This window comes from Pelmatolapia mariae, linkage group LG10_11, assembly GCF_036321145.2.
Source record: "Pelmatolapia mariae isolate MD_Pm_ZW linkage group LG10_11, Pm_UMD_F_2, whole genome shotgun sequence".
Lineage (NCBI taxonomy): Eukaryota > Metazoa > Chordata > Actinopteri > Cichliformes > Cichlidae > Pelmatolapia > Pelmatolapia mariae.
The window spans coordinates 53,112,098-53,182,514 of NC_086236.1; the positions used below are offsets into that span (position 1 = coordinate 53,112,098).

Sequence of the window (70,417 nt, forward strand, 5' to 3'; positions counted from 1 at the left end):
ATCCCCCTTATTGGTCATCACTTAAGAGGACTCTCCCCAACTGCCACAGCCCTTTGTCTTCTTTTAGGACCCATAGTAAACTTCAACTGAATAAATAGTTCAATTTATCAATGCCACATGGATGGAACTTGATTTTTTTTTTCTTTTTTGATTAATGCTTATTTTTAAAGTACTAATCAAAGCAGAACTAGAAAACAATATTGTGACATGATTAGGAACAAAGACATTTAAATTGGAATTTTAAAAAGCTCCTTGAAGTTTATGACAAAAAATATACTTGTGGGGTTTGCACAGACCCCAGTTGATAGGCTAAGGGTTAAAGGAGAAGGGACACATGGACAGAGAAGGTAGGTGGTTTGAGAAAGGAGTAAAGGAGTCCATCTACAGTTCATAATTTGTTAGACAAAGTGACAATGTTTGTAGTTTTGCCTCTGTATGCTTCTGTATAAATCAAAATGTAGTTGAAGTGCTGATTTTCTGCTTTAATTGAACGGGTTAAGTAAGAAAAATTAGTTCAGGACTTTAGGATTTAAGTCTTTAGTCATTTTTATTCATAGTCCTTTATTCTCAGAGGCTCAAACATATTTGGACAAACTAACATCAATATAAATGTAAATATTGTTTTATCACTTGAATGAAAATCCTTTGCAATCAGTGACTGCCTGAAGTTTAGAACTCATGGACATCAAATACTGTTTCCTACCTTGAGATATTCTGCTAAGCCTTTAACTTCAGTTGATGCTTGTTTATCTGCACTCAGATTTCTATTTAATAACTGAAAAACATGTTCTGTTGAGTTGAGATCAAATCAGAGATTTAGCCATTCATGAATATTCAATTTCATTCCCTAAAAAAATCCCTCTTGTGTTGCTTTTGCAGTATGCTTTGGGTTATTATATATTTCCACTGTGAAGCTCTATCTGGTCATTTTTGTTGCATTTGACAGAGTATGATCAGCGACTATTACCCTGTACACGTCACATTTCATCCTGCTACTTCTATCAACAACATTATTATCAGTGAATACTTTCACTGGCAGACATACTTGCCCATGACATAAAATTGCCTCCACCATGTTTGCCAAATGATGTGGTATCCTTTGGATAATGAGTTGATTCTTTCTGCGTACTTCATTCTTCTCAAGTTAATCTTGATTTAATGTCTTCAAATATGTTTTTCTGATATGTTCTGATGTTTACCTGCAAAAATCTTCTTGTTCTTAAGTGTAACCAGTGATTTGCACTTTGCTGTAATTCTTCATTTAAATTCAACAAATAAATTCAACCTCCTTGAGTTCTCAACTCGATTAGATGTTGGAAATCATTCTGTCATTATCCATTTTAGTTTGTCATTTGTGAGCTTTCGGCCATTTGGTGTTTTTGAGATGACCAGGTCATGCCTTCTTTTTTTGTAATTTTGACCACTCCTAAAGTTTTTGCTGTCTCTATGGTAGTTTTATTCAGGATTTTTAGCCTTTTTTAGCCTCCTTCACCTGGAATGGCATCACTTTGGGCTTCATATTTAAACTTACAGTGAAATTCTATAAAATACGAATTCATCACTTTTCATTAATATGGCTGCTTCCATGAAACTGCTTCTCAATAAAATCCGTTGAATCAAAGCTGAAAATCTGCACTTCGATCACATGTTCAACAGCTGATTTAAAATCCTCTCTGATGGTGGGCAGAGGCAAGAATAAATTGTGTCTTTGTCTTTATTATGGACCTAACTATATATCCACTTGAACTAATTGAAGCTAATAGTCTACAACACCAAATACCAGCCACCTATAAAACAATTCTGACATCTCTTTCTATGTGTTTCATAACCCCCATTCACACATTGAATTGACTTTAGTGATGGCAGGGTGGTGAATCGTCTCATGGATAATTCACACCTGGGTTCATGCCCTGGGTTCACCCTTTGACTGGCTTTGTGACCCCTAGTGATGACAGGGTGGGTCAACGACTCTCAAGACGACCATTTCTAAAGACAACTGTCCCATTAAAGCCTGAGACATACCATTAGCTTTTAGAACTGAAACAAACTCAAGAGATAACTGTTATTATTATTGGCAGCTAGAAATGCTATGACTGAGTTGTGTGTGTGTGTGTGTGTGTGTGTGTGTGTGTGTGTGTGTGTGTGTGTGTGTGTGTGTGTGTGTGTGTGTGTGTGTGTGTGTGTGTGTGTAGCAGGGGGTCTTCATGAATTTTATACACTGAAGTCCTTCCAGCCTTAAGCTGTTAGAATGGGCTGTTCTAATGACCTAAATAAACCTGAAGGCTGTTTGTTTGAATGGCTTCACTATATAAAATTCATGAAGACCCCCTCCTACACACACACACACACACTAAACCAACTCCCAGTTTTGGGTTTGGGAGACAGAAACTCTGTTTTTTCTCCAGATCAGTCTTAAAACTTTGATTTTTGTTAAAGCTTATACTTTAAGATTTGTACTTCCCTTAGCACTAATTAGCATCTATCTGTCTCTGTTCAGTGAATCCATGCACTTTATAGATGCTGCTTATTAAACAACCAGGCTTGCATGAGTTTACTGACAACTTCACCCTAAAAATAAATAAACTTCAAGTATAGATCTCCCTCCTCAGGGTTCCTTTAAGGAAAATTAAAAATAATAATAATAAAGAAATGTAAAAATAAAATAAAATAAAATAAAATAAAATAAAATAAAATAAAATAAAAAAGAACAACGATTTTTGGCCCTCATAGACTCGAGGCAATAATTTTTAATTAAAGTGTAAGAACTAAAGAAACTGTTTGGTATAAAATGAATATATAAGATTCAAGTACATTTCATTTGATCAATTACATTAAATCTAATGTACTTATGTACCAAATTTACACAGAAAATCTACATGTGATCAAATTACTTAAAGTCAGCATTTTGGGCATAAACATTTTTTAGATCGGTCAACAATTGCTTCAGACCAGTGAGTCTAATGTTTTATTGATTTTTTTATGTAATTAAAAGTTGAAAAAGTTAATCTGTAAATGACCATTAAAAAAAATCCACGTTTGACTTCAGTGAAAGTGAGTTCAGCACAATAGCACCACCCATCCATTCTAGTTTATTTGGTATGTAACAGTTATGCAAATCAACCTCTTGAGCGCTTAAATAGTTGTAGGATACCGGCCAAGTCACTTCGAGGAACACTGACAAACAGCACTCACCTCAAACAGAAGGAATCTCTGCTCCCTATTGTAAGTAAAATTTGATTTCCATCGTTAGTTCTGATAAGCACTTTTAATTGGTGTCTTTCATTTGGTTATCTTTTGAAAATGTCTTCATTTCATGTCCGTGTGAACCACTATCATTATATCCACGGTTCTATCAGACAGGTTTTTTAGATTCGTCTCAGCAATCCTGGTTACTGTCTTGCACGAGACCAATAGAGACCAACACTTCTTCTCTGTTTTTGTAAATCTTTAGTCATTAATTTGCGTTATCGTTCACACTTTGTCGGACTTTTTAGTCTAAGCCACATTCAGACATGCGCGTCTTTATATTTGGTTCTATATGTTATATGGGTATGTCACTTTCCGTAAGGACCTGAAATTGGCAGAACTGGTCATTATGGGGGTGTCTCAGTCCATTGTAAGTAGTTATCTTGGCCAGGGTAATTGCTACATGTATTCCAACTTAATTTGTGTTTATATTTGTTACAAACTGCGGCCCTCTTGTCCAGGTTTGTCCAGGATTTCAATAGCAGTAAAACTTGACCGTGACATATATAAAAATTATATTATATAAAAATCTCAGATGTAAAGCCACAATAATCTCTCAAATCACAAGCCTTTACCCCTCATTGGCATTAAATTGTAAGTTAAATTTAACACAGACTTAAAATTTCTACAAATTTACAAGATAAATCAGCATCTAACAGCAACAACTCTTTAACGGTCTTAAGCTACCCGTTTACTTAAGAAACCCAGTGACTGGGTCTTGGGTTATTAAGGTAATTTTCAAATTTACTTGTCAAGTTCATCTCACCTTATATAAGCTCATCATTGTACTAATTAAGTTATTTTCAAATGTAGCACGGCCTTCATTTCCAGTTTCCCGAGACTTCAACAGAGAGCGTGAGAGAGGTGGTAGACGTAGGCGTGGGGGAGTACTGTACTACTTATGCAAATGGTCACCATAGCAATGCAGCCCGCCGTTAGAATCGGTTATATGGTAATAATTAGCCTACAAACAGTTAATTAAGTCTGCTGCTAGTGAAGCTTCAGGTATGTGACAATCAAACATGTAAATCCATTAAAACGTAACTTCATAATGATATATGATTATATGATTCATAGGAACGCATTCCCTATGTGACATGTATGTAGCTGTGGGGTACAGTTAATTACAATCCTGGGTTTGTTTGTATAGCATATAGTTGCTAAGCGCTTCGCAGTTTGGGTGAAACCACACCTTTAAGAGGTGAGGACACTATTAGGTATCCCCCCACCCACACGCTCTTCCGCCTAGAAAAGCGGCAGAGTGAGGGATTTCGCTCTCTTTCACGCTCATCAGCTGTTTACTCCGGTATTCCATATTTGGGCCGGGCGGGCACTAGTCACCGCTTGCTCACTGCACACAGCGAAGGAAGTGAGTCACGCTGACGGTAATCCTACGTCTCTGTTGCTTTACAGCCGAAGAGAACAAGGAAGGAACGTGCCGCCACGAGAGTTCCAGCGCATCAGTACCGAGGGGCAGACAACTACAGCAGGAGGACACCGACAATAAATCCGTTAAAATGTGAGTACTCACTTCTGTACTTCTAACTTTAATTTTATCGCGTTTAGTTGTGTAATGTGGTGAAGTTTTGTCAGCTGTGTTACGTCTGTTTGTTGTTGTAAATTTTATTTGATTGTATTTTATCCGGTCGATTAATGTTTTTTAAACATTTTATTTATTTATTTATCTAATCTCATCTCCGGAAATACCCCCACCCAAAAAATACATTGTTTATTAATTGTTAATTAATACGTTGTTTAGGTGAGCTGCCTACAGCTGTACGCTTCTCGTCACAAACTTTCTGAATTTCCATTTGGGGGTTTCCGCACCGCCCGAAAACTCAAGCGCGTTATTTCCACTAAGTAGTGTGACGTTCCCTTCATCACAGCTGGCTGGAGGATATACATTTTTCGCTTTCTTATATTCTTTGTCTGGCTTTTTTATTTTCTATCCCAACGGTCCACAAGCAAGTGAACACGCTTTGCGCCGTGTCCTCATCTGCAGGCGCGGGGGGAATATCGACGAAACCGCTCCTAAAAAATGGCTCAACTAATCTTTCCTTTACAGGGCGAAATTTTAACAGAGTTTCGCCCTCGTAGTTAAACATTAAAGACCGCAGTATACGCAGCTGGAACAAGCCTATGCCTGAAAATAGGTCAAGTTGTTCCAAACAAAACTGTATCAGAGGTTTGCGTATAATGACAGCCGCTCGCCTTTAAACGAGCACAGTAAACATGGTGTGCAGACTGAGAAGCTACCTCATTTTCGAGCTCACCTAACTTGTGATTATAGAGAAGTAATCAGAGAAAACAAACACCCCCAGTGATGCGTTTAAGTTCCTTCAAAACGTAAATCATTCATCTGTATAATGCCAAATGAACGTGTGTAAGACCATCTGTCTTCAGTAACATGCTGTTACATTTTGTCAATAATCATCCAATTACAAGGACAAAAGTTCAAGATAAACCATGGATTTAAAATAAGAACATCAGTTTTAAAACAACCTTTTATAAATAAATCAAAGCGTTATTACAGGCATTACTTACTCTTTGTTCGACAGTAACTAAAATCACTGGTTCAAGTGTCTAAAAATGAAGGTGTAGGCCTGCTATAAAAAGAAAACAGAAAACAATATTTATATTCAAATCTGCAGATGTGTGGTTTAAACAGCTGTTGAGGTCGCATGTACCACAATCGTTGAAGCAATTCTTAAGACACTGTGCTGTTTTTAATGGCTTTAATGTCTCTTAGCGTTTGTCTCCCAAACCATATTGACTCTTCATTGCAGATTCTAGCCTACCCCTGTTTACCTCACGGACAAATTATAAACTGGAAGTCCGAAATGGTGTTTCATCATCTGAGGGGGATAACACATCGATGCTCTCATAGTTCATGCTACAGCAAAACATTTGTTAGGGATTTAAAGTTGCTGCTTGTGTCACAGGCTCACAGCTACCCTTAAGGGAAGGCTGTGGCTCCATGTAGTCGAGAAAATGATTATTTTCTGTGACAACACATTACCCAGACTGAAGCAAGAGTGGCACGTCGCAAGCCACAATAACAAAGTACAGTTTGCACCTCAAAAGTTCAAGGATGGACTTTCTTGTCAGGGATAACAGGAAGATGTTAGCACTGTCAGCTGGTTTGTCTGCAGTTGGCCAAAGCCTTGGCCTAATTAAGCACATTTTTTCTCTCTCTGGTCAAGTTGACACTGACACTCAACCCAAAACAGACATGCTATCAGAAAATAAACAGCACAATGACCTCAATGAATTTGCATAGCCAAATTACTTGGATGTCAACCTGGCGGCTATAGTTTGCATCTGATTTGCCCGTGTACAAACTTTATCTTTTTGTTGGCACAGAGCATGGCAATATATGTAAAATTCACTCAGGACATCTCACCCATGCTCAACACTCCCCTGAAGGCAAAGAAAAATAAATATACACTTCAGGGACAACTGCACAGTGTGATAACTGAAGTTCAGGGTCTTCCACACCTCACTGAAGTCATAGCAAAACACATGCACAGAATCACATGGATAAATTGTGTGGTTTTCTTCCTTCTTTCTTTGTCTACAGTCACCATGAAGCAAGAGATCAAGGCCGGGGTGGACTTCCTCAAACGAATGGCTGTGACACGTGGTAACTTAGATGGGGCCAAAGCAGAGTTGTTTGCAGAAAATCTTCAAAAACTTCTATGTGAAAAATACAAGGACCACTGGTACCCCGACTGTCCCAGCAAAGGCCAAGCATTTAGGTAATCATCGCTGTTTAAACATTTACACAGTGGTCAGTGAGTGACTTTTTCCTGCAAAGAAAGAAGGCGCCTAACTTTTAATTCCTGAACTTTTCACAGATGCATTCGCATAAACAGAAGCATACCCTGTGATGAAGTGGTGTTGCAGGCCTGCAAAGAGACTAACATCATGCCCACCAGCCTGGGATTTCCATCCGAGATGACTCTGTGGATTGATCCGCTGGAGGTGTCTGCAAGGTGAGTCACCGGGTGCCTGCAGAGGCAGACAAAGACGCAGCCGTTTCTCAGTCTGTTCTGTTGTGAACGAGTGACAGTTGTGATGCAATATGTGAAACAACATGTGCAAACTTGTAGGAAGTCACAGGCTGGAAAATGGGTGGCATGACTTAAAAATCATTTACTCCCTTCTTCACAGATCCAAAGAGAACAACAGTCCCTTTAAAGTTGCTTCTTTCGACAAAGAGGAGGAAGAGGAGAATGAAGAGTGTGTGAAGGATGACCTGGATGTGTCCTCGCTGGACTCACTAAGCCAGGAGACTTCAGATTACCACTCTGCCACATCTTCGGATTGTGGTTCAGCTGCATCGAGCGACACGGAGGAGGAGGCAAAAGACGGGGATGTGCAGGGAGAAAAAGAAAAAGAAGGGCAGGTTGCTGAGAAGGGAAAGATGGAGGATGAAAGCTGCAAAATAACCATGGTGCCCAGGATTCGAAAGCCACACGAAGATGGATCAAACAGGGTCAAATACCCAAGAAATATGGTACGTTTTTCTTGCTTTCTTTTTTTTTGTTTTCTTTTCTTTTCTTTTAACAATCTGTTGGTCATCTGTTTACCACAATGCTTCTTAGAGCAGTTATCTATGTGGCCAAACCTGTGCCTACGTTAGTAAAAGAAAGCACACTAATGAACAATAGTGCTACAGGAAATGACTTCTTTGTTACAATGAACCTGAGTACAGTAGTCTGTAGTCAGAAAAACCCACATGCAGCATCTAGCTGCCACAAATATACACTTACAGATTCTCATCACATATCAGTTCAGTTTTATATAGCGCTTCATCATCAGCAGTGATCAACATCTGTTGATCATCTAAAGGCAAACACCTAGCGTAAAGACCCCACAATAATAAAGAGAAAACCCCAACAATTAGATGACCCCTCTTTAAGCAAGCACTTGGTGACAGTGGGAAGGAAAAACTCAGGAAACCTCTTTCCATACCTTTTGTAAATTTTTTCAGCTGGCAATTCATGAGGTCTTGTTGATGATGATTTCCAATAATGGAACGACCTCTGAGAGTTGAATGAGGTTTGAATGAGCTTTAAGGACTCTTGTCTACATAAAAGCTAATCCTAGCCTGCCTTTGTTGTGGTGTAGCAGAGAATTGGGTCAACTTGCTGTCTTAAGTTGTTATGCTGGAAATCTGGTTGTCAATTCACACGGTTAGATCACTGCCTTGGTATTGCACAACCATAAATCTGGGCAACTGAGCTACTGAAGGCAAGATTTTTTCCCTCTTAGTTAATTTGCTTATTATATAGAATTAATGGCTTTAATAACCTATGCAGCTGAAAATTTCTGTATGAAATAAGTGTGACTTATCTGTGAATTATACGTTATCCAGTTTTAAGGATTTATGGCCTTGTTGTTAGCGACTGTATAGGTCCAGTGTTGTAATTCATTGGATTTGTTGTTGTTATAAGAAACTGGCCTTATTTCTTTTGGATTAACTGACTCACACTTTTTGCAATTTCTTCCTTCACACAAGTGAGATACATGAACAGCTATTTTGAGTTTCATTTGCAAGCTGTTGTTGATGTTAGCTGCTGCTATATTATTACAGTGTTATGTTTTGTTGTCGTGTGCTTTAGAAAGGATTCATCACATATGGAAAAAATGTGTCTGTTACCATCCTTTCAGATTTCACTCAATCCAATCTTTGTCTCTGTTCAGGTGCCTCCTAACCTTCAGGTCATCTACCACACTACACCAGTGTGGCCTCAGTACAAGAAGCATGCTCCAGTTTTCCTCAGCACCGTGCCACCACCTCCAGCCCAGCAGGTCGTTGGATACTACGTTGTGCCGCGGACCTTTCCGCAGTTCATCATCCCTCAGGCTCCCCTGCAGCCATGGCGAGCAGGGAAGGAGTAGACCAATTGTGAACTATGGGGAGGGCAAGTTTGGGGGCATTGTAAGCATTATAAGCTGAGCCGTCTGATGTCAGGCCTGAGTACAGATCTACTTGGACCAAAAGGTTTAGCTGTACAGTTTAATTATTCCTTTCATAATCTGAAAAAAACTCTTTCTTTTTTTTTTTTCATTTTTCTTTGTCAACGACGGCTATTACTCTGCACAGGGATACCCCACAGCTCAAGTGAAAACTGCTCTTTGAATCTGTTGTGTTTGCACTGCTGCTTTTGTATTGATGAACTGTACTCAACAAGAACAACATCAGTCACTGGGTGCTTGAAGTTGAACTCAGGAATTCTCAGCAATATGTTTAATGCCAAAAATATGTCTTTTAAAAATTTTTCTACCACCTGTAAGTCTTTGCAGGGTGTAAAAGTCACAGTTAATCACTGTGAAATGTTATTCAGGGTTTTTAAACTACTGTAGCAATAGTGACAATATCTGTATATTAAGTAGAAGAGGCTATTTTTTTACTAAGCTGCTTGTAAATATTACCACATCCGATGAGCACTTTATAATCGTATATTTGTTGTAATTTATTCAGCCACCAATGGATGGCAGTCAAGTCACATACAGTCAGTTTTATATATATATATATATTTCAAACTTTGGTTTTACTTTAGAAACTTCACTTTTCCAAATGTGAACATGTTTATTTAATAGCTTAAACGCTCTCTGCTGTAATATACAGAACGCTTGTGTCACTGTTTTTTTTCTTGTTTGTTTGTTTTTTAATTTGAAATAGGCTTGCGTAAGGTCGTGACTTTTTTTATTGTTCATTGCTTGCTATGAGGTCCTGCTACAGCTTTATAAACCATGAATTGTTACTTTTCATTTTTTATTTATTTACATTTCACGCTTGCGCGTTGATTGATTTTGTAGTTCTTGCTTGAGCCGCTTGTTTTATCGCAGAAGATTAATCCATGCAGCTTTTACTGAAATCATTGTTCTGACATGAATCGTACTTTTCAGTAAAGTCTTTGCTGTTGCGTTTAAATCCTGTTTGTGTTTCTTCTTTTTTTATTTGGCTGGGAAATCACCTGTATAAAGTGTATCCTCGGGTAGACCGTCAGCGGAACAGCAGGATCTGGTTAGCGGAAGTACTCCAGTGCGTTGGATGCGTCACGTTGCCCAAGGTCATGACGCTGTGCCTCCAGAGTCAGTTGAAAGGGTTTAGGGGAAAGGCTTTTTTCCCTCACTTTTTGTGTAGTCTATTTGGGGACTTACCTGTGCAATTTAATAACAGGAAATGTGGAGACATCGAAATCAGAGGGCACAGTTACATGAATGTTTTCAAAATGACAAGAAAAACATTTTCAGGTAGAAATTGAATAGTGACAGCAAACGATGTTAGTGAACCCTGACTACTGCTTTGAATATAACCTAGTGCAACTCATCCCCGCCACGGCTCTGTAGCTATTGTGAAACTTGCGCAGTCCAGATTGCATTGCGTCAGAATCAAATTAAAAGATTAAAATAAAAGCACGGGGGTTACATAACTGAATTTCCATACATTTGCCGTTTGGCGTTTTCTCTCAATTAAAATAACAATGATTGGATTTTTTTTCTTACACATCATCAAATAAAGAAATGTACGAAAGTTTATGTCATTTCACTGTACCTGCAACCTTCCTGTGCTTCACTGCAAAGAGAGTGCGCCACGCACGTGACGAGCGCATCCACCCGCGCACAAAGAATGCGCTTATCAGACCAGCGCACACTCTTAAATAATAAGACATGCAAATAAGAGCGCAAAGTCCGCTGCAGTGTGGACAGTGTGATGGCGGTGCGCGCGAGCAGTGCGCGTAACCGCTCCGCGCCGGTTGGGCTGGAGCGGTGATTGTGGAGAAGACCCGAGAGTTTTGGTAAACCCGCATCGTGGATGAGGAACGCACGTGAGAAGGGCCTGCTACGCGACTCTGCCATCGGACTATGCCTTACCCAGCTCTGGAGGAGAGCAACAGGCAAAGCATAGGACGGGACAGCTCAAGGCGACGACAGGGAGAGGGGAGCAGGCGGGCGTCTCGTGTGCGCTCCGGAGATGGAGATGACAAACCGCAGCCTGCACGGCGACTCCAAAGTCGACTGCGTGAGCTGCGATGGCCTGATCAGCCGAAACTGTGGGGACTCCGCAGACGTGTCGGTGCCACTGACACTCCCCGGGAAACGGACAACTCACATGGAGGGAGACGACCTTTACAGACTCCGAGACAGAAAATTATTACTGGAGGATAAAAAGCGTCTGTGCGCGTGGGCTCTGGGCACCGCTCTCTTCGGGATACTGCTCATGATAATCCACGCAGAAATATGTCCCTATGTTTACACTCCGGTAGGTTTAAGACACGAAACACGTCAGTGGCTTTCAGACATTATCTCCACACCGAAATGCACAGCTTACATTTGAAATTAAATTAAATGTTTAACCATAAAACTTCATCTTGTATAGTTCGCTACCTTCGTCATGTCTGTGTCAGCTGCCGCTTCTTATTATGTGGATTCATGTGAATATTTTTCTTAAAAGTTCTTAAAGCCCACGCTAGAAGTGATGTGACACATTGCTCTTTTGCGCATGTTGTAAAGCGTTTAAATGATAGCATCTTTAATGATAGCAACTTTGCATCTGCAAAGTTAGTCCTCCTCTTGTTCAGCCCTTCTCTGGAAAGAGCAGACAAAGCTCTGACAGCAACATTAAGCTCACTTTCTATTTTCAGGAGCTTACTTTTTTATTGTTTGCCCTTGGACTCATGCTCAAATGATAAATGAACAAATGAACACTACTGCTTCTACCTTAATTCAGAGGAACTAAAGCCTGTAAAGACTTGTTCCGCTGCTGGCAAGCAGCACCTCAAATCAATGTCAGCCTTTTAATAATACACACCTAGATTTGATTTTTCTTAGAAGCACATTTCAGTACACAGCTTTTCATGACTAATTTCTTGGTTAGCAGACAACACAAACCGCTTGCAGCTCAGCAGCATAATCTGCACCTGGTCTTTGAACCTCCGTGACCTGCTGATTAGTTAGTTCATTTCCAGACAGTCTATTTGGTAGCACAGACTCATGACATTAAGATGCAGATCTCAGTGGATAACAATGCCAGTCTACACAATCAGCGAATGATTGACCCCCCTCCCGCCTCACATGCCAGTTCCACATGTGGAAAAAAGTTACAACGCGTGCTGCAGAACATCAGACCACATCCATGCTGTGAAGTCAGGGATTGATCATGCTGTCAGAGAGTCTCGCATTTCTAATGCACACCAGGTACACTGCTCTGTCTGTTACATTCAATGAGGTTGACCTGGAGAAATTATGATGGTGAAACTAAATGTACTGGCATAAATATGAGTTCAGAATTTCAGTTTACAAACATGAACCAAGAACAGGTGCTGTTCAACTGCTCCTAACAGCAGGCATCGGCTTTGGTATGATGGAAATGCTGATGCACTGGAAAAGTGTTCTCTGCCCACAGTAAAAGCATATTATTTTGGAGAGGCTTCAGTTCTGATTTAACCATAGCTTATATAACTCATGCCAGGATTCATACTATTTTTTGTAACTTCATGCAGTGCCAAAGTCATGAATGTGAGCTGCACCATGGACTCTTTTTTTTTGGGGGGGGGGGGGGGGGGGTATCACATAACAGCATCGTTAATCAAACATAGCATCTATATCTTTCCCTGGAACTGCACCATATAATATTATTTGTTTTTATGTCATTTTTATGTATGCTGCAGCATATATTTGGAGCGGCTCTACCAAAGTTAACAATCGTCTACAAAGTTATATTCAAGCAAACCTTTTTCGTGGTTATGCACAAAAACAAAGCTATTTATGGAACGTTTTTCCACATTTCACCTCTTCCCCTGCAGCATGATTGTTAACGGTACTTCAGGCGATCTTTCCACATCATTTAGTGTATAATTAGAGCGTTTGCATGGCCAGTCTAATGGTCTCTCTGTCTTGACTAAGGTTGTTCTAGTTGCCAGGGGGATGCACTTTGACTTGAATGTGACCTTGTGTCATTTTTTCTGCTGCTTTTTTAATTAACTGGCTTTTACAGTTTGAAACAATTTACATGCACCGAGACTGAAAATGTGAGCATTCGATCATTATTGCAGGCATTTGAGTGATTCTGAGACTACAGGTCAAAAAGAAAGTTTGTGACAGATTGGTCCGCCTGAACATAAATGGGAGATTTTTGTCTCATACAGAAAACATCATTTGGTAGACAGCCCATACATTTTTATAGCATCCTATTGTTGTATCAAACAGCACCTCTCACTAATCATTACTTTGCAGATTATATTTAAACTTAGTCAAAAGCATTCCATGTGCCAAGCAGGTGAAAGTCCTGATAATGAATGTCAATATCATTATCACAACTTTAATGTGGCTATATTTCATCCACTGACTACACTGACTTTTTTTTTTGTTTTAAGAACAGGATGTATAGTACTTGCAACACACCCACACATCTGGCTTGCACAGCCTACATTTACATAAGTAAAATTCAAAAAGAGAAAGCTTTACATCACCCATATCAAGCAAAAGCAAAACTCACACAGAAGTCATTTCCACTATGGGGATTGGGTCACGGCTACCAAATGTGGCTGCCCTGCGTGTGTGAAAAAAAATGTTCTCCCCATTTTGTTTGATCTTTGATCAGATGATCCATTTCTGCTGATAATTTTGCTGTGATGAGTTTAATGTTTCGGTGGTTGCTTTTCCTGTTTCACTTTTATGAATCTACATTGCCTGCAAAGTAGCTGCTGATAGTGAACATAGGTTTGCATGATTATGCCCTTTGCACTAAGAAACTTGGGCAGTCACTGGCATTCTTTGAAAATATGAGTACACAGCATGCGTATATCAACAGGATGAGCTGGTGGTGAGCCTGAGGCTTGGTAGGTATAATGTAGACATCGAACAAAGGATGCAGCTTGATTAGGATGGATTTTATTTTGTTTGCTGCTTCCCTTTAGTGGGATGGTAGTTTAGAGATTAGTACTGTTGCATTATGGCAACAAGGTCCTGGCTTCAGATCCAGGGTGGGCATGGGGTGGCTCTAAATTAACTGTAGGTATAAATGTGAGCATGAATGACTGTCTGCAACCCTGAACTGGACAAGTTGAAGAAGATGAATGGATGCTTCCCTTTCATTTGGTTGAAAGTTTTGTGGTAATTACTATTATTTCTTCAAAAATTTGTTAGCAAATGCTTTAATTTTTCACCTACTCTTGATTTAAGACTTACTCAGTAAACATTCACTTTATAATTTTCTGTTTCTAAATAGTATATTCTGAACTCATATGGGCATATGGCACAACAGAGAGATTTCAATGTATATCACCAACCAGACAGCAGGAATGTAAAAAAAAAAAAATGAGATGAAGAGGTAGTCAAAACAAAGCAGCATCTCTCTGACGTTAAGAATGCAAGATTATCTTTTTTTTTTTTTTACCTTTTCCACTACACTACTTTTGATCTTGTTTGATATTCTTTGTAAACCCACACTTAAATTTATTGCAGAGAATGTACATGAACGTTAATGAAACCACAGTGGCTAACAAACCAAACTCGAAAACTAAAGTCAGATGCATGTATTATTACTTTGGAAACTATTTATTTATTACAAAACTCGACCCAGACCGCTGACTATTGCGCTAGATATAGTGTTTTGTTTTGTTTTTTTATATTGTTTTGCCATACCTTGGGTGGCCTGTTCTGGTGACACTGGATCCTCATTTGTCCAAGACCATCTGTCCAAGACTGTTAACCCAAAGTAGGTTAAACAGGAAAATGTTACAGAAATAATTTTAGAAACTCAGCACGAAACATGCTGTTGAGCTCTGTGTTATGGTGTGTGGTGAAATGTTGAGCTTTTGCGGGGTCTTCTAATTAGCGCTGGATGAATCACAGACGTGATGTGGATGCTACGGGAGAGACTGTGGAAAACAATGTACCTTGCCAATGGACGTCACACCATACCACCTACACACTCAACTCGCCTCAAGTTTGAAAGTTTGTAATTATCTTTTTGTCAGTAAAACCACACTGAACTATGCCTCTTGTGAAAAAGCAAAAAAGCTTCCACTAATACATCACCTGCACTGACATGTATGGCTCAGCATTATAGACAAATATAGGGCCTTTTAAAACTGCTGAGACCAAGGTGATTTGGTTTTTGATTCATCACGTGACACCGTCTCAATTTTACGATGGAGCAAAGCATTATGGTGTGAGTATCTGAGCCTGTAACTGCTTGTTCCGTGGAATGGAAAGTATTTAATTACAAGCACACATTACTTTAATTAAGTGGTTTTGTATGTATTTTTTGGAGTTCACTGTAGAATCAGTAACTCCTTTTTCATTAGGACTAATTACTGTAAATTATGTGAAGCTCATTTTGGAAAGAGTCAAATAGTAGCCTGCAATTGTACTGTTATGTAACAGAAAGACAAAAATTGTTCAATATAATATATTATGGAAAGAGAAATTCCAACAATATGTTCATCATAAACAAAAAGGGGGCTAATGTACATTTGAGAAAACATCAGATTGTAGAGACTGATTGGTGACCATGCAAAGTAACAGAAGTGCTGCCATTATTGGGCAGTAGTAAAATACATGTAGTTAAGCTAGTAGCTTTTTGATTTGTTTTTACTATTTTGTAGTTGTGGATAGCATTTCGTGTTTTATAAAGTTGAATATCTTAGGTCTAGTATTATTTTTTAACCTGGTGAGTGAATAATACTATTTGGTGAAATACTCCCATCTGGGCAGTTTCTGGAAGGCAGGTGTTTGACTGACGGCCATTGTATACAAAAGCAAAATGGTTATTCCTACTCTTTCCCAAGAATAGTGGGGAATTTTATTTTTTATGTTTGTTTTTGATCATTGAACAATTTGGCACTTTTTTCCAAACAAAGCAATTGATCGATCCCTCCACTGGCATGAAACCTTTTTTAAAATTATACTTTGTGAATACAATCCTAATTCCAAAAAGGCTGGAATGTTGTGCAATATGTAAATACAATCAGAATACAAAGACTATGAAACTTTTTTTTTTCATGAAAAATGTTACCTCGTTTTGAATTTGATGGCACATCTCAGAAAAGTTGGGATGCAGGCAACAAAAACAGCTGGAGGAGCATTTTGCAGCTAATTAGGTTAACCACTAACAAGTCAGTAACATGACTGGACATAAAACAAGTCTAATCTTAGAGAGGCACAGTTTTTCAGTAAATATGGGCAGTTGTCTACAAATCAAAAAAGAGTGGCTACAATGTTTTGAACATTTCAGAATAATGTTCCTCAACATAAAATTCTAAGGATGTTGAATATCTCATCATGTACAGCATGTACAGTCATCAAAAGAATGTGAGAATCTGGAGAAATATCTGTGCTTAGGGGACAGAGCATTCTATCTATCTATTGTTAATAAAATATCAGTTTATGAGATTTACAAATCATTACATTCGGTTTGTAGTTAAGTTTTACAGGGCCAATCTTGGAATTGGGGTTGTGTTTTATTATTATTTATGTATTTTTTCCACTGTGATGGACTTGTGACATGTCCTTCTCTTGTCCTGTGAGAGCTGCAATAGGTTCCAGGCTTCCTTGCAAACCTGAGCTCTGCGAGCATTTAAGACAATATATATAGATTTTTTTTCAGATTTTTTTTCAGTGGATTCTTTAGTTTAGAAAGATGAAAGGATAAAATTTACAGTGTCACACAGCAGACCAAGACAAAGACTTGCGTTCTCTTCACAATGCCTCAGAATAAATGAATTTTCCTTAGATGAAACAAAGCCAATCCCAGTTTTGAAATCAAAAGAAAAATGTCATATACAGACTGCACCAAGGACAAACTTTTTTACTGCAAATGGAAGAATTTGACTCTACCTGAGGAGCATGTTAACAGTCTGGAACCCATACTGGCTAACAGTAACCATATGTAGCAAGTTTCTGTCTGTTGAGAGCTCTTATTGTGTTTTTGTTTTGTTTTTTTTTATCTCTTTGTGCATATTTAGACCAAGAAGAAAAGAATGTTCTGATATATATCTATATATCTATCTATCTATCTATCTATCTATCTATCTATCTATCTATCTATCTATATATATATATATATATATATCTATATATATATATATATATATATATATATATATATATATATATATATATATATATATATATATATATATATGTATATATATATATATTAGATAATTAAAATATTGTGGTTAAAAGAAACATATTACAGCAACTCCTTTTAAAAATTATTAGTTATTTATTTTTCATCTTCCATCCCTTTATGGTCTGGTTTGATCACTGAATGATGTAATTTCAGGATATTGTTTTTATTTTAGTGTGGATTTCTAGTAAAATGTATTTTTTTCATAAAACAGGTGGATGAAGGAACATTAAAACATAATTTCAGCAAATAATTTCTCATACTCTAGACTTAAGAAGTCACTTGGATGAGTGAAGAAACATTTCTCCCACTGAAAACGCTGTGTCCACATGAACAGAATCCACTTATTGGGTTCTCATTCTCTAGGTTTTTTTAATTTAACTTCATTCTGCACACTTAATACTCAACCTGGCCTGGACATGGCACCCCTGGCACACTGGTTTGTGTGCTGTGACATGTTTTTCAAAAAGCTGGTTTCCTATTTACAGTTTGGCGTAATCACATTGGTTGTTGTGGGTTTTCATGCTTTTTGAAAAAAACTGACCTGATTTCCGTGTCATTTAAATATAATTGATAAAGACAGGAGAGTTTAATACACTAACATTGCATATATGTTATTAATGATATAAATCAATGGGGTAAAAGAAGAAATCAAAGATATATTTGGTGTGTGTGTGTCTGAGAGAGCGTATATTCATATGTCTTGATGCATTCTCAATCATCCAGGTAAGTAAATCTCCAAAAGTTGATTCTGTTGAACAGATGAACAGAATCAACTTTTGGAGACGTGTGTGTGTGTGTGTTCCTGTCTAGCTATCTTTGTGAGGACCGAAATCTGCATTCTACTATACTTGTGAGAACCAGCAGTCACTTGTGAGGACACACAACCCGGTCCTCACATTTTTGAAGGCATTAAAAGGCATTTTTGAGGCTCAAAATGTGGTTTTAGTGTCAGGGTTACAATTAGGTTATGGTTAGGTTTAGGGTAAGGGTTAAGGTTAGGCATTCATTTTTAATGGTTAAGGTTAGGGTAAGGGGCTAGGAAAACCATTATGTCAATGAGGGTCCTCACTAAGATAGCTGAGCGGGGTTGTGTGTGCGTGTGTGTGTGTGTGTGTGTGTACTTACTTTAAAAAATACTTCTTATTATGGACAGTGGGTGCCGTCATATTGCCTGCTCAGGCTCCTCAGAAGCTGATAGAGTATGTCCTAATTTGAGCGTTCACCTTCCTGCTCCGCTGTCTGGCCTTCCTCCACCTCATCTCCTGACAGCTCTAATCTGACTCTCCTTCCACAATTTTGAGTTTAATCTTTACTGTCTCTCCCTGCCCTCTTCTTCCTGAAATAGGCTGAAAATGTGAGGTAGTAAGTCCTGCTGTCCACTTCAAAGGAAACTAAACAAAATGCTTTGTTTCAGAAGAGATAATATCACTGGGCATTTCTGAAATTCTACTAAATCAAAGTTAAGACTCTCTAATTGATGAAATGATTTCGTTTATGGGAGTAGAATCATAATATCTGCAAAAAATGATCACTTAACCTCCCTTGTGGTCATAAAATGTAGAAGCTGCAATTCCTGTTATTTTGAAAAGAAAGTCCATTTGCTCTGTTAGCCAAACAGACACAAATATAGCATCAATAGAAAGTGCATTATGTCCTCTTGACAGTGCAGCAGGACTCGTATAGATTGCATAAATGGCCTTTGACGTAGAAGTCTCAGATTCATGTCCTCCACAAAGGACAAAATTGAATTGCTGGGTCTTAGGGTAATAAAGTACGTGCTGAATGAAGGACTTGATTTGCATGTAAGTGTTTTCACTCAGTGCTACAGAAGGGATTAGCAGCTATCCAGTTCTTGGGCTATATCAAACCTTGATATGTGAAAACATGAAAAGCAGTGAAATTTTAGACATTGCAGAAGAGCAGCTGTGTTTTCATCACTCATGGTTCTGTTTTCTCTAACTCTGTTTTCTTCTCAGGGCTCAAACATTGCATTGATCATCAACTGCTCCATCAGCCTGTCAACTGGGTGTCTTCTGATCCTCATTACAGCTTTCCATTATAAGGACATCCAGGTGAGTATGCTTTTTATGTTTTTTGGCATCACTTATTGAACTATTACTTATTGTAATTCAATGTAACTCAGCATTAGTTTGGTTAAAATTCTATTTTTTTTAGAGATACTTAAACAGATACTTACAGCTTTTAAAAAAAACCCCTCTCAGGCCATGTCTGGTAGCCTCAACACTGATTATCTGTGATATTTGCTGCATGCAGGAAAACCCCAAATAAAAACCTCAGCCCACACAGGCATGCACAATATTGCAGCTGTAATGTTTTTCCAGTCTACGTGGCTTGCTGCCGATTTGTGTGGGAATTTAATATACATGAAGGAATTTGGTTGAAATTAAACAGAGTAAACATTCTTTCATTTCCCCTCTTGCACAGTCACAGCATGCATGTTTAAGAGTGGTAACAACAACAAGTGCAGAAAGAACTGTGTGTCTGTTTTGTAACAGTTTCTTTTATTTTTGCCTGCTGGGTTTGTATTCTTACCTACCTACAGAGTGTTTAGTTTGGTCATAAGTCGCGTGTATCTGATACAAGAGGGGTACTGTCCAAGTGTGTAGAGGAGATAAGGAAGGACAGGCTTAGGGTGGGGACTGATATAGAGACAGTGTGCAGTGATGCATGCTGTAACTGGTGTCAGAAGTGGCAGGCTAAATCATTCAGACCGTCTCAAAGTGTCTTAGTTGGTGGAGAAAAGAAAAAGCAATAATTAACAAAATGATGAAAGAGGAAGTTCTAAGAATGTCCCTGCTTCACTTTCTTAAACAAAATAAAGCTGCAGATTGAAGAAGTGGAAATATCTGAGTCAAAATTTCAATACACATTCATAGTTTATCTCACAGGCTTCTGTCAAATATCTCTGGTTCAAATCTTTAGCGGGCCAAAAATAATTTTTTATATCATTTCCCTTTTAGCACAGCCCAACTATCGTATACTTGCAATCTTTTCCGATTATAATGCAAAGTATGCATGTCGTAGTAATCCACATAATGAGATTATACTATGCGTATCCCAAAGGATTTTGTTCTTTCTAACAACTTTTTATTCCCCATCATAACTTTGCTGAGGAAATTGATAGAAATGGAAGTCATATAGTTGAAAACACATCAGCAAAATGAAAGCACCCTGCTAATGTCATTAGCAAATATTGTAGGCAAATTCAATTCAGTTTAGTTTTATCCATATAGCACCAAATTATAACAGCAGTCACCCTCAAGTGCTTTATACTCTAAGATAAAGGCACTTTCATAATACAGAGAAACCACAACAATTGGGAGACCACTTGTGAGCAAGCACTTGGCGACAGTAGGAAGGAAAAACTCCCTTGAAACAGGAAGAAACCGCCGGTAGAACCAGGCAGAAGAGAAAATAAAATAAAACAGACTGTGGAAGACAGCCAGAGATGAACAGTAACTAATGCTAACTAATGATTAAATGCAAAGTGATGAATAAACATATAGTAAGTGAAATAGAAATGGAAGATGAAGCTAATGACAGAAGCTTTGGAGAAAAAAATCACAGATTTTATGTACACCATATTTACATACCATCATTACATTCATTACATATCATATCCACAGTATGAGAAGAAGATGCAACTGTAATGTTATTGTCTTCCATCTCCAACTGCACTTTGATCAAATTCCTTTCTATTTTTACTCTTTACTGTCCTCCCTCATCTCTCAGCTGTTCATCATTGACCACAACCAGGTGGACTGGCGTATCGCCATGACCAGCCACAGGATTATTGCCATCACCCTGGAGCTGTTAGTTTGTGTTATCCATCCTGTTGGATCATACTGGGGGGTGGGCCTCCATGTGAACTCCTCTTCCACCGTTCCCACTCCATCTCCACTCTGTGTTTCCAGCCACCATGGCGAGGCCCTGATGGACATGGAGCTGCTGTTATCAGTGCTGATGTTCCTCCGCTTGTACTTGGTGCACAGAGCCATCTTGCTGCACAGCAAAGTGCTGCTGAGTGCCTCCTACAGGAGCATAGGCTCACTCAACAATATCAACTTCACCTTTCGCTTTGTTCTCAAGGTACTGATGAACAAACACCCGGCACGCATGCTGCTAGTCTTCATCCTGTTCTTCTGGCTCACTGTGTCCTGGATGCTTACACTGTGTGAGAGGTATGAAGCACAACTGAGACTTTGTGTAATCAAACTGATTCAGAATCGCATTAAACTGATTTTTCATTTGCACGAATGCAGGCATTACAATAGAAAAATATCGTAAAAGGACCAATATGCTGTACAGATTTAAGTATATAAATTTTCTATACATTTTGAATACTGTTTTAATAGAAAATATTAAAATAATTGGCCAAAACAAAAGTCATGAGGGGAAAAACTGTATAGTAATAAAGGGATCTGTGTTAAGGGACTTATAATTCAATAATGCTTTGACATAGAGTAGTAGTGTCATTTTTTTATTTGCTGCTTTGACTTTTATGAGAGAGCAGGGCCTGTTCAACAAGTTGTACCTGAAGACAACACAACAAAAAAGTCACTCTAAAAGAATTCTAGTTGTCTTTATTATCACCTTTAATCGTCATGTTCACATTTTCTGTGAACTTGACCTTTTACTGGAGTCAGAAACCATAGATTGAAAGGTCATGTGTTTTTCTAAAGTCAGGAACCAAACATTTTCAATGACAAAATGAAGGTTTTCTCATAAAAAAAAAAAGAGTTAATTAGCTCTTTTTCTTAATCTCTCTTCCATCTTCACCCAGATGTCAACTGACTATTATACACAGAAAAAACAAAATGCTCTCCAGTAGTTTAACATTCCTCTTCAGGGTTTGATAGTCAGTTTGACTTTCTGGTTCAAAATGGAATTCCAATAAATGATTTCATAATTCTCCCCTAACAAAATTCTTTTTGACGTCTGCCAGCTAAATGTCAGCCTGATCCTCTGCAATCTGCCTGGCTGTTTAAACAGCATGAGGTCATTTGTTCGTTTGAACCTTAATGGGAGGTTTGCCTTCAGTTTTCCGCTTCTTTCTCGCATTCGTGTATATTTTGACATTTTGATTTGTCAGAAGTAATAAAAGAGCTTATTACTGATAGCAGATAATTTCACCAAATCTGTCAACACGCAACCATTATGCTAGCTGATTACTAGATCCGTGAGCCAGACGGATAAAATGCTATGTTATCTAGCTGTGAGGCTTCAGCAAAGTTTATATTGGGCTTGTACTTTTGATGTTTTACAAGTTTATACTGGTTTCGACTTCCCGAACTCCTGAGTGCTGTAAAAAAATCTGCACTGATAAGGCGGTTTGATTAGTACGCCACACATTCATCAAACAGACTGTGTTTGAGATGTGAAGAAACAAAATGAAGAACCTCAGAGAGTCAGGGAGAGTGTCACAAATAAACTTATGCATTGCATCACTTCAGCTCTTAATTGTATTTGGTGATTCACTGAAATAGTTAAATATAAGAAGTGATATAGCCTGTAACTGTATCTATAAACGGGTTTCTGGATTAGACTGATATTAGTCAGAATTATCAGCTGCTACTCATACTCAGCTGGTCCAGAGCAGTTGTTGAATAGGATTAGAGAACTAATCCTATTCAACAACCGATATTAGAAAACAAACAAAGAAACAACCATAAATACAAATAAATAAAAAAAATAATGTTTTCTGTCTCATGCAGTTTTACAACTGGGGGGTGGGGTTGTTGTGGTAATGTTTATTTTTTAACTCGACTAACACATCTTTATAATATGTTTCATTACACTTCAGTCTTAGTGCTACGTTGTTTCCCCTGCAGGCAGACCAAAGAATCAACAGGCCATATGGATACAGCGCTGTGGCTCATAGCCATCACCTTCCTTACAGTTGGCTATGGGGATGTGGCACCCAAAACCAACTGTGGCAAGGCAGTGTGTCTCTTCACTGGAGTCATGGTAACTAAGCTGATTTGAGAAAATGTAGTACTGAAAATTATTTTAGATTCACATAAAAACTAAGGGCATACTGAATAAAATAAAACACACAGTGCTTGTTCTTCATCAAATTATTGTTTTGGCCTTGTATCAGACAGTGTATGAAAAAGGGAAAAGTGTAGCATCTTTATTTATAACGCACTTTACATCCAACAATGTTGGCCAAAGTGCTACAAATATAAAACAAAGAGAAAACAGTTTAAATTACATATAGAATATCTTAAAGTTAAAAAATAACATAATTAATAACAAACATATTAAGAGACATCAACAAGTCCTGCTGTGTACAGTAAGGCCCAGAAGTATTAGGACAAAGACAAACCTGAAGATTTTCAGCTTTAATTCCAGAGGTTTAACAAAGGTATTCCATGAGGAATTACAATCATTTATATACAACTTGATGAACTTGATGAAGTTAATGACTGCCTATATTCTAGCACCCATGGACTGCAGTCGCCTTCAAAGTTTGGTGTTTGTGAAGTGTGCAGTCTCATTTAGATGTTTTCTGGCAAAGTTTAATCTGGTTTTATTGTTCTTGATTCTAACCAGTGGTTTGCACCTTGTTGTAAATCCTCTGTAATTTCATTCAGTGAGTCTTGATTGTAGACTTTGTCAGTGTCTGCCTCCTGAGGAGTGCTCTAGATGTTGTGAAGGGGATTTTCTTATCGATGGTAACAATTCTGTAATCATGCACTTTAGTTGTTAGTGGTCTTTCAGGGCATTTGCTTTGTTACTGAGATGACCAGGTCGTGCCTTCTTTTTAAGACTGTAGCAGAATGTTCACAGCTTTCATTATCTCCCTGATTACTTTAATATGCTTTTTCAGCCCAATGATGGCCTCCTGTTTGCTGTTTACAGGAAACATTCAGCAAATGCAAATTTAACACTTTAAATCAATTCCAAATCTGTTACCTGCTTATTTTGTCATGGAATAAAAAGGAAAAAGACCTAATTTACCTGAAACTACTTGGCATTCAATTTGCCAATTATTTTTGAGCCTCTGAAAATTAGGGAATGTGTTTACTGTAATTCCTAAATTCCTTAATTGAATACTTTTGTTATACTCCTAAAAGTTTGCACTTCAGTCGCATCTTGACTGTTTGAGTCAAAGTCCATTGTGGTGATGTATGGAGACAAAATGATAAAAGCTGTCTCACTGTACAAACTGTTATCTCCTTACTGTAGCTGTGAGACAAAAACACTCAATTCAATAGGGAGGCACAGGGAGTGGAGTTTTTTTTTTTATCTTTGCTTTGCTTGTCTTTGTTACCACTGAAACCACCTGACACACTTTTGAGTGCAAAAACAGACAATAACACACAAAACCAAGAGCTTCTGTCACTGTTTTCACTTTGTCACACTATGTTGTCTCTAAATTTTCTGTTATCTTCCCTTTTGTTCCATTTCTTCTCTGTTCTGTCACACTGTATTACATGTTGATTTCATGGATAGCATGAAATCAACATGCTATCTATGTTGAGTTCACTGGAGGACTTCCTTTTGTGCAACTGATTTCATTCCTGTACTGTGATCTATTAGCATCTGTTATCGTCTGCTCAGGTTTGTTTTGTTTTATCGAATCCATTCTCCGTGTATTTTAGCGTCATTTGTTCTACTTTATTCTACCTTCTCACCCTTAATGTTCTGTTCCATGTGTTTGTTTCATTCCCTTCTGTTCCACTGCAACAACTATTCCTCCATTTTCCTATTTAATTTTTCCTATTTCATTTTCAGGTCAGTTCAGTTTGGTTCAGTTCACTTCTCCGCTGTTTGCAATCCAGCCTATTCTGCACTGTTCCACTAGTTATCTTGGATACATTAAATTCTTCTTGCCTGAATGCCTTCCTTCCCTTGTGTGTGTGTGTGATTTCGATTGCAGCTGTAAGTTGACACAGTGTAGTTCTGCAAGACCTTGATATTACCAGGCGCTCACATGAAAAGACTGAGGGAGGGAAGCTGTCAGCATGCAGTGTACCCTGTGCAGTTTGCACAAAGATCTGTGTGAAGTGTGATGGCTCTGCTGAGTGTGCCATAGTGTCTCAGAGAATTACAGCCAGGTTTAAGGTTTTTTATGTGTAAAAGAGCAAAAAAGGACATATATAAACATCTTAAAGTGAGATGTTTTTCTTAAAACAAGTTAGTTTTTTATGTTAATGCAAAAATGTTGGTAAGTTAAGACTGAAAAAAAGCTGGAGGGAAAGGTCAAGCGAGGGCAAGCAAGGAGTGGCTCCGTGTTTGAAATGGCAACACATTTTGCTGCTGCCTTGAATTCTGGTACAAGCAGATAAGAATCTCGGCCATGGCTCTGGATGTGGGCACAAGTCCGGTTTAGACACCTCTGTGACAGAGTGGAAAACAGTCCTCCCAATCTTTCCCTCTCTCTTTCTCCATCTCCCTTGTTTTCATTAAGTTCCCCCCTTATAAGGCAAAACTTTCCACCATATCCATTTTAGGTGGTTTATTGCCTTTGGCACCACTACAACAGGAGGGTGTGCCAACCTGTGCCCAGGGTTTGGAAAAAAATAGATTTCCCACTCCCATCAGGGCAGCTCTGGGAGCTAGAAACTTGGGGTGATACTCACACCTGTAATATGGTTGAAAGCCTCAATGTTCACCACTTTGGCCTCTGTCCAGCTATAACTCAATTTGCAGCTGTTTTAAGGAGTTGACACCACTGTTTGCATCCCATCCCTGTGTGAGGATGGATCCAAGGAAAGAGTTTGTACCTCCCAGGTTTAGCAGACGATGTAATGATAGATATTTTATGGCTGGTGGAATGAAGGATAAATATATCTTTCAGAACTCTGGCTCAAGCTTTTTTGCTCATGCTTGGTCTTTCTCTCCCCTCTTTCTCTCTCTCTCTCTCCTCTCTTTCTAATGCAAGCTGAAAAGTGGAAAACAGGTAAAAACTGGTCAACTTTTATCTTTATTCGTAATGGATATGAGTGCAGTGTTTTGTCTCTGTCTCCATTGATGCATCTTTTTATAGATGTGGATGTGTTTTGCTTTGAGACCCATTCGAATATTCACCATCATTCTGTATTTCCCTATCCAGGAAAAGCGCTAAGCTATTCTCAGAGGAAACCCACACTATTTTAGTGCCACTGAGGCCTGTCTAAGCATTGAACTTTTTGTGTAAATTTAGTTTTGATTTATTAGATGGAAGTACGAGGATCAAGACTGAGTTTTCTGAAGAAGTTATTTCCTTAGAGGGTAATGGACACGTGAAAAGACACGCCGGCCGCTGTCATTGAACTTAACTTGCAAATTCAGGCTCATCAGTTTTGTCTCAGTATTCTGGATCAGTCTTACATAATCACTGACGATCTGTTGAGGCGACAACAAAAATACTAAAAGCTCCATGTGTCTTGGGTTTTAGGGTGTTGCCTGCACCGCCATGCTGGTTGCAATCGTTACAGAGAAGCTGGCGCTGAACAAAGGAGAGAAACACGTGCACTTCTTCATGATGGATATCCAGATTTCTAAAAGGGTAAGAGCATGCAACAATTTTCTGCAAACCTGTATAAACACACAGTAATCAGCCGGCATGCCTTTTTATCAAGTTTTTTCTTTTTTTGTTTTTTTCTTTACTGCCATTTGAAATATTCTGTAATGGGTCATGTGACATTTGAATGTATGGCTCTTTTCCTGCTTATTATTCTTTTACTTCAAAGTTGATATTTGTGGTTTTGCTTGTTTTCCCTCTGGAATCGCTGCAAATCATATATCCTTTGGGCTACATGAAGTAGGTGTCCGGACAGCTATCGGTAACTGTTCATACCCACATTCAGTGTGCAGATTTGAGAACCATTTAATTTAGATAATCCCTCAGAATGAACACCATGTCCGTGTTTGTTGCTGTCAGAGTCAATGGGACAATGTGTGGTAATGCAGTTGTAAGAACAGAGCAATTGGAAGTCTGTGCTGCATTGCCACACAGCATTGATATAACAAACTAATACACTTTGGTATGCTTTGTATACTTGGTATTTTGGGTAATAAAAAGGAACCCACAAGAAAAGGAGAATTTGAGTTTTTATGGTTCAAAATTCTGTGAAAGTTTAAAGAAAATATTGTTTACTAATAGCTAAATATAAATGACATCAACAGCTCTCTTGTCCAACAAAAAATAATCTTGATAACAATTTATGTTAATGTAAACGTGTAACACATACATTTTCTGAGCTGTGTGGAAGTTCTCATAAATAGTGGCTATAATTTTTGTAGCATTTGCATGAAAATTTTTGTGCAACAATCCAATAAACATGCTGGAATCATCAATTACCCTCCCTCCCATCACTGGTAGCTGCAGTGTTGTAAGCCAAACAAGAGACAGGATAAAACGGATAGAGATGTCAGGATGGATGAGTCACTGCTTTCCATGTTGCATGCACGCTTTGGTGTTTGATTCCTTTACTACAGGATAGTGTGGGAAGAGAGAAGGGAGATCTGCCAGGCTCTTGATGGCCTTTTCAAGGCGTCAAACAGAGGAAATAATCTTATCTCTGTCAGGAAAGAAACTTGTGTCACTTCAGGCCTGTGCAGCAGTGGGCAGGAAACTGCTTGCGCGTGTGTTTTGCTTTTAAGTGTGTCTGAAAGTGAGTAGGAGAGGAGTGTGGAAGTTTCAAGTGTCTGCTTGTTGATGGGAAAAAGGGAAGCTTACAAGAAATCATTTTCAGTGTCTTGGTAATACGCACAAATGTGTAATGACTGACAGATTGTGCAGTCTTGGTTTAAAGCTGTGTTTTGTATAAAGCAGTACAGCTCCTCCCCAAACCGTGTAGCAATGTCTGACTGAAGTAGAAGCACTGCTTTGGAGGATACAACCATTTCCTCTCTCCTGGTGGCTGCATCCTGTCACAAGGTGCATCTTTATGCCTCGCTTTTGGTTTTTTTGGTTTGTGTGTGTGCATGTGCATGCATCCTCCTGAGCTTACTGGTGCAGTCCAGATTTACACTGATGGGAACAAGGGAAGACATCTGGATGCAAAACACTGACAACCTCTATTAATAACCCTCACAACAAGGTCGTAGTGACATCATCACAGGGTAGTTACAGTGATTTGAGCAGGAAGGTAAACAGACATGAATAGAATCAAAGAAAAACCAAAACAAAACAGGAGAATACAAGCGAAATCTAGAAATCTCAAGTTCCTAGTTTAGCCGTTATGGCCTGTTTTATAAATTCCTGTATATAAGACTCACTGACCATAACAGCCACTATCTGAAAACAGCATCATTGTACAAAATGGTGGAACAGGAAAGGCTATCTGGATTTCATCAGCTGGCCTGGACGACGTGTGCTGTACTAAAATCTTTAAAAGTTAACAGTTAGCGGCTCTGCACGAATTTTATCGGTTGAACTTCCAAAGTTGATCGATATGTGCTGTCACCACATTTCTGTATGTTTAAGCAGTCAGTTCGAATGTTTCTTTTCCCAGATCCGCCATGCTGCTGCTAATGTGCTAAGAGAATGCTGGCTTCTTCATCGTGCAAACGTGACAAAGAGCAACCGCGGTGAGCACAGAAAACACCAGAGATGCCTTCTGGAAGCCATCAGAGTGTGAGTTACTGTATTGCAAAATAATACCTTCAGGCAGGGTGTCTGTGTGCGTGATTCAGTCTGTGTGAGGGATGTACAGTATGTGGGTGGTGGTTTGTGTGCCTTACATGTGCATTTTATGGGTCATTAACTAATAGTCAACATGCTTAACCACAGAGTCACCAGTTTAAAGGGGCTAATTTAGATTACTAATTAGATTTGTTTACCTCTTTTATGTGGACAGGGTATGTGTGAACAAGTGTCTGCTTTATTATTCTTCAGAGTCCAATGCAGAGTTCTTCCTGGCAAGTAAATAAATAAAAGCCCCCTTTTTTAAATGATTATTTGAAGTGTTTGACAATAACTGACAAGCTATTGTGCAAACCTTTCGGGAGATACTTTTAAGAAGAATCACTTTTTTTCCTCCATAAATTGTGTCTGCTTGTAATTGAACAAGCTTCTCTTCTAAGAACAAGTGGATTACACAAGACAGGATGTCCGAAGCGCTGATCATGTGGTACATTATCCTGACAACAGCAATACATGTGTGAGAATATGTCAGCCTGTGTAAACGGGTCGTACTTCCTGCTTTGAACTGTTCTGAGCGATTATAAATAAACCCTGTGTGGAAAGTGTGAGAAGAAGGCACCTCTTTACTTTAAGAGTTACAGTATATATTGTAATGAGACCCTTATGCTGTCTTTGACCAGGTGCTTGATTGCAAAATTGGTTTTCATATGTCTTTTTTAGCGGGTTGTCTGGATTGTCTACTGAAGGTACTAAATTTAGACCTTTTCCACATTTGCCGCAAACCTTCTAGCAATGTTTTTATAGCATTTCAACAAACTCAGCGTGACTCCTTTAATACAGAGTAATGGAATACTTGATTGCCAGAATATTCCTCAAATCAGAGTTTCTGTAAGTGTTTTATCTCAATGTAGTCACTCATATTGGACGATCAAAACTTCACAGCATTTCTTTTGTTTACATTCCTGTGCCTCAGGATAGCATTTAAAATAAGGTCTAATAAAATACAGTTTGAATTTTTCCACGTGTCTCAAAAATCACATTTACATTTGTTGTTGTTTTTTTAACTTCACAGATTTCGGCATTTACGCCTTAAACAAAGAAAACTAAGAGATTACGTCAGTGAGATGGTGGATCTCCCAAAGGTAAATAACAGCACATATGATTCACTGTAAAACTCCATTTATTTACACTTACTGGCCATTACATTTGGTATACATGTTCAATCGCTCTGTAATGCAGATCTCTAATCAGCCAATCACCTGACAGCTACTCAGTGCATTTAGGCTTGTACGTCAGGTCCAGGCGACCAGCTGAAATTCACACCAAGCATCAGAATGGGGAAGAAAGGTGATTTAAGTGACTTTAAAACAGGGTTGTTGATGCCATACAGGCTAGTCTGCGTATTTCACAAATCTGCTGCGATTTTCCCACACAGTCATGTCTAGGGTTCTCAGAGAATGCTCTGAAAAAAGGAAATATCCAGTGACCAGCAGTTCCCTGGCCACAAACTCCTTGTTGATGTCAAAGGAGACTGAGCAGACGGGCAACAGTAACTCAAATCTCAAATAACCACTTTTTACAACCAAGCTATGCAGAAGAGCATCTATGAAAGCACAGCATGTTGAACCTTGAAGCAGATGTGCTACAGTAGCGGAAGACCACACTGGGTGTGACATCTGCCAGCTACAAGGAGGAATCCAAAATTCAGGGGTTTCTTTGAAGATATAGCAGATAAATGCATACAAAAAAAACCTGGATGATGAGATTTTAATTTGTCAGAAGTGAACAGGCACAGAAAAGGTTTCCATGAGGAAAAAACATTAAAAAGACATCACCTAGTGAGAGTCACAAATGTAATTCTGGAGCGCTGTAATTACTGGAATTATATGAAAATGTGCCCAGTTTCACTAAATAACCCGTTCTATGGTTACTTTACAGTCAGTTACGGTCTAACAATCTACTCCTGCTTACTGACTGAGTGCAGCTGAGCCGCAGCATGAAAAACAAACAGCTTCAAACAAAACAAAAAGTGATCCAAATGTTTTTGTCTGATTCCCTCAAAATCACTGTCAATCAGTCAGTAATCCACACAAACTCTGCAACATACTTTTAAAATGTATCTGCACAGAGTTCAGTAACGTTAGACTTTTGGTTCTAGTTTGAACTCCAAGTGTGTTTTTTTTTCAAAGCCAAAATATTTGTGTTGTGTGGTGGATTTCAACAGATGCAGATGATTATGTGCGACCTCAGTGCCAACTGGAATAACTCCTATCGGGAGCTGGAGCAGCGAATCCTCTCCATGGAGCAGAAGCTGGACGAGCTGAGTCGCTGCTTCCAACAAACATCTGATCTGCTGTCTCAGGTTGTACGTCACCGCAACCCAGAGATCAGGTAAACAACACTTACAGATGCCAGTGTCACTGCACAGATCTGCTAAAAACACACTGTAGGATGTCGTATATCATACGTATATTTGCTTTGGAGAATAACAAAATTATTTTGTTTGTTTTTTTTGTAGGTGACACGACTGCACGCAGTCGTTAAAAACAGTCCGTAGTGTTTTCATCTGAAGTATCCACGAATCCTCTCCAACCAGAGCTGCTTTAGACTCTTAACATGCTGAACCACTTGGAGGACTGGCATACTCACTAAAGATCATCTTTTGGCCCCATTCTGAGTGCACTGCATAGTGACTCACTGCTGTTAAATTATACAGATAAAATAAGACCTAAATTCACTGCTGGGAAATCCGAGTGCATTTTCAGGAAATCTGCTGGGTTTTCAAGCAAAGGGATTGGTGACAGAGCCCAAGAACTGACCTGATCTCAGTCAAGGACTGTGGAGGATCCTTTAATCTGCAATAACAACAGATCTGTAAACTGCTATTTGCAAGATACTATTGATGCTCTACATTCCTAGCTTATTCCTATGGAATAAGCCATTTTGCATGTTTTAATTTTTGCAGTATTTCAGTGTTAATCCAACCATTTTCCATCATCTGAGACACACAATGTCTCAATAATTCATCACTGTCGTGCTCTCCTGTAGCCGTTTAAGTAAATCTTGAATGAAAATGTGTTTAACGGTAAACTGACTTTGGTGAGTGAAGAGAATGAAGTGAATGTCAAATTAAGCTTGATGAAAAGAAAGTTTTATTGCAAACTGTAAGTCGAAGGGATCCCATGGCTATTAACTGAAACTTGCAGACTTGTGTCGGCAACAGTTTGACGGAAGAAAAACATCCAACACTTTACACCTGTTGAGAATAAAGAAACTTCAGTGGCCTTATAAGCTCCTCTTTTAGCAATCCAACTGCTCCATCTAGTGGACAATATTAAAACACACAACAATAATCATCATAATAAAAACTACACGATTTTCTTCCTGATAATTGCGGATTCTTCAGCGTCTCAAAGGAGCATAACATTTTCAGCTGTATTAAAACAGAAAACAAGATTAATCAAACCTCTGTACAAATGTCACTAATAAGAAAGCACTTTGTGAGAACAGCTGCAAAACTGGACCAACTCTCTCTGTCTCTCTGGAGGATTAACTGGAGTTTTGTTTAAACTTAATCCAGTGCTGGGGAAAAAAAGCCTCCTTGTTGGCTACCTTTATTCTTTTTTCATTTTATTTTATTTTTTAACTCTGGTAGTTAGTGAAGCAGCAGGAAAAAATGTATGAGAAACTAAATATGTAACATTTGCACATGTTAATAACCATCTAAAACATGCTTATAATTCAAAGTCATTTAGAATGAGTGCGTTTATGTTTTTGCTTTATTTCTGTCACTGGGAGACACATGAATTAAACAGACTGGTGACAAGCAGGTGTCATGTGTGGCATATCTATTTTGATTTGTTGCTTGAAGAAATAAAAACTGATCTATTCGTACTTCTGTCACATTGTAGGCTTCTTCGGTTTGTTACTTGTCCTGTTTTTAAGCTGGTGCCATATGTATGCTGAAGGCCTGAGAAACAGTTCTCCGCAGTCACACGTGAAGGGCATTCTGCATGTTCTCTTGACTTTTCTTTTCCACGTGCAGCCAGAGGGAGATTTTTTTAGAGACCCGCCCTTCAGGTGCTGCGCCAGGAGTTTGGCTCCTGTGAAAGTGTCCCCACAGCTGACACAGATGTAGCTTATGGCCTCCGCGTGCTGAACACAGTGTCGCAGGAGGTGCAGCCTGTGTTTAAAAGCTCGTCCGCACGGGCACTTGTGCGACCGGCGGCCTCGGTGGAGGTACCGGTGGCTGATGATGAGCGAGGGCTGCCGCAGGACCGCGCCGCACTGCCTGCAAGGGTAAGGCGCCTTGGAGCGCCAGCTGGTGTTCATGCGTTTCATCAAAGCCAAGCGATGGCTGTCATTCTCAAACATGGCTAGAATGGTTGGCATTGGTTGTGAGGGGGGGTTAAAGAGCGCACCCTCTTGGTTTGTGTCCCCGGGTCTTGAAAGCACAGGAAAAGGGGAATGAAGGTGACTTGAAGGCGGTTGGTTTGGCTGAGCTAGGACACCATTTGTCCCTGACGTTTGGCCATCACTGTGTGTTCCATTAATGGCCTTGCTCACGAACTTGGCTGACTGGAGCTGGATTTTTGTGCTCTGGGCTCCTCGGTTATCCTTTGCCAACAGTGATGGAGTAGTAACAGTGCACGCCTTGGTGCTGACCACTGACGTGTGAACTTTGGTTACGTGCTCTACTAAATACTTCTCAGAGGTAAAAAGGAATTTGCATATGTTGCATGCTTTCGGCATTGACTCAGAGCAGAAGAGCACCAAAGGCGATTTGCTCCCTTTGGGACACTGGTGGCTATAGTACAAGTTTTTGTGACTGAAAACTTGGCCACAGATGTCACAGGCATACAGAGCCAAGTGGTGTTTCTTAACAGCACTCTCAGTTAGAAAGACCTGCTTGCACAGAAAGCATTGATATTTTACTCTTACGCCACTGCAGTGCAGCATGTGGAGCTTAATTGACTTAAATGGACCTCTGCCGCACACAGTGCACATTACACTGTTGGCAGCAGGAAAGGGTGCACATGTCGTTTGGGAATTTGGACAGTCTGAAAAATGACCAGAATCATTGGGCAAACTGGAGTTGGAGCGACCATTTGTTTCTGAGTGATCTGGAGGCAGTTTATTAGGTTTAGAGTGTGTCATGACTTCATCTTCAGAAGCAGAGCTTGTTGAATCTTCTGCCATGTCGGAATCACTTTCAGTGCTAAGATCTTGATCATCTGCACCCAGTATGTACGCCACACGGTTTTTAGGCATCTCAGGCTTTATATCAGCTCTCTGTTTAGACCTCAGTGCTGGCAGTGAGTCATGTTGAACAGTATCTGCATTTTGCTGCATTGTCTTCTCATTAGGAGAGCTGTCACTGCTCTGCCTCTTACAAATCAAAGAGGAATCTTCTTGGATAAACTCAGAGTCCGTACAGTGTTTCTCTGCATGCTTGTTCAGCTCCCAGACATTGCTGAAAGACTGATGGCATTTGTTGCAGACAGGTGGCAGATGCGCGTTATCCAGATGTGTAGAGAGTGATGTCAGGCGACGGAAACTAACCTTGCAGATGTGGCACGTGGCTTTGGTATTGTGGCTTTTATAATGTGACATCAATTTCTTTAAGTTGTGGATGTTCTGCCCACATTCCCAACATTTTGATACCGGGTGCACATCTTCGTCACTGCTCGAGTCTGCTGACATAACAGTCTGTGAATTTTGAACAGAAAAGACAAAAATCAGTTGAAATAGTCCAGAATATAGCATCTTGTTCCTGTATTTACTTTTATACATGTGGCCCCAGAGACATGTGGACAATGAGTGGACTAAACATTCTGACATGGTTTGTAGTGACGCACTTTGGTTCGCTCAGAGTTCTCTTTAATTGGGCTTCTTCTGTTAGCCATTTAGCATGAAACCAAATCATGGAGAAAAGCTACAAGTTTACCAACTCATCAACTGATTCGGACCAGAGAAAACAAACCACAGGTGTGAACATGCTCCTAAGATTTACAAACACTGTCTGAAATGGTTCAAACACAAATGGTTGAACCAGATTTTCTAATGAACCATACGTTGGTGAATAAAAGATGGACAGATGGCTAGCTCACAGCACATCAGTGACCGTGACCTAAAGTTCAGCCTACACACCTGCTCACATGGCTGCAGGCTTTTCGTTTGTATTTATGATGTGTGAAGACATAAAACATTGTATACAAGAGACAGAAAAATACATCAATAAGACACTGAAATATTAACCATTGATGAAGCCACAAGATTAGAATTTTTACAGTGGCCATTTTAGCTTTTTGAAACCAGACTGACGTGAAATGGTAAATGTTAATGGAACTAATGGAAACCAGAATTAACTAAAATAACTTTTTTTAATCAGGTGATTTGCCCCCTATTGGCCATTAGATGAGATGGTTCAAGGAATGATTAAGGAACTTTAGCACTGGCTTCACTTTTCAGAACCAGAAGCTACATCTATCTTTTATATTCAGTTAAAGAGCTTCTGATATGGCAAAAATATAGTGTATAGTTTTTAAACCTTATTGTAAAGCAAAGCTGCCCAACTTTTAAAGTATTTGTGGCATTTTTTTTTTTATTTGCACAACTTGGTAGTCTGTACTTGCAGTTTTATGCCCTAATGGAATTAAAATTAGTTAACCAACTTGCAAGCTTTATTTCAAGAAGAGTGCGAACCCTAAGGTAGTCAAGTGGCAATCTGTGAGGCAGAAAAATTAAGTCGTCATGGAAATGCTAAAAACTAAAGTTACTCTTGTTGCCAGCTGAGACTGGATTTTTTTTAGATCCACTTTCCAAACACTCTGGTATTAAAAGTCCTAAATTTGTTCTCAAAAGACAGGCAGAGAAAAACTGTTTCGACTTCCATTAGTTCCCCTGTTTACTGCAACTCCAAAAAAATATGAATATTTTTGTAACTCAACATCGGGTGGAGCTAGAAGAGGCATCTGCTTCCACATCCATCTTTTATGTACAGTCTATTGGCTTCCACAACTAAATAAGTTAACTGACTAATATTTATAACTGAACAAACATTTAAATGTCATCTACATAGCTTAATATCTGTTATTATCTGGAAGCTTTGTTGTTGAGTAAACCAAGGTCTTGGTTAGAAAAAAAAAACAAAGCAAAACAAACACAAAGAAATTAAAATCACCCCCTAAAATTCAAGATATTACCTCTCTCCTGTGAAACTGTGACAAGTATACACTTTTTTCAAAGTACACAGGTTAATAACAAAAATAAAAAGAATAATTCAATAAAAATTTTCAATACTTAAAATAAACATACTTTGTTTAGTAATTACTACTCTTCTCACAGGCATCCACACTCCAGTATCACAGTGCCACTTTTCCATTTAACTATCAACATTTGCTGGAAGAAACAACACACGTTCTCTCTTGTGGCTGACCTAATACTATACTAGATGCACTTACCCCGTCCACAAATACCGGTAACAGCAGACGGTTCGTGCAACTCATTTACTGTGAAAATATAAGTAGCTTATGCTCATTTTAACTTGGTATAATGAGCAAATCCAGCTGTAGGTGGGATAAAAAACAGGTCTCCATATTTCAAAGAGAAGAATAACAATTCACTTTTACATCGGGAAATCCTCCTGTCCTTTATGGCGTCCAAGATCGCTGTTCCGAACTCATCTACATCCGGTTTGAACCGGAAGAGACGAGCCTCCATCTCCCACAATGCATCGATGTGCTTTACCCACTGAGTGGACAAGCCAAGGCAACTCCAAATTATTCTTATTATAAATATAAATATTTTGCAGCTTGCTGCTGCAATTTTTAATCTACAGATTTATTCCAAAATAAGCAAGAGTGACAGGGAAGTGACACCTGTCATGATGTATGGTTTAAAAAAAGAAAGACAAATAAGATAAATAAACCAAAACAGTTAAACAATGTGAAGCAAAGGAAATGATCATAAGGATATATTTTCCTTTTTCATTTATAATATTATCCTTCCAAATGTGTTTAGATCAGTGTCATAATAAAACAGAGGGGTTTTTTTTAATAATATGAAAAAATTACTAGTTGAAATTGAGAATGTGCAGCAAGTCCTTGACGATAAATAGATTAACTTATAAATTAAACGATTCAATAGGTTTTTTGGCTAGGAGCTGAGCATGCCGTTTTTCTTGTTTTTTTATGAAGAGAGAAAAACAAAACAAAACACAAGATACAGCAGGTTTACTTAACCTGGGATTAATCTAAATGATTGCATAATTAAATAGTCGAAGTCAAGTTTTATTCAAATTTTTAAAAATGTGACTCTTTTTTGAAATATAGATTAAAATGTTCTTGCAGCTTTATCAGATTTCATTTAAAAATGAAGTCAAGTCAATAAAGTTTACTTTGACTTTGACTTGACTTCATTTTTAAATTAGGATGAAACTATGAAGAAAATCTGTGATACAGCTTTCATTACTGGGGAAATTTCAGGTTTCAAAAGATTGATTAAAACTATTATATTATTAACTATTACTATTACTATTATTATATTATATTATATTATATTATATTATATTATATTATATTATATTATATTATATTATATATTATGTGTGATAAAATAGTTCCTAACGGGGGAACTAGTCATGTTTTAACTGTGTTTCAATCGACTTCTTTTACATGACGAACAAGATGCATTTGTTTTGTGCAAAAGAGATTTCCAGGCGGGTGGAACATTATCGCTTTCCTTATCCGCTCAGTTAAACCGTACAAGGCAAACGCCAAGCCACGAAACAAACACTTCACCAGGCAGCTTTGGCTAGCGTTGTTTATAACCACCGTTAGGGTTGACTTATCATGATAGCTTCTAGCTAATTTTTACGTTTAAATGTTAACGATATTAAAAGCCATACCTTGACACGTCGGTATTAGAGGTCTGTCTTTTAGGAAACAGAATTTTAATTATAAATAATAGCTTTATCTCGGCTCTACTACCCGTCGTTTACAAGCTTTCTCTAAACATCAGCTGTTTCAGGTGAGTCGCGATATGTCCGAGTCCGGTCACAGTCAACCCGGCATGTATGGGCAAGGGCGCAGGAGGAGGCGACGCCGAGGGGACAGAGATGTTGGCCCTCCGGGGCAAAATCTGTCCGGACCCAGTCGAGATCGGGATTACCAACCGAGAGAGCGAAGGGTACTTCAAACGATATGCTGCTTTGGCCTCTGATTTTATCTTCTCTACATCAAAATACTCACTCGAATTATTTTCTTTCCAGGATGGAAGCGAGGATCCACCAGGTCCTCTAATTCAGAAGACCCCCATCATTCTTGCAAAACCTCCCGGGGAAAGGGTAGGTTGGCTTGTCTTTGAGACCACAAACTATAGTCTACAGTTTAGATTTGTGAGGCATCATTTTGCTTACCGAACCGAATCGGAAGAATAGCCAAAATCAAAGAATATTCACAATGCCAGAACAAAACGAGCCTACGAAGCACTTCCATCTCCAATTCGTGTTGTTGTTTATATATTCTCAGGCTAAGCCCTCACAGAATACACCTGTCAGTGGAGCACAGGTCCTTGAGAAGCCCATCATGCTAATGAAGGCCAGGGACGATGGAGGGAAGCCAGGTACACCTACTGAGTCGGCTGCACAGTCCTCTGGTCCACCCTCTAAGATAGAGAGGGAAGGGCAGCGACCTACCCAGCCTGTATACCAGATCCAAAACAGAGGAATGAGTGCTTCTGCATCGAGCAGTGCATTGGACCGTGAGTTGTTATAGACTCTACAAAATCTTATTTTCTTCTCCAAATGTGAAAGTATGTAAATGTGCAATAATTAAGGCCAAAAGCTTTCATGTGACTTCCAGCCATGGTTGGGCAGTCCAAACTCCTCCCTCCAGAGAAAATGAAGCACAGCATTAAACTGGTGGATGATCAGATGAATTGGTGTGACAGTGCCATGGAGGTGAATTCATAGCATTTAATACGTTTAGTTGATTTTGCAGATTTAAACAGTGCTTTCAGTTTACTTTATATGTGTTCAAAGGAAGCTGAGTGATGTTGTGATGTGTTGCAGTATTTGAGGGACCAGACAGACATGTTGGTGGTGGGAGTTATTGGCTTGCAGGGAACTGGGAAATCCACCATTATGTCGCTGTTATCTGCCAACACTCCTGAGGAAGATCAAAGGTAAGGTTAAAGAATAAGATCAAGATGTAAAGTGTTCTGCACTACACACACTACTGAGGCTTTTGCAGACACGTGACAACTAAATATGCGGTGTTAAGTTTGGACCTGTGACAATCATGCTGATGGGTTAGGATGAAATGAATGGGACACCAGTTAGAGACTGGTCCACACCTGTATGGCACCCACTGGGAAAAATCAGTATTCCCTGGATGGAGGTTGCATTGAAATGATTGCCAAAGCTTCAGTCACACCGGACTAGATACTATTTCATGACTCGCATTTAAAAATTTGGAGTCCCTGATGGTTTGGCAAAAACCTCCTTGTTGAGCAATAGCCGCATGACGCACGTGAGAAATCTCAGTAGTGTTTCAGTATAGGCAGCAAACTGAAACTCTCAGTGACTCTGTCATGCACATTGGCTTAACTCAGTGGTTCCCAAACTTTTTTTGCTAGGCCCCCCCTTGTTTTACAAGAAAAATGTTCGCGCGCGCACACACACGCACGCACGCACAAACACATCCTCCAGCCACACACACCCATATTTTGCTCCATTGCGGTTTATTTCACACCTCAAGCATTTAGTAAACAATTAAGCAAATACAAGTAATCTGCAATAAATTACAGGTAGTAAGAAAATACACTACTAACTCTTTTACGCTACGTCCGCACCTACACGGCTATTTTCGAAAACGCAGCTGTTTCGTCCACACGTAAACGGCGTTTCGAATCACCGAAAACTGAGATTTTTTAAAACTCCTTTTTTGCGTTTACGTGTGGACGAGGAATACAGAGTTCGTCACACAACGTCAAAGGTATGTGCCTTTTTTCACGTCACGCTGTCGCCACGTTATTGTTTACATGAGATGAATTGCAAAATGACAGATAGTCAGATTAACAGTATTTTGTCTCTATCTTCAGGTTTTACACGCTTACATTTACACACGCAGTTACTGTCCCTCTATTTAGAAAGGCAGAGCGTCACGGTGTAATTATTTTACATGTAGTTGTTTTTTTCCTGTGTAATAATATTCAACATTGCTATCAATACATTTTTCAACAAATGCCTCTCTGTGCAAAATGGGTTCAAAAACATAAACAGCTGTGGGATACTGTTTGTCCGTGATTTAGACAGGGGGAACAAATCGTGGCAGGATCAGCCTGATATTATTTGTATCCCACTGTAACTTTACTGTATAAAGAGCTAACATCTCCAAAATGTCAGGAGTAGTTAGTCATTACAACAAGTGTTTGTGAACTAAAAATCAAGAATGTGGGATACTGTTTGTCCGTGTTTTGGAGAGCCCAACGCGTGCTCCTGATGCAGGGAAAACCAATTATGCAGGGGAGACCTACCTTGGCACTTGTGCAGGTGAAACCAAAGGGAAGATATGCTTCACCATATTTTCTAGTCTTTGGCTTAGAATGAAGTTGGTTTGGAAACATATTCAGCTATGCTTCATCTCCTGCTTTACGTTTGTGGAGGCGCTCCGTCCTAGCAGTGTCCAAGCGTTGTTTTGTTTTTTTTCCCCTTCTCATACCGCGCCCCCCTTGCAATGGCTCTGTGCCCCCCCCCCCTAGGGGGCGGGGTTAGGGGGGGCACTAACCCCCCCCTCATTTACTATTTAGAAGGTTATTGGTTTAAACCGTAGGTGCTCCAGTCTGCATGCCAAATATCCTTGGGCAACATACTGATTCCTAAATTCCTCTCCGATGCATCCATCAGAGTGTGACGCACATAACCCAGTTGGTGCCCAGGAGGCACTTTCCCTTATTCAAGTGAAATGCCTACTTAAGTTAAGAGGGAATGAGTTAATACAACAGTAGAGCTTGTCTGAATACATTTTATCCCTCCCATCAAGACACAGAACATCTAGTTCAGTGTTTCCCAACCACTGAGCCGTGGCACATAGTTGTGCCGTGGAAGATTATCTGGTTCCACTCCCGCAGGGAAAAATTATCAATATGCTTTTTGTAACATTTTGTTTGGTGGTGTGCCGTGTGATTTTTCTAATGTGAAATATACTCAATATAATACTCTATATTTGTCTGATAATTACAGATGCATTTCTTTTTTTAAAGGATCAGTGCGAGTACTTTAATAATTAATTTGAGAACAATCACTTGAACAGTTCTTTGGAGGTGATATTGAATAAAAATGTGTGTTTGTTTGAACAGGAGTTTTGTATTCAGACCCCAGACTCAAGAAATCAAGGAAAGAGGCGGAAATCAGAGCACAGGGATTGATTTCTTCATCACACAGGAGAGAGTTATCTTCTTGGATACGCAGGTATGAATGAAGTATTGTGATTAGACTGAAAGTTTCTACAGTTTACTGTAGTATTTTCTTTTTGCTGTCAGAATGTAAGTTGGTACAACCTGTCTGTAATGTTAACCTTGGAACTGCAAGATGTCTAACTGTGGTTAAGGATTTATTGTGATGAAGCAACAACATGTTTCACTTTGTTTAAATGTCGTTCCTTAGCCAATGCTTAGCCCATCAATTCTGGATCATCTTATCAACAATGATCGGAAGTTACCTCCAGAATACAATCTTCCTCATACATATGTTGAGATGCAGGTATGTGGCTGGCCTGCAGAGGACAGTATATAATAATATGAATGCTGGTGCTAAACATCTGTGAACTTTAGTTTTGGGATTCATTGTTTGATGTTGATTTAGTGATCGTATTTATTCTTTTCTACAAATAAAGCATGTTTGTACTCTCTGTATAATTTCTCTACAGTCTCTTCAGATCGCCGCCTTCCTGTTTACAGTGTGCCATGTTGTAATTGTGGTTCAAGACTGGTTCACTGATTTGAACCTTTACAGGTAAGTACTTTAGGTCTGTGATGGACCTGTGCTCTCAAGATGGTTGTGATTATAATTTTAAAGCCCAATACTCTCAAAGGAATGCTGAGCATTTCATGCTATATCTTAAAAGGATATTTGTTTTTGCTTTTTCATAAGCTCAGCAATGTTGTTCTTTCAGCCAGTCTGACATTTTAAACAGGCAAATCCAGACCTGTTTAAAATGTCAGACTGCGTGCCCATCTAACATGTACTGACATTCATTACTTTTAGTACACCACAATCCATTTGGAATCAGTTCATGACTCATTTTCTTCACACACCATAAAAAAAGTTATCTGAGCAACTCTGGCTATGCGATTAAAAACCTTTAACCTTTGCATAGCATTCTTGTCTAACGCTGAAAATATTGCCATTAAAAGCAGGTTTTCACTAACTTTGTACATAGCTTAAAATGATATCTTTGTAGTAGAAAGCTACAGTTTTAATCAGCACAAATATTTATATGAATATGTATTGTTTTGGCTTCCTTTGGTGAAAAATCGATGTCAGATTACCAAACAATTTTCTTTACCAGGGTTATCGCCAAGTAGCATCTCACATTGGCACAGCAGGAAAAATGGGAGATTCTGTATATTTACATATGTAACTATCCAAGCCAATTTTACCTGTACTCTTTCCACTCAGCAAAATGATCTAATTCTCATTAATATTGCTTCTTGTGACACAAATTGATTACACAGCTGAAGTTATATGATGGTGTCACTTTTATGGACAGGTTTCTTCAGACTGCTGAGATGTTGAAACCTTCCACACCATCTGCAAGCCACGACAGCACCGGCTCTTCAGGCAGTGATGACGGAGCAGAGTATTATCCACATATAGGTGGCTGTTTAATGCGGACACGCTATATTTGACACAAACCAAATTTAAGTATGTCAAAGTTTAAATTTCTTTCTCCTCCAGTTTTCCTCCAGAACAAGGCCAGACGGGATGATTTCTGCCCAAGAAATCTGAAGAACATGCATATGGTGGTCGACAAATTAATGGCTCATTCTCACCTCAAATACAAAGGTGCAAAACTACAACAAATTTCTCTTTATGTTATAGTTTTATGTGTAAATAGTAATGAATGCCAGTAAGGGAACTGGTAGAAGAAATTGAATATGATACAGTGGCAAAAAAAAGTTAAGTAAATGCTAAGAAATTATCTACATTTACAGTACTGTGCAAGTCTTAAGTCACCCCTCAAAACACGAAAAAAAAAAAACATGAATGGAAAATACGAAGCTTTAAAGGCCTAAGGCCCGGCCACCAGACGCTCGCCCTAGGGCACCCTCCCCGGGCCTGGCTCCAGGGCGAGCTCCCGGTAACCCTATCCCGGGCAGGGTAAACTGTTCCCTCGATGTTTTCTTCATAAGGGTCTTCTGAAGCTTTTTCTTTCCTGAACTCTCTTAGGCAAGTTTTGTTTTCATTTCTTTAAGCAGTCTGCAGGAACTGTTCTCCACGTTTATTGACGGACAGTCAAAGCTCTTCTTTGGAAGTTGGCTGCCTTTTGTTACATTTTCTGTCTGGATGATTGCAAGCAGTTTTAATCATTTTTGATGTCCAGGTTCTGGGGAGGCCAATTCATGACTGATATAGGGCTGGGCGATATGAGGAAAATCTAATATTGTGTAATTTTTTTGACTATATCATGATACATGATATATATCGCGATATATTTAAATAACCTCCAAAACAAGTGTCATTTTCGATCATGCAGTGCCTAAAATGACACTGGTGTACTCATTTAAATTGAACATCTAATGTTTTTTTTCTACAAAGAATCTGATTGAATTTGAAATGTTTTATTTTAACCGTAACCATCAGTTTCATACAGAGATTTTTCACAAATAGCTACGCTGTCACAGTAAGTCTCTTTCTGTGGTCAACACTAGACCTTTAACAAATAAAGATCATAGCAACACAAAAAACTTTGAGCAATAATTCACAAGACAAAACAACTGAAATTAAAAACGTGCTCCTTTGTGCTTTACAACATATAAAAATTGTAAAATAAAAAATGTGATGACTTCAAATTATAGAGACAAAAGTCTACATAGTGACTATAAAAACGACTGACCAAGAACATTCACAGTTATCACAGATGGTTCATTTGAGGTTTTCTTTGGTGTGGGGAGATGTTGACATGCAGAGTTTAAATTGGTCTTAATTTGCAGTTGAACTCATGGTACTGATACCTTTAGCGGGCATAATTTTACAGCATGTTTTGCAAATTACCACATTTTGTTTGGCATCCTCCTTGTGAAAGTCAAACAACAGCGAGTCTCATTCCCTCGCTCATCTGATACTCGTGCTGTTGCTATATTTTTCCTTATCCAGGAGTATATAAACACATATCCTCAGCGCAGTGTGCTGGGTAGAAGAATTTCTGGGTGGGGGGTATATTGCCCACCCCCAGACTGATAGTGTTCCTTAGAGTGTTTTTCTAGCTAGGTATGCTTTTACGCCATTGTCAGTGTGTTTGGGATCATTCTCCCATGATCAGTGTCAAAATGTAATCCTTTTCTGCATTCATAACTCTATCAACACCACTGGCTGAAATATGTCCCCTAACTATGACAAGCCTCTAGCACAGGGGTCGGCAACCTGCGGCTCCGGAGCCGCATGCGGCTCTTTAGTCCTTTTAGTGCGGCTCCGCGTGGTTTGGGAAAATAAATTATTATTTTTTTAAGTAATTAGCTGAAGTGTATTTTATTTATATTAGTTCTTTTTTAAATTTGTAGTTCTAAATTGGAAGATTATTGTGATATTGAAATATAAATATAAAATTATATTCTATTATTTTTTCATCGCTCAAAATAAGCGTCACACTTGCAGAAGCCGATATACCCGCCGAAACGCCGTGCATTTATCGAGACTTTCAACCCCAGATAGGCCAATTATGGATCTTCGGATCCACATTATGTCAGCAGCTATTCTCCATCGTGAACTATGTTAAAAACAAACACTGCTCACGCCTCACATATGACAGCTTACAGTCCTGCGTAAAGATGAAAGTGACTTCGTACAGCCCCGATTTGCAGACGCTGTGCGCAGAGGTTCAGGAGCAGAAGTCCCATTGTAAACATATCACGGCAGACCCGACGATGTTTGCTTGAACATGCTTTTCAGCATCTCTTTATTGACCACTTTTCACACACGGTTGCTGTACGCATACAGCCGGTGTTAAAGCTCACAGCCTGACACATACCAACACAACAGCACAGATAGCACAGACGTTAAGGTGGCGAGGCGTGATTGCGGGTGCTGCTCAGGTGCGTCCGCCTCCCCTGCAGCAGCGCTGCAGACCACGCCCCGCCACACACATTAACCAGGTAAAATACATATTTAGGCTGAATTTTGCAAATATCTATTTTTCATCTTTTAGCAGCATAGTGCTGTTTTTCCAATTATTTTTTTTAAAAGTCAGGTCAAGGCTCCAAAAGCCCGAAGGCGATATAAGGGTGGCGGCTCACAACAGTTTTTCTTTGCTACATGGATCATTTTAGTTCAGCTGGGTGTCTTTCCTTTTGTTATATTTCTTTAAGAGTTCAAAATGTGTTAATTACATAAATAAAAAGTAATTTTCTCTGTAGCACTTTATGGATTTAAGCAACACCCCTTAGTTGTTCACACAAAGCATAAAGGTAAAAAAAAACAATATATACAGTGTTATCTTCATTTTAGATGTCAAAAAGTATTTGCGGCTCCCAGTGTTTTCTTTTACGTGGAAGTCGCGTCCAAATGGCTCTTTGGGTGTTAAAGGTTGCCGACCCCTGCTCTAGCATGTTATACAGATGGCTGTAGACAATCACTGTTGTACATTCTGACTTTCTTCTTCATACATATTACGAATGATTTAACCCAAAAGTTCCAAATGTGGATTCAGGAGTGGTAAAAGGCTCCATCAGGTTTATGGTGTTTCTAGGTGAAAACCTTTTGTTTTCACTTTTTACTTATGAGCAAAATGACATTTTGTGACTGTTCAAAGGTTTTTAGTGAATATGTTTGGTTTAGTAGTCCTATAAACAAAGCATCACTTCTGAAGTGGATTAACAGGCTGGCCACACCTGTAACACATGTTTTATTCTCAGGAACATTATCCATGCTCGACTGCAATATCTTCCCAGGCCTGGGGCAGGACTATCTGACAACTGAGGTCAATATGTTCTTGCTTCCTGTGCAGGAAAATGACGGGGAGGATAATTTGACCAAAGCAGGTTACAAAAACTTTTTCTTCTCATAAGGTAAAACTCAAGTGACCTCTCATGTGTTGTGTGAAAAATAAATGGATCTTTGCATGTTATTTAGGGTCAGGAACATACCCACTGTTCTCTCTGCTCCCTGGCTATAGAGGACACCCGACCTTTTCCACCATGGTTTCAAAACTCCGCAGCCAAATACTGGCCATGCCCCGCTGTCAGCTGTCACACACTATTCTCACTGAGAAAAACTGGTAAACATCATATCGTACTATTTATATACAAATGAATAATGATTTTATTCATATTGCAATATTTAAAAAGTGTAGGTGACTAATCTGTGGGAAAAAAGCAAGACAACCAAGTATAAATGAGGAAATACATCCTACGCTCAGGTTGAGAATCAATTTTAGGTTTTAAACTGGTTTGCTCAACAAAGCCATCATAAATGTCATTATTTTTGAACTCCCATAGAAACAGTTTCTAATCCCTGTTGAAGAAATGCAAAATTTCTATTAGAGACGAAGGGGTGTCTCTGTTCCCCTTTACATTCAGTGACCACAACCTGCTGTTTTGTTTTGGGTTTTTTTACAACAGGAAATGAGCGCTGGTGGTTTGTTGTGAAATAGTTTTCTGTGGCACGGTGCATCCTGCTGCATGTGCCTACAAGCACAACACATTCAGAATGGTGAAAAATATTTCTTGCTGTGGGATATCAGGTTAATTTTTTTTCTCAACATGGTTATCAATTGAAAATGAAATACTACAGTGAAAAGAAACATGTATTTCCACAACATATAAGTAAAAGTGTTAAGTAGGGTTGGTGCAGAAATACCTAATATTTGGATTTGTTTTTTCTTTTTAACATGTCACCATAATTTTGTGTAATTTTGAGACATTATTGGGATTGTTTTTGAAGTTTATCCCTCTGTTTCCTGTCTTAACTTTCTTTGTTTTCACAGGTTTCACTATGCAGCTCGTATCTGGGATGGTGTGAAAAAGTCCTCGGCCCTCTCTGAGTACAGTCGTCTGCTCTGCTGACACGTGTTGAACTGCTGTTATGTACAGTTTTATTTCACTGATCAGATCACACAAAGACGAAAGAAGTGCAGCTGAATGGGATGTTTGAAATAAGAGTCAGTATGAACATCACTGGGGCATAAAATAAATATAATTATTCAGACTTTGAGTCCTGCTTGTTAAATAGTGTCCTGGGACTGTCTTCAGGAATTTTGATAGTTACAGATTAAGCTACAGCCTGTGCAGAGGTGGTGAGCAGGAAAAGAAAGAGTCTTCTCTCAGCAGATCTCTAATAAAAATGTGAGAATAGTTTTTAAATTCAAGTCATTCTTGACTGTGTTTCAGTTTTGATGCACTGATAGTTGAAAATACAGATTTCTTTCTTTTTATTACCTTTTTAAAAAGATTAGGGGAAATATGCTAGTGAATAATATACCACTGAAAACTGGTGTGTCTGTTTTTATTTACATATGCTGTAAGATAGAATGCCTGTGGCAGTAACGGTTAAATCAGTTTGTGTGGTGGTCGGTAACTTTCATTTCTCATGAATCACAGTCAGTTTTGTTTTTCATTCAGTGCATGAAATTAAGCTGTCTTCAAGAACTACCACACAGAGAGATTACATGGATAAAGCATACTCTGCTGACATTTGAAACAGTCACTGGTCATCAAAGACAAAACAACAACAACAACAACAAAAAATTTATGTCTGTTCTTAAAGAAAATGATTTGCAGCCTAAAATATTTCAACAATAGAATGAAACAACTTTACAGAATATTCCATTAAATATATGATACAAAAATCCATAAAGCAATTTAATAAGACTAACATTACAAAGAAATACACAAAATTAAAACTAAAACAACATGTTTTCAAACTAGTTTTAATAGAATCCCATCACGACTAAAACAAAAATGCAGCATAGATGTTATTCTAATTTAACAGTGAAGCTTTCTAACTAATACCAATTTAATTATTTAGAGTCAAAAACACTGAGTTATAGGTTCTTTGATGTCTTTGCCCAGTTGGTTATTTAACTTTGCAAACAAAAGAAGAAAATCTACATGGAACACAGAGGTCATATTATAACCTTTAAGAAGCAAAATACGGATGTTATAATGTTCACATGAAGAATTCTGCAGATTGCAATTTTGTAGTAAATTAGTGATGTTAGTACAGTATATTTGCACAACAGTTTTGTACCTGGATTTTAAGTCATTAAAAGCTAGTCAATCATTCAAGGTAACCAAACCATATTCAAAATATGAAGAGTTTCATTGTTGGACAAGCCTTCTCTTTGAAATAAAGACTAATAGAACTATCCTTCCGTATTACCAGCTTTAATGAGATATCAGAAGCATCTCTAAAAAGAAATCTAAAAATCTCATTGAGGTCAATATGTTCTTGCTTCCTGTGCAGAAAGATCCAATCCAGTTCCAATCCAGTTTTATTTATAAAGCACTTTAAAATACCCAGCACAGGAACAAAGTGCTGTACAGAAAATACATTAAAACAATAGAATAACAGAAAACAGCAAAGATAAATAAATAAAACACATAATACATAAAATTAAAACAGCCCTATATTAAAACAAAAACAAGATAAAACAGCATCGAATCACCTAAAAACAACTGAAATAAAAATAATAAAAATAAAAACCCAACATCTCACGTGGTGTCAAAGGCCAGGGTAAAGAGGTGGGTTTTCAAGAGTGACTTAAAAACAGGTAAAGAACTGGCCTGTCTAATCTCTAAAGGAAGCTCGTTCCACAGTTTTGGAGCTGCTACAGCAAAAGCACGATCTCCTCTAAGTTTACGCCCAGTCCTGGGTACATTCAGGAGCAGCTGATCAGCTGACCTGAGAGAGCGGGTGGGTGTATAAGGCTGTAGCAGCTCAGAGAGATAAGATGGGGTGAGGCCATGGAGAGCTTTAAAAGCAAATAAAAGAATTTTAAAATGAATCCTAAAAGAAATGGGCAGCCAGTGAAGTGAAGCTAAAACAGGGGAAATGTGCTCAAACTTTCGAGTGCCAGTTAAAAGACGAGCTGCGGCATTTTGCACCCTCTGTAGTTGGGTAATATATGATGCACTGACCCCAATATAAAGTGCATTACAGTAATCCAGCCGAGTGCTAACAAAGGCGTGGATCACTGTCTCAAAGTGCTGCCGTGAAAGAATTGGCTTTATTTTTGCCAGCTGCCTGAGGTGAAAGAAGCTAGATTTTACCACTGCCTTAATTTGACAAACCTCAGATCACAGTCCACTTTGACCCCCAGGTTTGTGACAGTTGGCGTAACATACTGGGCCAAGGAATCTAAATACACATTGGGGGTCTCAGTGGGGCTACCAAAAACCATTACCTCTGTCTTTTTACCATTGAATTTTAAAAAGTTAACAGACATCCAAGCCTTAATGTCGTCGAGACACTGAAGTAATGGCTGTGTAAGGTATCTGCCTTTTTTCTTTAGAGGGACATAGATCTGACAGTCATCAGCATAAAAGTGGAAAGCAATGCCGTGCTTTCTCAGTACAGAACCAAGAGGAAGCAGATATAAAGAGAAGAGGAGGGGGCCTAGAACTGAGCCCTGAACTGAGAAAGATGGGGAGGATAATTTGACCGAAGCAGGTTACAAAATTTTTTTCTTCTGATAAGGTAAAACTTCTGAGGCCTGCTGTGTGACAAGTAAATAAATCTTTGCATGTTGTTTAGGGTCAGGAACATACCCACTGTTCTCTCTGCTCCCTGGCTATAGAGGACACCCGGCCTTTTCCACCATGGTTTCAAAACTCCGCAGCCAAATACTGGCCATGCCCCGCTGTCAGCGGTCACACACTATTCTCACTGAGAAAAACTGGTAAAAATCATATCAGTACTATTTATATACAGATGAATAATTATTTTATTTTTATTCCAGTATTTAAAAAGTGTAGGTGACTAATCTGTGGGAAAAAAGCAAGATAACCAAGTATAATTAAGGAAATACATCCTGCGCTCAGGATGAGAATCAATTTTAGGTTTTAAACTGGTTTGCTCAACAAAGCCATCATAAATGTCATTATTTTTGAACTCCCATAGAAACAGTTTCTAATCCCTGTTGAAGAAATGCCGAATTTCTATTAGAGACGAAGGGGTGTCTCTGTTCCCCTTTACTTTCAGTGACACAACCTGCCGGGTTTTATTACAACAGGAAATGAGGGCTGGTGGTTTGTAGTGAAATAGTTTTCTGTGGCACGGTGCAACCTGCTGCATGTACCTACAAGCACAACACATTCAGAATGGTGAAAAATATTTCTTGCTGTGGGATATCAGGTAATTTTTTTTCTCAACATGCTTAAAACAATATGAGTTGAAAATGAAATACTACAGTGAAAAGAAACATGTATTTCCATGCCATATAAAGAAAGTAAACGTTTTAATAAGTAAGGTTGGTGCAGAAATACATACAATTTGGATTTTGTCTTCTTTTTACTATGTCACCATAATTTTGTGAAATCTTGAGACATTATTGGGATGTTATTGAAGTTTATCCCTCTGTTTCCTGTCTTAACTTTCTTTGTTTTCACAGGTTTCACTATGCAGCTCGTATCTGGGATGGTGTGAAAAAGTCCTCGGCCCTCTCTGAGTACAGTCGTCTGCTCTGCTGACACATGTTGAACTGCTGTTATGTACAGTTTTATTTCACTGATCAGATCACACAAAGACGAAAGAAGTGCAGCTGAATGGGATGTTTGAAATAAGAGTCAGTATGAACATCACTGGGGCATAAAATAAATATAATTATTCAGACTTTGAGTCCTGCTTGTTAAATAGTGTCCTGGGACTGTCTTCAGGAATTTTGATAGTTACAGATTAAGCTACAGCCTGTGCAGAGGTGGTGAGCGGGAAAAGAAAGAGTCTTCTCTCAGCAGATCTCTAATAAAAATGTGAGAATAGTTTTTAAATTCAAGTCATTCTTGACTGTGTTTCAATTTTGATGCACTGATAGTTGAAAATACAGATTTCTGTCTTTTTATTACCTTTTTAAAATGATTAGGGGAGATATGCTAGTGAATAATATACCACTGAAAACTGGTGTGTCTGTTTTTTATTTACATATGCTGTAAGATAGAATGCCTGTGGCAATAATGGTTAAATCAGTTTGTGTGGTGGTTGGTAACTTTCATTTCTCATGAATCACAGTCAGTTTTGTTTTTCATTCAGTGCATGAAATTAAGCTGTCTTCAAGAACTACCACACAGAGAGATTACATGGTTAAAGCATACTCTGCTGACATTTGAAACAGTCACTGGTCATCAATACACTGATACAAAAATCCATAAAGCATTTTATTAACACTAAAACTTTAGAAAAATAAACAGGTTTTTAAACTAGTTTTAATAGAATCTCATCTGGACTAAAAGAATAACATAGCAAAGATTTTATTCTATTTTTACAGTGGAGATTTATAACTAATACAAATTTAATTATCCAGATATAGGTTCTATGAAGTCTATTTATATATACATGCATATTTATTTATTCTTTTTTCAGTTAGAATATTAATTTACAAATTGAACAAAGGAGGACATCCTCCAAAGACCATTGTTACAAAAGTCCAGTCCTGATAGAGAATTAAGCAATTCAAAAACTTTACCATTCACTTAACTTGAACTATGTGGAAAATAAAAGAAATAAATGGACACAAAGAATTGCTACAAAAGTAGGAAACAAACTTAAATTCTGTATCAAAGGCTTGTTTTTGATACTCACGTTCCTTCACTGTCAAAGGAAGAGTTAAGGAGTGGTCATAGCGAGAAGACCACTCCCCCCAATAAGAATTACTTATAACCTGAACAGAAACTGAACCAAGATTCACTTCTATCTGACCATCACATAATGCAGATCCTTGTGCTGATCCTTGGGATTGTGCTGCTCCCTAAAGGCAAGTTTTTGTTCAGTTATCTGTTCTTTAAAATTTTTAAAACAGTAAGTTCTGTAATATTCAATGAAACATGTTTTTTTTTATGCTTTTACAACAAGTATTATTACATATTTGTAAAGGGTTGTCTATGTTCTACAAATGATTGTACTATTTATTGTACGGTTAGCCCTCTATTTTTTAAACTGTTTGCTTTAGTGAATGTTTTAGAATATGTCCATGCATTGGAAGCAAGAAAAAGTTGACTTATCTTTATCTTTGTTTTATCAGCCTGTGCTTTGAAATGTTACGAATGCACACCGGGACCATCTGGAAGCTGCACTCAGACAAAAGATTGTCCTTTCAACACTCAGTGTGGATCAGTCAGAATGACTTCATATGCAGGTATGATATTTTATAGTTTTTATTTTATTCTTCTTTTGAACTGGTTCAGTTTTCAGTGGTTCCTCTTTTTGTTGCAGGTGGTTCGAAACTGGTTGACATTAAAGGGAGAAGTTGTGCTGCAGCTGAGGAGTGTGTTCAGGCCTCAATCAACTTTGGAGTTTCTAAAACTCTAATTACCACCAAGTGTTGCACCTCTGATCTTTGCAACTCTCAAGATGCCCCTGGTAATTTCTATCATGCTTCTTGGTATTTTGAAATGTAATTTCCTGCCCTTGAAACTAAAAAAAAGTAATAATAATAATTTTTTTTATTAAATATGTTGAGAAAGTTTTGAAGTGAGTCAGAACCTTTCTCTCAATCGTCGTATTTGCTTGAACAGATGAGGGCAAAGTAATCAATCTGTGAAAAGTTTGTGATTGAAAAATCTCAAACAATAAACATACTATTAACATAAACGTTTTTTCTTTTGTTTTCTTTTGTTGTTGTTGTTTTTTTTTCGAGCTGATGTTTTTGGCACTTAGCTAAAATGAGCAGGGAAACAAATATTACACATATTTCTGTATTCAACAGAGGGCAGCATCTCCTCTCCAAATGGGAAAAAGTGCTTCCAATGTGATGGAAACGATTGCACAAAAACTCTAAACTGCAACGGAAATGAGGACTACTGCATCTCATCAGCAAGTAATATACCAACAGCATTCAGTGCCTGCATGTTTGTTCTTTTCTGCTCAGAAAAAAGTTCAGTGATTCCCTCTTTTCATTTCCTCAGTGACTGCAGGAGGGCAAAAGGTGACTCTAAAGGGCTGCGCCTCCAAGCTTATTTGCTCAGAGACGCAATCTGCACAGATCGCAGCAATCACTGGAGCAGAAATCAGCTGCTGCCAGGGTGACCTCTGCAACAGTGCCAGCAGTACAACTGTTGGCCTTCTGCTCTTTGTCACACCGCTGATCTCTCTGGTCTTGTTCTCTTAGCTGATGGAAACAACAACATCACAACCCAGCTTTTTATATGACTATCACAATGTTTCCTCCCATTTCACCAGAGCTTAAATTTTTTTTTGAAATGTTTGTAACTAAACATAATTTTCAGTTTGTGGAAAAAATAAACAAATACATTTCTTAAAATCCTGTACGTATCTCTGTTTTCTTTAAGTCTCGAAAACATTTTGCATGCACATTTAAAAGTTATGGTAAGATAAAAGGAGTCAGTGAGACATTTTCCTAAATTAATAGAAAAGTAAAATACAAATATGGTGGATTTTGACAAATGTGTGTAAATAGAATAGCACAGAGTTAGTGAAGGAGTGCTTACAGTGCAAATTGTACTCATTATTCTTGTCTTCCAAACTGTCACCTACTAACTGCCTTTCAAGTTTGTGTGACTGACACAAACTTATGCTGATGTAGAGTCAAAAGTGTAAATACACTCATCGTGGGCATTAATGGTCCAGCTAGGTTTGGGTGGTTTGCATTTGGTTTGCTGTTTGTATTTACTCTGATAATCTAATATAAACTCATATAAGATTTGTTTAATGGTTCTGACATAAACACACATATAAATACATTCTAAAATGTATGTGTATGTGATAGTCAATATTATTGGTTATCAAATTAATATGACATATAAAGAAAATATGGCTGAACTAATCTACACTTGCCTAACTTTTATCATAGATATTAGCTTGTTCGCTTAAATGTTACTCATTGCTTTAAAGGCTAATGTTGGAAGTGGGTAGAATTACATTTTATATTTTCTCCATGTAATGGACAAATATTTTCATAGCAGGCAGTTTAGACATAGACTTTATTAACCCCACACTGGAGAAATTCACATGTGACAGCACCACATGTGTCAGGAAGAAAAGTGAATTAAAGATATAATAGAAAAATAAAAATTAAAAAAACAAATAAGAAAAGATAGTGCACAAATAAAAGCCACAAAAAACCTATAAAGAGTAATTTGTAAGATATACAAATGTACCTGCTTGTAAAATATACATGTGTGTTTTAGAAGGTATCCATTGTGTGTGTGTACTGTTAAATGGTCAGTCACGCTTGTTTCCGTCATGGTCCGGGTGAGTATGTTTTTTTGTATTTTTCCATGTTCTCACCCCTGAGCAGAGCATCGTCACCAGTGTTCCCTCTAAGCTGCGCACGTGCGCAATTGCGCACTGCTGGCACGGTCTCTGCACAGAAAATCTGCGTTGCGCACAAAAAAAATCTAACCTGAATTGAAATTAAAATTAATACTTTAACAATTCTGTTTTGCAGTGTTAGTCAGTAAGTGACTGGCTGCTCCCGTATGGGATTATAACGATGCCACCTTATCCCACAGTCCAGCCAATAACGCGATTCACATTCACGTATATACGCAGCCAATCACCGTCGTTGACAGACTATGACAGCGTCCTTATGTGCCGACAACGGAGTTTTAGCTAGCAAAGCGGCGTGGCTGATGTGGAGTGAAGCCACGTTAATGACAACGTGTACAGCCATTGGAGATGTGAGCAGGACAGACGAACAACTGACGGAAAAAGTGTGGACTTTATACCAGTTTTCAAATTGTGTTGATAGGCCACGTAAAACCAGACTTGTGATAAAAAAAAAATATGCAATGTTTGGTTTTCTTCCTGAATACTATATTTACTGCGGGAAGAAACGGTAAAAACGGCGTTTTATAAGAAAAAAGGCTCGAAAGCGCTCTCCACCTGTGAGCAAAAACAAACCCCCACCCCCCTCTCTCTTTGCTATTCGTCCAAAAAAGTACCATGTCGACCAATCAAAAAATGGTATGGCAACGCGGCATCTAGTTGTTAAGAAACGGGGGGAAGTTTTAGGAGTGCCGGTGGTATTTTGAGATGTGAGAGATTTGAGACGTTTAGCGCAAATCTTGTGTAGTTAGTGTGTAGTGTAGTCAATAGTTTTCTTGTGTGTGTCAGAACAATGAGACGACTGCTGAATGTTACAGGTGTTACAGGAGTGATACATCTCCTGTTGTCAGGCCTGCAGGTATCAGGCTGTTGTTCTCCTTTATCTCATAGTGGACAGAAATTATTTTTTGGAGTAGCACAAATAATTTGTGTGGCATCAAATTTAATGCAGAACACCTGATTGTTCTGTAAATAGTTTGAAATGTTTATTTAAAAATGCATTGGCTGCATTTAAAAAAAATAGCTGCAAAAAACTTTGTTGTTTGCCAAACTGAGTTACTTTTTTGAGGAGTACCTATATAATTAATTGCCCAGCATTGGTCATTATATACTGTATTTTGCAGACAGAGAGTAACAGGACTCTCTCCCAGACCACAGACTCATAATACAAGTCAGAGCTTTATTTAAAAAAAAAAAAGAAAGAAAGAAAGAAAAGAAAGTTGTGTTTTCAAAATTGGAGTTGTATAGGAATTTCTTTTACTTATGTATTAATCACATTATTTTATTGTATAATGCCTTGGTGCCACTGGATTTTAACATGTCTCACACCAATACTGTAAGACAAATGGTGGGGGTCTAGGGTTTAGGAAGTTGGGGGAAGCAGACAACTCCACAGGAAGGAATTTTTTGTCTCTTCAAGGACTCTGGGAGGTAGCAAGGGAGTGTGAACCTTAAGGTGTGAAACAGCTGTGTACTGCCTTTTGTTCCTGGAGAAGGTATTTAACTGAGAGCCATGTTAGGCTCAGGTGAGACTCTGCTGACCTGCCCCGCGGTCATGTAGGCTCTCCATCAAGCTTGGTTGTCTGTTCTTTGTGTGCTTTGATTAAAGAATGTTAGCTACCGCTCACCGCTCGTCTGCAGGCTTTATTTAATGGAAAACTTCCACAACAGAGTTCAAGTTATTTTTACTTCCAATAGTGTTAACATACTACTCAGGCCAATGGCTAGATTTTTTTTTTTACATTTTCATTGTAAATGGGCTAAAGCAGTTTAAAAGTAGTCTAACATAAATGTAATTGCTGTAACTTGATCATTTTAATAAACTATGTAACTTGGATGGATTAGATGCTGGCGTGACCACAGTACACACGTCTGATGTCGCTCACAGTGGTCCAAAGGATCGCTCAGGGAGTTTGTGTGTTCGCTCAGACACATGAAAAATTAGAGGGAACATTGCTCTTAACATGCTTATGCCTTAATACAACTTTCAGTATTCGTTGGTGCTATCAAATCAGATCATCACCATAAAAAATTTAATTAAAGTAATTATCTTGATAAATATGTGTCCAAACCTTTGTTTATAAAACTGTAACACTAAATCTACAGTTCACTGGTTGATTTGGCCTAATAACAATATCTTTATAATGTATTAGATTAAACCACTCAGTATGTCTGAAGTATTGCAGTTATAATGTGTGGTTTAGTAAGACAGGAAAATGTTTTTGAAAGTGTACACATGAATGTTGCTGTGGTATTGTGATATTTCATGAGGCTATTTCATCAATCTGAACACACTGGCTTCCTAAAAATGATTTGCTTTTCTCACAGCACAGAGAGAACCACTGCTCCAATACAGATTAAAGCTTAATGCTTAGTATTGCCAAGTTTTCAGTTGAATCTGCAGTGGACACTAATGATTGCTTGAAATAATTTCTTGTTTTTCATTGTCTGCGCTCAGCTTGTGCCACATCTTGCACATCATCTGGAGAGGTGCCTGCTGCTTAATTCTCTGTCATTTTCTGAAAGATGAGTTCATAAAGTGATAAATGAGAAATTGTTCCAAGCAATCATTAGTGTCGATTGCAGATTCAAATGGAAGCTTAGCAATACTAACAGGAAGTTTTAGTATTTCTATTCAAATGGCTCATGGTCAAAGTATCCATGCCTTTTACTTGTTCCTCTATCTAATTTATTGCCACAATAATTTCACCTTCCTCTGTCTCCTCCTCACTCTGTTGTTGAGCCTGCTGACCCTTCGACACTTCTCCATGGCTGGTGGTAACAACAGCAGTCTCCTGTAACTGCAAGGGTTTCTTACTGTTTGTTGCTCAAACTGTTGATGGTGCAACAGCTATATATGCCAGATATATGCATCATATACAAGACACAGGTTTGGTAAAATTCAGTTCTTTTGACCTACTTGAGAATTTCCTCTCCTGAAGGAACTTGCAAAAACAAACAGATGAAAAAACCACAACCAATCTGACTCTGACTGACATTGTGGACAGCAGAGTTATTGCACTGAAGCTGGGGTATGTACAGGGCTGAAAATGAATGAGCATATGAAACATTTATTTTAGAATTTGAGGCTTTAGACATCAGCTGTTTAGAATAGCTCACAAATTATAAGCTGATTAAATAGAACTAAAATTAACATTCACATTTTAAAGTTTTTTAATGTTCTGTTTATACTTGAGATATGCAACATTATGTCTTATCAATGTTATAATACAATTAAAGAACATGTGACTGGACTAATCTACTCTTGGCTCATGAAACTTGATTGAATCTTTCTATAATATTTTCTACTAAAGGCATAATGCCAGACAGGGCATATAAGGCAGTGGCCCAGGACCCAGTGCATGGTAAAATAAATATACAGTAAAATATACAAATGGTAAAAATCCTGCACGTATTCAGAGAAGCAGGGAAAAATCTGTTAAAGCTGTAGCTGAATGAATGAAAAGGTCACACATTTTAAAATATGCCAACTATGAAAGTCCAACCACATTTCTGTGTTCCTCTATCCAGCATACAGGCAGCTCCTCAAACAAGCTCCACCAGTAAGTAAAATTATTAAAGTTTGGAGTGAAGACACTGATTCGGTGCTTCAGGGCTGCTTTCATGCTACAAACAGGGATGTGTTTAAGACTGCTGCCTTGAGAGAGGACTGTTCTGGGGGTTTAGAAGAATATGCATCACTGGTTACCAGCTACATCAGCACATGCATTAACAATATTGTCCCAACCAAGTGCTACTAAACAAATCCAGTTTAGAAACCATGGTTGAACTGTGAAGTGTGTTCCATGCTGCATGCACGCTCCACTGCATTTGCCTCTGGTGACACAGAGGGCTACAAAAAGGCCAAATATGACCTACATAGATCCATCAGGGAAGCCAACAGACAGTACAGATTGAAGCTGGAAGGATACTACAACAACTCCGAATCCTGATGCATGTGGCAGGGCCTGCAACACATCACTGATTTCCAGAGTCACAGTCAGCTGCAACATGCTACCAGATGAGCTGAATGAGTTCTATGCTCACCTTGACACCCTAAACACCAACCAACACAGAGGTATTCTACCAGCAGAGGCAACTCTTCACTCACTGTGACTTCGGCTGAGGTACATAAAGTTCTGAGGAGGACTAACCCCTGAAAGTAGCCGGACCTGACAACATTCCCGGCTCTGCTTTGAAGGTCCACTCTTAAGAGCTGGCTGAGGTGTTTGCAGACATTTTCAATTTGTCCCCTACCCAGTCAGCTGTGCCCACATGCTTAAAGTCCACCACCATAGTGTCAAGAAAAGAAAAACAAGAAAAAACAGCATAACCTGTTTGAAAAACTATCTCTCTATCGCACTCACTTCAAATGTAATGAAGTGTTTTGAGAGGATAGTCATGTCCCATATCAATGAAGCCATCCCGGACACATTAGATCCGACAATTTGCATGTCGTAAGAATGATCGTAAGAATGATCAAGGAACTGACCTCCCAGCCCATTGTTCATTCAGTGGGCTGGTTTCAGTCATTATGCAAATGTACTGTTTATAAGATTGGGGAAACCTGCAGTCAGCTGAGACTGAAGAAGTCACTTGGATGAGTGATGAAATGTTTCTCCCACTGAAAACTCTACGTCCAGATGAACAGAATCAACTTTACTTACCTGGATGATTAAGAATGCATCAAGTCATAATTTTCAAAAATTCATTAAAAATTATTCTGGATAGTTGAAGCCAAACTTTCAACACAACTCTTCCTCTGGTATACCTCGTACTTCCGTACTTCTGTGACAAAGTTCATCTCTATCCACTGCATAAAAAATTATTCAAAATTAATTTATCAAAAATGCTGCTGAGAGTCATGGCAGGGACTACAAGGAGACAGCATATTGACTTGTCTTCACTGACTCCCTTTTAAATCCAGAATTTAATTTTGAAACCTTTTCCTCACATAAAAGGTCTTGAGCAATCCGGCCCTATTTTATAATAAAGTCCGCACAGCACCATCTCTCTCTCTCTCTCTCTCTCTCTCTCTCTCTCTCTCTCTCTCTCTATATATATATATATATATATATATATATATATATATATATATATACTCTCAGTGGCAAGGGAACAATAAGAGAACAGCACCACCAAGGCTGGAGATGGAGCAATACTGGAAGAGCATATGGGAGAAGGACGCAACCCATAACGGCAATGCTCAGTGGCTAGTGGATCTGAGGGCAGACCATAGCGACCTCCCTGAACAGGGTCCAGTAACCATCACAGTGGCAGACATCCAAGAAAGGGTCTCCAGTATGAAGAGTTGGACAGCACCAGGGCCCGACATGGTTCACGCCTACTGGCTGAAGAAGCTGACTGCACTCCACGAGCGTCTGGCAGCACAAATGAACCAGCTGCTAGTTAACGAGAGACACCCGGAATGGCTAACCGAAGGTCGGACGGTCCTGACCCCCAAGGATCCCATCCAACTACCGACCAATAACCTGCCTCAGTACTACATGGAAGCTCCTGTCAGGCATCATATCGGCTAAGATGAACAGGCACATGGGTCAATACATGAGCGGGGCACAGAAAGGGATTGGCAAGAATACCAGAGGCGCAAAACACCAGCTACTGGTAGATAGAACAGTCAGCCGAGACTGCAAGACCAGACTGACCAACCTGTGCACAGCCTGGATTGATTATAAGAAGGCCTATGACTCAATGCCCTCATTAACAAGACTGGCTACGGATACAGACTACGAAACGGAGCGGTTGTCAGCCACCTCCTGTACATAGATAACATCAAGCTGTATGCCAAGAGTGAACGAGACATCGATTCACTGATCCACACTACCAGGCTATACAGCAATGACATTGGAATGTCGTTCAGACTGGAGAAGTGTAGTCGGATGGTAACAAAGAGAGGGAAGGTAGTCAGAACTGAGGGGATTGAACTTCCAGAAGGCAACATTGCAGACATAGAGGACAGTTACAGGTACCTGGGGATCCCGCAGGCGAATGGGAACCATAAAGAGGCCGTTAGGAGAGCTGCAACCACCAAGTACCTGCAGAGGGTCAGGCAAGTCCTGAGGAGTCAGCTGAACGGTAAGAACAAGATCCGGGGCATCAACACCTACGCCCTGCCCGTGATCAGGTACCCTGCTGGGGTAATAGGCTGGCCAAAGGAGGAGATAGAAGCCACTGACATAAAGACAAGAAAGGTACTGACCATGCATGGAGGGTTTCACCCCAAGTCCAGCACCCTGAGGCTGTACTCTAAGCGGAAGGAAGGAGGCCGGGGACTGGTGAGTGTCAGCACCACAGTCCAGGATGAGACAAGAAACATCCACGAATACATCACGAAGATGGCTCCAACTGACAGCATGCTCAGTGAATACCTCAGGCAGCAGAAACCCAAGAAAGAGGAGGAAGGCGAGGAACCATCATGGAAGGACAGGCCCCTGCACGGTATGTACCACCGGCAGATAGAGGAGGTGGCTGATATCCAGAAATCCTACCAGTGGCTGGACAAAGCTGGACTGAAAGACAGCACGGAGGCACTAATCATGGCAGCACAGGAACAAGCACTGAGCACAAGATCCATAGAGGCTGGGGTCTATCACACCAGGCAAGACCCCAGGTGCAGGCTGTGTAAAGATGCCCCTGAGACAATCCAGCACATAACAGCAGGGTGCAAGATGCTAGCAGGCAGGGCATACATGGAGCGCCATAACCAAGTGGCCGGCATAGTATACAGAAACATCTGTGCCGAGTATGGCCTGGAAGTTCCGAGGTCAAAATGGGAGACGCCCCCAAGGGTGGTGGAGAATGACCGAGCTAAGATCCTGTGGGACTTCCAGATACAGACGGACAAAATGGTGGTGGCTAACCAACCGGACATAGTGGTGGTGGACAAACAGAAGAAGACGGCTGTAGTGATTGATGTAGTGGTTCCGAATGACAGCAACATCAGGAAGAAGGAACACGAGAAGCTGGAGAAATACCAAGGGCTCAGAGAAGAGCTTGAGAGGATGTGGAGGGTGAAGGAAACGGTGGTCCCCGTGGTAATCGGAGCACTAGGTGCGGTGACTCCCAAGCTAGGCGAGTGGCTCCAGCAGATCCCGGGAACAACATCGGAGATCTCTGTCCAGAAGAGCGCAGTCCTGGGAACAGCTAAGATACTGCGCAGGACCCTCAAGCTCCCAGGCCTCTGGTAGAGAACCCGAGCTTGAAGGATAAACCGCCCGCAGGGGCGAGATGGGTTTTTTTTTTTTTTTTAATATACCAGAGGCCTGGGAGCTTGAGGGTCCTGAGCAGTATCTTAGCTGTTCCTAAGACTGCGCTCTTCATCACTCAACGATCCTTCTATTGTACTTGGGGCTTGGTACTCAATCTCGGGTGGGGTAATGATATCTTCCTCCTGACCTGTCGACCTGCCTCCCCCTTGCTGTAGCATGGGTGTTGTACCTCGTCAATCTCTAGCTGTGAGAGCAGTCCCTTCTTCCGCATGTTGGAACACTGAGCTACTATTTGTTTCATCAATGTGGATGTTGGGTATCGAAGATTCCATAGGTCCCTCATCCTATTCATGTAACCCCTTCAGCCATGGTTACTTGCGTAGTAGCATTCCAACAAAGCCCTATTTTTGTCTCTTGCACACCGATGCCTTCTTGTTCCAGTAGCCCACTTCTCATCAGGGTGTTCTGGTTCCTCAACACCTGACGTTGACCTTGTTGATCTGGGCGACGTCCGAGCCGGCATGACTTCATATTTATCTGTCTCACGCATGTCTGTGGTAGGCCTAGCATAGGCGGTCTAGCCTTAGGACCCTTACTGGATACAGATGTCCCCAGGCGGGAAATGAACACGCAACTGCTGGTCCGGAGGCGTATAGTCTTACCACTATATATATATATATATATATATATATATATATATATATATATATATATATACATATATATATATATATATATATATATATATATATATATATATATATATATATACATCTATCTATCTATATATATATATATATATATATATATATATATATATATACATATATACATACATTTATTTCAGGATATATGACCTCTCATTCTCCAGTGACACATCTACTTACCTGTATCTTTTGCTCGTTTCTCCTCCTCTTCTTTTCTCGTTTTTCTAAACTGAGCACCTGATGGTTTTGAACTTTTCTTGTCCATCTTCCATTGGTTCCATTTTGCACTCCAGTATGAACACCCATCCCCCAACCTGAGGATCACTGTAACATAAACTAACAGACCTACACCTTAGTGCACAGATTCAGTTTGTTTAAGGTTTTTTTTACTGGGATTTCGCACAACCCAGGAAAAAAGTCATTATTCATAATGGGCTTGGATTTACAACATTATGAATGAAATGTGCTCTATTTAGAAGCAGCCCCCCCTTTTTCGACAGGTTGTGTGTGAGACTTCAGCACGGCAGCAGCCAGTAGGCGCAGCGACAGCCCTCGCGCTCACTTTTCGTTGATATGTGTCTGATAGAATTTAGAAAACACATCGGTGCAAATTATATGTCTATACCATGATGTCTGGTGTCTTTTTGTTTGTTGGTTTGTTTTTACTTTGTTTTATTTTGCGAGCTGGTTATTAGATGCCGCTCCAGCCAGCCAGAGAAATCCCCCCAAAATTCAAGTCTTCTTTAAGCTGAATTTTTTTTTTTATCTCACTCAACGTAAATGTAGCATTCCAGCGTTACTGCAATTATTATTCATTTGGTGAACCTAAATAATTTTCTCTCAAAACGGTCTCTCAAAACACAAAGTTATTGAGTTACACAACGGCTCTTTCAGGATCACCTGAATGAACGCAGCTACTGTTGGTTTCTCTGTACTTTTTGGATAAAACTACACCTTCAGGCCAGGTAACATATTAATTTTTCATATAAGCAATTGTGTATTTCTCTATGAGCTGAGAGCACTGCTAGAAGCTTGTAACAGTTTTTTGAACTTTTGGTGGTGTTACCATTCTCTTCTCTGCTGAAATACTAGTTTTTTGACAATATAGACAGGTCTTTTCAAAAGCATCTTGTTATAGAGGACAAATTATGTAGCCTCCAACTTTTAAGTGCTTGGAGCATGTAGCAGCTAGCCAGCGGCCATGTGCTCAATGAAAGATGATGTCCTAAGGCTTCATCAAACTTCATTCTTACAGTTTTCTTTTTATAATCTAGTAATGTGGCATTCTGTGTTTATTATTATATAATGTCATATTCTAGTAGAAAGTATTGTTTTGAGGTGTCTTTAACAACACTGCATAGTTTACTGAGGGTGTATAAAATTGAGTTGAAAAAACTAATTCATTTTGTCATTTCAATAATTACTGTGCATTTCAATAATTAAATTTGTTTTCTGGTAATTAAAATTATGAGTTAGTTGAACTTAAAATAATCATTTCAATGCGAAGACAATCTAGCTCAAACTCATTCATTTTGTGTTCAGAATCAGCCTCTGCTGTTTTAGGATAATTTTAAGTTTACACAAAGAAAATCCAATTATTTTGATATTTTTAATTACATTTATGAACAACTAACAAAATTTGTGTTCTTTGAAAGAAGGACCTGAATCTGTTTTTTGAGTGTATATCTTTAAATTTAAGGAAATGTTTTCTTTAAAAAATAAAATATAATATAGCACATAAATCAAAGGGTTTGTTTTTTTTAACAAATGAAACAGATGATAGATGACACAAATTTTGTTTGCAATTTCTACAGTGGAAACCAATGAGTAGTTCATTTTGAGAGACCTGTATTTTTTTTTTTTTTGAGTGCTCAGACTGAGTAGACAAGCACTATATAAGTACCAGTCTGTTTACCTAAGTCTTTCTCATTTGATTAATCGGTAGCGATTAAACACTTAATCTGTGATAGTCAATATTATAGCTTATCAAATTGATAGGAAAAATAAATAAAATCTACACTTGGCTGACTTTCATCATATGTATTAGCTGCTGATTTATTTCTTTACAATCTAGATCATTTTGTTTCCATATTTTACTCCATTTTTAGTCCCTGCTTTAAAGATTAATATTGGAAGAACGTAAAATTACATTTGGGGGGATTTGGAGGCAACTCCTAAGAGTTTATCGCCATCTAATGGACAAATATTGTTAAAGCAGGCAGTTTAAACATAGACATGAACTTTTCATCCTCTGCTGAGAAACTTCTGAACCATGACATGTTCAGATTTAAAAAGGTATTGGCCAATGTGAAATGGAGTGTTGCAAGTTGTCAGAGTTGGTCTATAATAATTTAATTAAAGATATCTTTTAGTTATTTAGAAGGAATTAACATTTATTCTTGGTTATTTAAACATTTATTTTGAATTAATTGAAAATCACAAAAAAGCAGTGTGTTTTCTCATTATATTTTATGATTTGATTGACTGATTGATTGATAATACTTTATTTATCCCAAGGGAAATCGTTTTAAAGGTTGCCAGACAATCCGACACCATCATGAGCACCCCTTCTGACCACACATAGAATACACAAACATAACATTGGGAAAACAGGTCAGAGCAATGTTCCCTCTAATTTTTCATGTGTCTGAGCAAACACACAAACTCCCTGAGTGGTCCCTTGGACCACTCTGAGCAACATTAGACGTGTGCACTGTGACGCCAGCATCGAATCCCTCCAAGTTACATGGTTTATTAAAATAATCAAATTACAGCATTTACATTTATGTTAGACTACTTTTAATTAAGTGCTTTAGCCCACTTGCAATGAAAATTTAAAACAAATCTTGTTCATGATCTGTGTCGTATGTTAACACTATTGAAAGTAAAAATAACTTGTACTGCAATTTTGAAGACACAACTATCTTTTATTTTATTTTTTATAAAGCTCTGAGTGGTATTATGAGTATGAGTCTGTGGTCTAGGAGAGATTCCTGTAACTCTCTGTCTGCAAAATACAGTATATAATGACCAGTGTTGGGCAATTAATTATATAGTTCTTCAAAAAAAGTAACTGAGTTTTGCAAACAACAAAGTTTTTTGCAGCTATTTACCTAAAAATGCAGCCAAGGCGGTTTTTTAAATAAACATTTTAAACTATTTACAGAACAACAAAGCAAGTCAACAGTCCTCCAGCTGATGCAGGTGACCTTGAAGGAGAGGAGCAGATAGGTAAAACACAGTCCTGTTAGCAAGGAAAATTGTTGTTCTGGCCAGTCTTGGCCTTGGGTAGCCGCATGAAGGAGATGGTTGGTTGGGGTTTGAAAGAAGAACTGCATTCCAATTTTGCAGTTGATCTAAATGTCGATCACTGGTCACAGGTCTCTCAATTCCCATTGCAGAACCATGAGCTTCTCCAAGATGTTATCCATAATGCGCTCAATAAACACAGTCTACTCATGGTTTGCCCATCGTCAATCATGTCGGCCAGCCTTGTGGGGTTTTGAACAGCTGTAAGCGCTTTCTTTGTTCTGTGATAAGCCAGGTCTGAGCCAGCTCTGATCAGCCAGAACTCTTTTATCATTGTTCTGAATAGATAGTTGTCGTTCAATGTCCTCCATTGAGAGTGTTGCCAAGCACACAAAGCAACCGACCTTCGCGTATCCAGCAGCAAACTTCTCTCCAGGACAATCAGGCTCTCCCAAGCCCAGGCTTCTCGTCGAGAATATGGTGTCACTTTCATTAAGGGACCAGTTGATAAGCCAAACAGGAAAGATAAGGGAGGGAGTCGAAAAAATGATGCCTCCACCGAGAGCCAAGAGAATTTGCACTAAATTACTCAGCAAGTGAAACATTCTCACACATATTTTCTGAAGAATATTATTTGTAATATTATTTTGTGGCCAGTAGGTGTCAGTGTGCAGATGGGTTTCAGATTCACAAACTCTTCCTTTGCCCATCACTACCTCACATACTGTGGTCTGTTGGTGAGGTAATTGACACATGCAGTAATGTGACGGTTGACTCCTGCTCCTTACACCTTCTCCCTCAGCAGTGTCTGTTGGATTTTATTGAAAGCACCAAATAAATAAAAAAAAAAACTCAACCTGCAGTACTTCCAGTGCTCTCCAGGTGTGGCAATAATCTGTGCAGGAGGCAAATGACTGCATTATCCACACCAATCCCAGAATGGTGAATGAACAACAAGGCGTCCAGTAGTGTGGTCACCAGAGGTCGTAAGTGGCTGAGGATGGTCCTCTTTGGGCTTAGGTTAGGCTCTCTGTGGTGCTGTTTTTGCACTGAAACCACACATGGAGTCTTCCACAGGACAATGACCTTCCCCAGACTAAGGTTCTGATTAAAAAATAGTAAATTGAAAAGAAACAACTATATCAGCACACAATACTGAAACAGCCAGATAGACAGAGAAAAAGAAAAACAAGGAAAGGTGATATTAGGTAGGGTTAATGAAAAAAATACATAACATTTTTATATTTCTTTCTTTCATTTGTTGTTAATCAACATTATTTTGAAAAATCTTGCGCCATTATTGGGGTCTTTTAAAGCTTATTACTGTGTTTCCTGTCTTAACATTCTTTATTGTTTTTTCAGGTTTCACTAATATTAGTATCTGGGATGGAGGGAAAAAGTCTCACAGATGTCTTTCACTTTCACTTATTCAAGTGAAATGCCTACTTAAGTTAAGAGGGAATAAGTCCATACATCAGTCAAACTTGTCTGCATACATTTTATCCTTCCTATCCAAACCTTGTGTTAAGAGTGAGGTACTGCTTGTGGACACACAGGGGCGTTATAAGGCCTCCAGAGAGTGGAGTTTTCTAACAGAACATCTAGTTCGGTGTCTCCCAACCACTGTGCCGTGGCACATAGGTGTGCCATGGAGGATTGGTTCCACCTGGTTAGTACTCCAAGCGACCGGCGTGAGTAATGAGCAGAACAATTAGAATTCTCTTCCACTAGAAGGCAGTACAACACCTACTGTAATTTAATGGGTTGCCAACTCCCATTAAAACAGAAGAAGATGAAGAAGAAATTAATATGCTGTGAGGGAGACAACACATGGTATAAAAACAATAGATAAATATTTGAAAAGAAAAAGTAGTCATCTGACCTGGCTCCTCAAGAAAATTCCAACCTGCATGAAGGCCCTAGCATGAGTAGTGATCAGAAGAAAGCAAATACGGTATTTTGGGGACAAACTGAGCCAATTCCGCTATACCTGGTGTGCAGGGGAGAATTATCAATATGCTTTTTGTGACATTTTTGATTGGTGGCGTTTTGTGTGCTTTTTCTAATGTGAAATATGTGCCATGGCTCCAAAAGGTTTGGAAACACTGGTCTAGTTTAATGGAGCGCTGTGTATAGGGCATTCGTAGTAAGTCATTATAGTAAAATGCTTTTTGTTTAGAGAAAATGTGGAATGTTAGCTCAATATTTGTCTGACAATTACAGATGCATTTCTTTTTTAAAGGATCAGTGTGATTACTTTAATTGATCTAATCATTAATTTGAAGAAAAAAATCACAAACATCTCCAAAAATTGAATCTGTTCATCTGGACGTAGCGTTTTGTGGGAGAAACGTTTCGTCACTCATCCAAGTGACTTCAGTCTCAGCTGACTGCAGGTTTCCCCAACCCTTATAAACAGTATATTTGCATAATGACTGAAACCAGCCCACTGAAGGAACAATGGGCTGTGAGGTCAGTTCCTTAATCATAATTATGCAAATTCCCATGACCATTGATCAACAATCACTGACCAAAACCCACTGATCAAAGAACACTGATCAATGGCCATGAGTACCATTCACAGAGAGTTGGGGAATGGCTGCAATCACAGCATTGTAGGATGTCGAAAGATGTACCCTTAGGCCCCCTCCTCGATTCAGAGATGGTCTTTCCCTTTTCACGTAAATGGCCTCCTTGACTCAGCGCTCAAACCAGTGCAAACCAGCTCAAACCAGAACAAACAGTTCTTTGGAGGTGATATTGAATAAAAACATGTGTCTGTTTGAACAGATGTTTTGTATTCAGATCCCAGACCCAAGAAATCAAGGAAAGAGGCGGAAATCAGAGCACAGGGATTGATTTCTTCATCACACAGGAGAAAGTTATGTTCTTGGATACGCAGGTATGATGAATGAAGTATTGTGATTAGACTGACAGTTTCTACAGTTTACTGTAGTATTTTCTTTTTGCTGTCAGAATGTAAGTTGGTTACAAACTGTCTGTAATGTTAACCTTGGAACTGCAAGATGTCTAACTGTGGTTAAGGATTTCTTGTGCTTACACAACAGCATGTTTCAATGTTTAAATGTCATTCTTCAGCCAATGCTTAGCCCATCAGTTCTTAACCATCTTATCAACAACGATAATACCTGTATTGAGGTGCAGGTATGTGGCTGGCCTTTGGAGGGCAGAATATAATAACATGAATGCTGGTGCTAAACATCTGTGAACTTTAGTTTTGGGATTCATTGTTTGATATTGGTTAGCGGTTGTATTTATTCTTTTCTTCAAATAAGGCACATCTGTACTCTCTGTATAATTCCCCTACAGTCTCTTCAGATCGCCACCTTCCTGTTTACAGTGTGCCATGCTGTAATTGTGGTTCAAGACTGGTTCACCGATTTGAACCTTTACAGGTAAGTACTTTTGGTCTGTGATGGACCTGTGCTCTCAAGATGGTTGTGTAAAGGAGCTGGTAGAAGAAAATGAATGTGATATGGTGGCAAAAAAACGTTAAGTAAATGCTAAGAAATTATCTACATTTACAGTACTGTGCAAGTCTTGAGTCACCCCTCAAAACATGAAAAAAAAAAAAACACGAAGGAAGTGCAGTGTATAAGGAAAATACGAAGCTTCAAAGTCAGTACTTGTTATGACCACTTTTTTTCTTTCCTGAACTCTCTTAGGCAAGCTTTCTTTCTTTAAGCAGTCTTCAGGAATAGTTCTCCAGGTTTACTGAGGGACATTAAAAGCTCTTCTTTGGAAGTTTGCTGCCTTTTGTTACATTTTCTGTCTGGATGTATTCCAAAAAGCCAATCCATGACTGATATAGGGCCGTTATTTTCAATCATACAGTGCCTAAATTGACACTGGTATACTAATTTAAATCAACCATTCAATACTTTTTTACAAAAAATCTGATTGAATTGAAATGTTTTATTTTAACCATAACCATCAAATGCTGCAGCACGTCTTTTACCTGGAACAAAAAAGTCTGAGCACATTACCCCCATTTTAATTTCACACTGGCTACCTGTACATTTTAGGATTATTTTTAAAGTTTTATTTGTTTTTAAATCTCTTAATGGCCTGGCCTCCTTACCTCTCAGATCTACTACAGCCTTATTCACCTGCTGCTCCTTTAGGTCTGCCAATCAGCAGCTCCTTAAGGTAACAAAAACTTAGTATAAATTTAGAGGTGACCGTGCTTTTGCTGTAGCTGCTCCAAAGTTGTTGAATGATCTGCCCTTGCATGTTAGGCAGGCCTCTTCTCTTTCTGCGTTTAAAACTCTTTTTTAAAAGATATTTATTTGCTGAAGCTTTTGGTACTCTTTAAGGGGTTGACTCATCTTGTTTTAACATGTTTTGATTTTATTTCATTCATTTATTTTATTTTATTTTTGTCATGGCTAACAGATGGGTTCAAGCGCAGACAGCATTCTGGCAAGCAAAAAGGTGACAATTTATTAACACGAGTGAAACCACAATGATTTGTATGTACAGTGAGTGGGGCAGGGGTCC

General features: G+C 38.8%; 5 protein-coding genes and 1 long non-coding RNA gene across 12 annotated transcripts; 4 read left to right on the forward strand and 2 right to left on the reverse strand.

Moving 5' to 3' along the window:
• Positions 1 to 2,913: 2,913 nt before the first annotated feature.
• Positions 2,914 to 10,205, forward strand: si:dkey-79d12.5 (protein BTG3). Of its 2 annotated transcripts, XM_063488372.1 has the most exons (5): positions 2,914 to 4,765; positions 6,827 to 7,004; positions 7,104 to 7,241; positions 7,420 to 7,765; positions 8,956 to 10,205. In XM_063488372.1, the coding sequence occupies exons 2-5, from the start codon at positions 6,832 to 6,834 to the stop codon at positions 9,151 to 9,153; spliced, it is 855 nt and encodes a 284-aa protein (XP_063344442.1). In that variant the 5' UTR covers positions 2,914 to 4,765; positions 6,827 to 6,831; the 3' UTR covers positions 9,154 to 10,205. The 2 variants fall into 2 exon arrangements, with proteins under 2 accessions (XP_063344442.1, XP_063344441.1); XM_063488371.1 differs by lacking the exon at positions 2,914 to 4,765 and having other exon boundaries at positions 5,755 to 7,004.
• LOC134637853 (uncharacterized) lies at positions 6,968 to 10,901 on the reverse strand. The gene is made up of 5 exons (XR_010095188.1): positions 10,814 to 10,901; positions 10,233 to 10,419; positions 7,505 to 7,583; positions 7,130 to 7,257; positions 6,968 to 7,055 (listed from the first exon to the last, which is right to left on the reverse strand). It is a non-coding gene; the product is annotated as an uncharacterized LOC134637853 (long non-coding RNA).
• Positions 10,902 to 10,928: 27 nt separating this feature from the next.
• Positions 10,929 to 32,009, forward strand: kcnn4 (potassium intermediate/small conductance calcium-activated channel, subfamily N, member 4). Of its 3 annotated transcripts, XM_063488368.1 has the most exons (11): positions 10,929 to 11,521; positions 19,375 to 19,470; positions 21,152 to 21,403; positions 21,509 to 21,600; positions 23,251 to 23,386; positions 26,310 to 26,327; positions 26,805 to 26,915; positions 28,867 to 28,988; positions 30,070 to 30,139; positions 31,222 to 31,388; positions 31,516 to 32,009. In XM_063488368.1, the coding sequence occupies exons 1-11, from the start codon at positions 11,234 to 11,236 to the stop codon at positions 31,517 to 31,519; spliced, it is 1,356 nt and encodes a 451-aa protein (XP_063344438.1). In that variant the 5' UTR covers positions 10,929 to 11,233; the 3' UTR covers positions 31,520 to 32,009. The 3 variants fall into 3 exon arrangements, with proteins under 3 accessions (XP_063344438.1, XP_063344435.1, XP_063344436.1); XM_063488365.1 differs by having other exon boundaries at positions 21,152 to 21,600; XM_063488366.1 differs by lacking the exon at positions 26,310 to 26,327 and having other exon boundaries at positions 21,152 to 21,600.
• A 117-nt stretch (positions 32,010 to 32,126) lies between these two features.
• On the reverse strand, positions 32,127 to 36,681 carry si:dkey-79d12.4 (zinc finger protein Xfin). 3 transcript variants are annotated; one of them, XM_063488360.1, is made up of 2 exons: positions 36,623 to 36,681; positions 32,127 to 34,706 (listed from the first exon to the last, which is right to left on the reverse strand). In XM_063488360.1, exon 2 carries the CDS (start codon positions 34,698 to 34,700, stop codon positions 32,898 to 32,900), a length of 1,803 nt encoding a protein of 600 aa, XP_063344430.1. In that variant the 5' UTR covers positions 34,701 to 34,706; positions 36,623 to 36,681; the 3' UTR covers positions 32,127 to 32,897. The 3 variants fall into 3 exon arrangements, with proteins under 3 accessions (XP_063344430.1, XP_063344429.1, XP_063344431.1); XM_063488359.1 differs by having other exon boundaries at positions 36,461 to 36,678; XM_063488361.1 differs by lacking the exon at positions 36,623 to 36,681 and adding an exon at positions 36,315 to 36,413.
• A 1,112-nt stretch (positions 36,682 to 37,793) lies between these two features.
• On the forward strand, positions 37,794 to 48,120 carry smg9 (SMG9 nonsense mediated mRNA decay factor). Of its 2 annotated transcripts, XM_063488363.1 has the most exons (14): positions 37,796 to 37,926; positions 38,019 to 38,186; positions 38,269 to 38,343; positions 38,528 to 38,759; positions 38,861 to 38,958; positions 39,070 to 39,182; positions 41,358 to 41,469; positions 41,665 to 41,760; positions 41,927 to 42,012; positions 42,770 to 42,876; positions 42,958 to 43,065; positions 46,131 to 46,256; positions 46,348 to 46,492; positions 47,201 to 48,120. In XM_063488363.1, exons 2-14 carry the CDS (start codon positions 38,040 to 38,042, stop codon positions 47,277 to 47,279), a joined length of 1,524 nt encoding a protein of 507 aa, XP_063344433.1. In that variant the 5' UTR covers positions 37,796 to 37,926; positions 38,019 to 38,039; the 3' UTR covers positions 47,280 to 48,120. The 2 variants fall into 2 exon arrangements, with proteins under 2 accessions (XP_063344434.1, XP_063344433.1); XM_063488364.1 differs by lacking the exon at positions 47,201 to 48,120 and having other exon boundaries at positions 37,794 to 37,926; positions 46,131 to 46,283; positions 46,391 to 46,493.
• Positions 48,121 to 50,151: 2,031 nt separating this feature from the next.
• Positions 50,152 to 53,652, forward strand: LOC134637850 (urokinase plasminogen activator surface receptor-like). The gene is made up of 4 exons (XM_063488376.1): positions 50,152 to 52,561; positions 52,639 to 52,785; positions 53,132 to 53,242; positions 53,331 to 53,652. Exons 1-4 carry the CDS (start codon positions 52,546 to 52,548, stop codon positions 53,531 to 53,533), a joined length of 477 nt encoding a protein of 158 aa, XP_063344446.1. The 5' UTR covers positions 50,152 to 52,545; the 3' UTR covers positions 53,534 to 53,652.
• Positions 53,653 to 70,417: the final 16,765 nt, after the last annotated feature.

Coding starts and splice junctions, on each gene's coding strand:
- si:dkey-79d12.5 (XM_063488371.1), top strand. CDS start 6,613: ATGGCAATATATGTAAAATTCACTCAGGACATCTCACCCATGCTCAAC. Junction 7,005..7,103: donor AGCAAAGGCCAAGCATTTAG/GTAATCATCGCT, acceptor AACTTTTCACAG/ATGCATTCGCATAAACAGAA. Junction 7,242..7,419: donor CCGCTGGAGGTGTCTGCAAG/GTGAGTCACCGG, acceptor CCTTCTTCACAG/ATCCAAAGAGAACAACAGTC.
- si:dkey-79d12.4 (XM_063488359.1), bottom strand. CDS start 36,505: ATGAGTTGCACGAACCGTCTGCTGTTACCGGTATTTGTGGACGGG. Junction 34,707..36,460: donor TACCGGTATTTGTGGACGGG/GTAAGTGCATCT, acceptor CAAAATTCACAG/ACTGTTATGTCAGCAGACTC.
- kcnn4 (XM_063488365.1), top strand. CDS start 11,234: ATGGAGATGACAAACCGCAGCCTGCACGGCGACTCCAAAGTCGACTGC. Junction 11,522..19,374: donor GTCCCTATGTTTACACTCCG/GTAGGTTTAAGA, acceptor TTTTCTTCTCAG/GGCTCAAACATTGCATTGAT. Junction 30,140..31,221: donor AGATGGTGGATCTCCCAAAG/GTAAATAACAGC, acceptor GGATTTCAACAG/ATGCAGATGATTATGTGCGA.
- LOC134637850 (XM_063488376.1), top strand. Junction 52,786..53,131: donor CAACTCTCAAGATGCCCCTG/GTAATTTCTATC, acceptor TGTATTCAACAG/AGGGCAGCATCTCCTCTCCA. Junction 53,243..53,330: donor CTACTGCATCTCATCAGCAA/GTAATATACCAA, acceptor TCATTTCCTCAG/TGACTGCAGGAGGGCAAAAG.
- smg9 (XM_063488363.1), top strand. CDS start 38,040: ATGTCCGAGTCCGGTCACAGTCAACCCGGCATGTATGGGCAAGGGCGC. Junction 41,761..41,926: donor ATACATATGTTGAGATGCAG/GTATGTGGCTGG, acceptor ATTTCTCTACAG/TCTCTTCAGATCGCCGCCTT. Junction 46,257..46,347: donor GGATAATTTGACCAAAGCAG/GTTACAAAAACT, acceptor CATGTTATTTAG/GGTCAGGAACATACCCACTG.